Source organism: Oncorhynchus tshawytscha, linkage group LG04 (assembly GCF_018296145.1).
Source record: "Oncorhynchus tshawytscha isolate Ot180627B linkage group LG04, Otsh_v2.0, whole genome shotgun sequence".
Taxonomy (NCBI): domain Eukaryota; kingdom Metazoa; phylum Chordata; class Actinopteri; order Salmoniformes; family Salmonidae; genus Oncorhynchus; species Oncorhynchus tshawytscha.
In genome coordinates this window covers 20,142,497-20,214,585 of record NC_056432.1, presented here as the reverse complement: position 1 = coordinate 20,214,585, position 72,089 = coordinate 20,142,497, and the positions used below count along the sequence as shown (strand labels likewise).

The 72,089-nt window shown below is 44.2% G+C and overlaps 1 protein-coding gene across 3 annotated transcripts; it reads left to right on the top strand.

Annotated features, from left to right (window-relative positions):
- The first annotated feature begins 21,139 nt into the window (after positions 1-21,139).
- On the top strand, positions 21,140-70,052 carry LOC112248298 (cAMP-specific 3',5'-cyclic phosphodiesterase 4D). Of its 3 annotated transcripts, XM_024417206.2 has the most exons (15): positions 21,140-21,262; positions 21,812-21,966; positions 42,770-42,961; positions 46,034-46,070; positions 46,259-46,335; positions 46,909-46,958; positions 55,287-55,399; positions 64,578-64,671; positions 64,795-64,973; positions 65,184-65,282; positions 65,395-65,559; positions 65,745-65,844; positions 66,255-66,409; positions 66,634-66,939; positions 67,113-70,052. In XM_024417206.2, exons 2-15 carry the CDS (start codon positions 21,902-21,904, stop codon positions 67,590-67,592), a joined length of 2,112 nt encoding a protein of 703 aa, XP_024272974.1. In that variant the 5' UTR covers positions 21,140-21,262; positions 21,812-21,901; the 3' UTR covers positions 67,593-70,052. The 3 variants fall into 3 exon arrangements, with proteins under 3 accessions (XP_024272974.1, XP_024272973.1, XP_042176364.1); XM_024417205.2 differs by having other exon boundaries at positions 21,140-21,966; XM_042320430.1 differs by lacking the exons at positions 21,140-21,262; positions 21,812-21,966; positions 42,770-42,961; ... (2 more) ...; positions 46,909-46,958; positions 55,287-55,399 and adding an exon at positions 61,758-62,162 and having other exon boundaries at positions 67,113-70,051.
- The last annotated feature ends 2,037 nt before the right edge of the window (positions 70,053-72,089 follow it).

Here is a 72,089-nt window from a genome sequence, read left to right as displayed (position 1 = left end):
CCTCCATTCCATGTACTGATCAATGAAGCTGTTAGCCTCCATACCATGTACTGATTAATGAAGCTGTTAGCCTCCATATCATGTCCTGATTAATGAAGCTGTTAGCCTCCATACCATGTACTGTTTAGTACAGCTGTTAGCCTCCATATCATGCACTGATTAATGAAGCTGTTAGCCTCCATACTATGTACTGATTAATGAAGCTGTTAGCCTCCATACCATGTACTGCTTAATGAAGCTGTTATCCTCCATACCATGTACTGATTAATGAAGCTGTTAGCCTCCATACCATGTACTGTTTAGTGAAGCTGTTAGCCTCCATACCATGTACTGTTTAGTGGAGCTGTTAGCCTCCATTCCATGTACTGATCAATGAAGCTGTTAGCCTCCATACCATGTACTGATTAATGAAGCTTTTAGCCTCCATATCATGTCCTGATTAATGAAGCTGTTAGCCTCCATACCATGTACTGATTAATGAAGCTGTTAGCCTCCATACCATGCACTGATTAATGAAGTTGTTAGCCTCCATACCATGTACTGCTTAATGAAGCTGTTATCCTCCATATCATGTACTGATTTATTAAGCTGTTATCCTCCATACTATGTACTGATTAATGAAGCTGTTAGCTGCCATACCATGTACTGATTAATGAAGCTGTTAGCCTCCATACCATGTATTGATTAATGAAGTTGTTAGCCTCCATACCATGTACTGCTTAATGAAGCTGTTATCCTCCATATCATGTACTGATTTATTAAGCTGTTATCCTCCATACTATGTACTGATTAATGAAGCTGTTAGCTGCCATACCATGTACTGATTAATGAAGCTGTTAGCCTCCATACCATGTATTGATTAATGAAGTTGTTAGCCTCCATACCATGTACTGGTTAATGAAGCTGTTAGCCTCCATACCATGTACTGTTTAGTGAAGCTGTTAGCCTCCATACCATGTACTGTTTAGTGGAACTGTTAGCCTCCATTCCATGTACTGATCAATGAAGCTGTTAGCCTCCATACCATGTACTGATTAATGAAGCTGTTAGCCTCCATACCATGTACTGATTAATGAAGCTGTTAGCCTCCATACCATGTACTGATTAATGAAGCTGTTAGCCTCCATATCATGTACTGATTAATGAAGCTGTTAGCCTCCATACCATGTACTGATTAATGAAGCTGTTAGCCTCCATATCATGTACTGATTAATGAAGCTGTTAGCCTCCATACCATGTACTGATTAATGAAGCTGTTAGCCTCCATACCATGTACTGATTAATGAAGCTGTTAGCCTCCATACCATGTACTGTTTAGTACAGCTGTTAGCCTCCATATCATGTACTGATTAATTGTATTTTTTAACCTTAATTTAACCAGGCAATTCAGTTAATAACAAATTCTTATTTACAGTGACAGCCTAGTAACAGTGGGTTAACTGCCTTGTTCAGGGGCAGAACGAGAAATGTTTACCTTGTCAGCTCGGGGATTCGATCTTGCAACCTTTCGGTTACTGGCCCAGGGCTCTAACCACTAGGTTACCTGCATGGTATGGAGCTGTTAGCCTCCATACCTTGTAAGTTGAGGTAAAGCTAGTTTAAATACTGTCGTTAAAATAATTTAGAAAACAACAAGGTGTGTTCAGTGGGCAGCCTACACTCTGAGGTACAGCTAGGTGTGTTCTGTGGGCAGCCTACACTCTGAGGTACAACAAGGTGTGTTCAGTGGGCAGCCTACACTCTGAGGTACAGCTAGGTGTGTTCTGTCGGCAGCCTACACTCTCTGAGGTACAACAAGGTGTGTTCTGTGGGCAGCCTACACTCTCTGAGGTACAACAAGGTGTGTTCTGTGGGCAGCCTACACTCTGAGGTACAACAAGGTGTGTTCAGTGGGCAGCCTACACTCTGAGGTACAGCAAGGTGTGTTCTGTGGGCAGCCTACACTCTGAGGTACAGCTAGGTGTGTTCAGTGGGCAGCCTACACTCTGAGGTACAACAAGGTGTGTTCAGTGGGCAGCCTACACTCTGAGATACAACATCCAAGGTGTGTTCTGTGGGCAGCCTACACTCTGAGGTACAGCAAGGTGTGTTCAGTGGGCAGCCTACACTCTCTGAGGTACAACAAGGTGTGTTCAGTGGGCAGCCTACACTCTCTGAGGTACAACAAGGTGTGTTCAGTGGGCAGCCTACACTCTGAGGTACAACAAGGTGTGTTCAGTGGGCAGCCTACACTCTGAGGTACAGCAAGGTGTGTTCAGTGGGCAGCCTACACTCTCTGAGGTACAACAAGGTGTGTTCAGTGGGCAGCCTACACTCTGAGGTACAACAAGGTGTGTTCAGTGGGCAGCCTACACTCTCTGAGGTACAACAAGGTGTGTTCTGTGGGCAGCCTACACTCTGAGGTACAACAAGGTGTGTTCTGTGGGCAGCCTACACTCTCTGAGGTACAACAAGGTGTGTTCTGTGGGCAGCCTACACTCTGAGGTACAACAAGGTGTGTTCTGTGGGCAGCCTACACTCTGAGGTACAGCAAGGTGTGTTCTGTGGGCAGCCTACACTCTGAGGTACAGCAAGGTGTGTTCTGTGGGCAGCCTACACTCTGAGGTACAACAAGGTGTGTTCTGTGGGCAGCCTACACTCTGAGATACAGCAAGGTGTGTTCTGTGGGCAGCCTACACTCTGAGGTACAGCTAGGTGTGTTCAGTGGGCAGCCTACACTCTGAGGTACAACAAGGTGTGTTCAGTGGGCAGCCTACACTCTGAGGTACAACAAGGTGTGTTCAGTGGGCAGCCTACACTCTCTGAGGTACAACAAGGTGTGTTCAGTGGGCAGCCTACACTCTCTGAGGTACAACAAGGTGTGTTCAGTGGGCAGCCTACACTCTCTGAGGTACAACAAGGTGTGTTCAGTGGGCAGCCTACACTCTGAGGTACAACAAGGTGTGTTCAGTGGGCAGCCTACACTCTGAGGTACAGGTAGGTGTGTTCAGTGGGCAGCCTACACTCTCTGAGGTACAACAAGGTGTGTTCAGTGGGCAGCCTACACTCTCTGAGGTACAGCTAGGTGTGTTCAGTGGGCAGCCTACACTCTCTGAGGTACAACAAAGTGTGTTCAGTGGGCAGCCTACACTCTCTGAGGTACAACAAGGTGTGTTCAGTGGGCAGCCTACACTCTGAGAAATCAGTGACATAAAGGGATCAGTAAGGTACCAGCGGGAGAAGAGAAAAGCAGCAGTGGCATTGGTAGCCTATCGATTACCAAATCCCAGTGCCACAGAAAATAAAGCTTTTTAAAGTGATGTAACATGGAGAAAAGGTCAGTTTTCTACACACAACATCCCTGTTGGGATCTTCAGGCCTGTGTGAACACAGAGCATAGAGAACACCTGGGCTCAAATCAGTCCAATAGTTTCCCCTATGCAAAGGCATGCATTCAGACATGATCAATGACACACACACACACACACACACACACACACACACACACACACACATACACACACACACACACACACACACACACACACAAGGAGCCTTATCCCCTGGTGTGTTACGCTTGTCCCGTTATCTGAAGTGTGGGGAAACGTTTTGACTTGTGAGCCTCTCTGCTTTGTGAGCCAGCTCCTCACTGAGACCTCCAACTTAATGGCAGGTAGAATAGTCATGAACAGTCCACAGCTGTTGTGACCCTTCAAGTGATGGTGCTTTTCACACATTGTTCTCTTCATGAGACTTGTTTAACTTAAGGTACAGCTTCAGAAAATAGTGATTTTGTCCATTTGTATCAGATTATATCAATAGATTTATATCAATCATCATGTCTTGTAGATATAGACTTATTGAATGTTATGAATTGTTCCATGAGGCCTACATGAATAGGTATGTTCCATTCTCATTCATTCTGATCTTGTACATTCCTTATATGGCATGTCATCTTCTGTAGCTTTCTCCACAATAATGCTCGTTGGGTAAGCTCGGTGGTTGTACCCATTCATTTTCCCATTAAATTAGTGATTATTAAACCTGCGGCTGTCTCCTAGCAACTGAGGCCTGATTGGTTATCTGGACCTACATGCCCTTCTGAATTCTGTCGTTCTGCAACCATGGAAACCAGTTTACAAACATGAATCTGGGAGGAGAACTTAAAGATAAAGAGGACCTGAAAGAACCTGATCACCGCCACAATGCAAAGGGTACACCGACACAGACAATGGCCCACCGCACTAGAGTGGATTTGTAGTCCAGTACTTTAGGTTCCCTCAAAAATGTTTTGACCTATGGGAGTTTTTAGTCACTTGGAAAACATACCATAAGGTTTCCATTTGAGATATGTAAGGATTTCTTTGAATGTCTTCCTCTCTTTATCTCTCGTTTTCTAGAGATGGTATTTTGGAGACTCTAGAAAGTGAGCTATGTTACACAGCACTGAAGTGGGTTGTGAACTGATTATACATGTGAAGCAGGCATCCAATCAAGCAATATTTTTAACCCAGCGGCCATCTCTAGGGTCGAGGGGCAAAGGGGGTGATCCCTCTCCCTCTCCACACCACTTATGAGACAGTATGAGAAGTGAATGTATCCCCAAGGCTCACCCCTCTTCACCCCTCACCCAGGACAGGTAACCCACTCTATGATAGCCCTCAGAATAAACGTCCATGCTTGAACTGCTGCTTCTCATTTCACATCCATCCTTTGAACCTGAGCTGAAATCTCAGTTGAATAGTTTTAAAATGCAAAATAAGATACACACTTCAGTTTTGATGATAACAACTTGAGTCCTGTGAGTCTGCTACCAGCAATATGCTACATTGGTCGGTAATAAGGGAACATCAACAACAGTCGCTGTGGTCTCACTCACCAATGGCTTTTGCTTGAGACCACAGTTGGGATAGATGGTAAGTTATTAGATTTCCTTTCAGTAGAAGCTGGTCTTTATTTGAGCCTGCTTTGTCGGTATAGGTTGGACAGTAACATTACAGTAAAGCCCTGTTGGTTGGGTTCCTGGTGGGGCCTAGCAAGGGGTGTAGGGACACAGGAAGTGTGAATGAGTCATTGAGGAGCAGAGATGGAGAGAGGCCCCTGTGACATAAAGTACCATTCACCCCCTAATGAGGGGAACTTGCACCCTCCCTCTTCTTTTCTCACACTCTTGGTCTCCCTCTTCCATTTTAACTCACTCCCCTTCACTCTCTCTCTTCCTGTTGCTCCTTCACAGGTGATAGTGGGTTGTTTTTAAGCTCCTAACGAAGTCTGTGACCCTACACTGTCGAGTAGATCTGTAGCACTCTGTGCCTCATAAGCCAATCACAATGACTGCATGTCCAATTAGCTGTCCACTGTCTCTCTAATATTATCAGACACTTTTATCCAAAGAGACTTACAGTAAGGCACGCATACATTTCCGCATTGGGTGGGCCTATCAGGAGTCGAACCCACAATATTGGTGTTGCAAGTGCCATGCTCTACCAACTGTGCCACACAGGACCATTTCTCTGATAGCAGGTTCAGTTGGCCGTGTGCCTCAGGGAGACCTTGTGACAACAGCCTAACGCCTTTCCTGGGTGCTCATTTCACAATGCTGCAGTCAGTGATCGTGTGTGGCCGATTTGGCAGCCAGGTGTGTGTGCTGTGTCCATGTCTGGGTGTGTCTGGATGTGTTTACACATGTACAGTTTTGCATCTGTCTTTGTATCTGTGCCTTTAAAATCACCAAGGAGCAGTCGTCACCTGCTAGCTCTGTGAAGCCATGGCAGACAAACGCAGGTGTGTGAGAACGTGTGGTGTTCAGCCTTGACTGTCATACTTCTTAGAAGAGACTGCCCACTGTTGGCCATAGAAGGCATGCTCATTACAAACCCAAATTAGCCTGGCAACAATTCACCTACATATGGTCAAATATTGGTTGAAGCATCAATGCCATTGCTTGCAGCCATAACAAACGTCAAGTTCTCCTAGCTATTGATTGAGATTATGGGAAGGATTTGGAGTGGAAAGGTAGTCTAACTGAAAAAGGATGTTTTGTCAAATTGTCAAACATTTTAGCAATTAGCTAAAATGATAGCTGGTGTTATGTTTCTTGTGGTGATGTTTTTGATAAGACTATTGTAATAACAATATAATGGTGAATTACAGTAAGTGCAATCCAATTGAATTTAGCTTCATGCCCTCTCAACCAGTACATCAGCCTGAAATTCAAAGTCCCTGTATGGGGCACTGCTGCCCCCTAGATTTGGAAGATGGGTATCACAGCTCTTATGGGTAGCCTATCACAGCACTGAGTGAGTGGGTGAGTGAGTTCGATTAAGTGCACCGGGCTATGGCCCATGACGTGAACATGCAAAAGCGGTGAGGGAGGAGCGCCCTTCTCAAATGGAACAGTACTCAGCGACCCTCTGCAGTGTTGGGGAGTAGAGAATTTAATTGTAATTTAACCACATTTTGCAGTAGCTTGGTGGAAGTTGAACTAAATTCCCTATCTGGCCCTCGTACCATCACAGTCACCTAATCATCCCCAGCTTACAATTGGCTCATTCATCCCCCCTCCTCTCCCTGTAACTATTCCCCAGGTCATTGCTGTAAATGAGAACGTGTTCTCAGTCAACTTACCTGGTAAAATAAGGGTTAAATCAAATCAAATCAAAAATTATTGGTAGTGTTTTCAGTAGTTACAGTTGAAGTTGGAAGTTTACACACCTTAGACAACTACATTTAAACTCAGTTTTTCACAATTCCTGACATTTAATCTAGTAAAAACTCCCTGTTTTAGGTCAGTTAGGTTCACCACTTTATTTTTAGAATGTGAAATGTCAGAATAATAGTAGAGAGAATTATTTATTTCAGCTTTTATTTATTTCATCACATTCCCAGTGGGTCAGAAATTTACATACACTCAATTAGTATTTGTTAGCATTGCCTTTAAATTGTTTAACTTGGGTCAAATGTTTCGGGTAGTCTTCCAGAAGCTTCCCACAATAAATTGGGTGAATTTTGGCCCATTCCTCCTGACGGAGCTGGTGTAGTTGAGTCAGGTTTATAGGCCTCCTTGCTCACACACGATTTTTTCAGTTCTGCCCACACATTTTCAATGGGATTGAGGTAAGGGCTTTGTGATGGCCACTCCAATACCTTGAATTTGTTTCCCTGAAGCCATTTTGCCACAACTTTGGAAGTATGCTTGGGGTCATTGTCCATTTGGAAGACCCATTCGCGACCAAGCTTTAACCTCCTGATGGATCTCTTGAGATGTTGCTTCAATATATCCACATAATTTTCCTACCTCGTGATGCCATCTATTTTGTGAAATGTACCTGTCCCTCCTGCAGCAAAGCACCCCCACAACATGATGCTGCCACCCCCGTGCTTTACGGTTGGGATGGTGTTCTTCGGGCTTGCAAGCCTCCCCCTTTTTCCTCCAAACATAACGATGGTCATTATGACCAAACAGTTCCATTTTTGTTTCATCAGACCAGAGGACATTTCTCCAGAAAGTATGATCTTTGTCCCCATGTGCAGTTGCAAACCGTAGTCTGTTTTTTTAATGGTGGTTTTGGAGCAGTGGCTTCTTCCTTGCTGAGTGGCCTTTCAGGTTATGTCGATATAGGACTTGTTTTACTGTGGATATAGATACTTTTGTACCTATTTCCTCCAGCATCTTCACAAGGTCCTTTGCTGTTGTTCTGGAATTGTTGTGCACTTTTCGCACCAAAGTACGTTCATCTCTAGGAGACAGAATGCGTCTCCTTCCTGAGTGGTATGACAGCTGCGTGGTCCCATGGTGTTTATACTTGCGTACTATTGTTTGTACAGATGAACGTGGTACCTTCAGTGTTTGGAAATTGCTCTCAAGGATGAATTTGGGAGAAAAAAAAATCTATTTTTTTTTTTCTGAGGTCTTGGCTGATTTCTTTTGATTTTCCCATGATGTCAAGCTAAGAGGCACTGAGTTTGAAGGTAGGCCTTGAAATACATCCACAGGTACACCTCTAATTGACTCAAATAATGTCAGAAGATTCTAAAGCCTTGACAACATTTTCTGGATTTTTTTTAAAGGCACAGTCAACTTAGTGTATGTAAACTTCTGACCCACTGGAATTGTGATACAGTGAATTATAAGTGAAATGACTTGTGTCATGCACAAAGTAGATGTCTTAACCCACTTGCCAAAACTATAGTTTATTAACAAGAAAATTCTGGAGTGGTTGAAAAACAAGTTTTAATAAAACCTACCTAAGTGTGTGTAAACTTCCGACTTCAACTGCAATTACTTGTTTGCCATGTAGCGATGTAGCTAACTACTGGAACGACACACTACTTTTCTTTGCAAAAATAAAATAAAATATGAGTGAAGTAGGCAAGAATCAGACCTGCCTCTTTACATAGTTTTTGTGTTTAATAGGCTAAATTACACATTATGTTAACATCTGACTCCAGAGTGATCTGTTCTTGCAATTTGACATTTCAGATTGAGATATGATAATTCTTCACGAAGTATTTTGGATGTAGTGAACTACTTTTTCAAAATAACTCTGGAAAACTATATTTTAGTGTAACTTAACTTCTTCCAGTGTGAAGTAATTGTTAGCTTGGTAAACTATATTTTCAGAGTAGCTTCCCCAACATTGCTGCTCAGTCATGTTGTCAACAAGGTTCCAAAACAAATGCAATCAATGCTAACCCGGTTCACCCGGTGCAGGCCCAGGGCATTTATCGAATCCCCTCAGTCAGTGAGTGAGTGAGTGACTGAGTGAGTGAGTGAGTGATTAATTGAGAGAGTGAGTATTATCTTCTTAGCTGTTTCAGATGGACTTAGAGACAGACAGTAATAGTGTCTCTCTTAGAGACTTAGACTTAGAGACAGACCGTAATAGCACTGCTGTCTAAAGTAACTGACATATAAAGTATCAGCCACTAGCTGTGTACCCGCCCCTCTGCACAATCATTCAGTCTCTCTCTCTCTCTCACCTTATCTCATGCTTATCCCCTCCACCTCTCCTTCCTCTCTCTCATCTCGTAGAGGGTGATGTCCAGTGGAGCTCTCTAGAAGGAGTGTCCTCCCTGGCGCTTGTGTGTGTGTGTGTGTGTGAGTGTGTGTGTGTGTCTGCTGTAAGGGAGTGTTCCCTTGCACGTATGTGTGTGAGTGTTTGTCTCAGCTGTGAGTGTGGAGGTGCAGTAAGATGAGTCTGCCAGCGAACGCCGAGTCTCTTGAGAGGATAGCACGCTACCGCCATGCCTGCTCCAGTGGCTCTCCATACGCCACCAACAAGCCCATCGACATCAAAGCCAGGAGGAGAGGGTAACTGTGGGCACTGGGGATAGGGGAAGGAGGGTAGGCTATTGTGACTCTGTATTTATTATTAATCAACCAATATGTCATGTTTCTGTTTAGTTATTATTCCAAGGCTAGATGTCCAGTGGTGCTCTCTAGAAGGGGTGCAGTTTTGTCCCAGAGAAAACTGTCTTGAGATGGACTAGAATGGGATTGTTGCTGTGATTCTTGGACTGTCATAGTTATTTTTCAACTGCTCCCCCTCACAAAGCTTTCTGTTTTGTAAGAGATCGTCAGTGGAAGAGGAGCAGACAGGGGAAGTTGAACATGTCATAGAGCTCTATTAGCCAACTGGATTGATCAATAATAGTTCTTTAAAGCCCTTCCTCATTTTGTGTGTTTGAATGCTCTCGTGTGTGTGTGTGTGTTTATGTGGATGTGTGTATGCCCGTGTGTATGTTTGCTCACTCATCTAAGCCCTACCTGGCCTACCGGGGATAAATAGCTCCACCAGGGCAACCCTAACAAACAGATCAACGTTCACATTGAAGTGCGCCACAGTGTTATGTAAAATGTCGTTGCTCCGTTTCTCAGCCGCTGGGCTATTTTGATCACTATTTTGTTGCTGAGAATTTCTCTGCACCGCAGGAAATGTTCATGCAAATTAGCTTTGTGATTTACATACATTCACTGAAAACCCACACTAACACAGTTATATACATTTCTTGTACAGTGGCTTCAGAAAGTATTCACACCCCTTGACTTTACCAAAATGTTAAAAGTGGGATTTAAATGGATTTGATTTGATTTTATTGTCAACGATCTACACAAAATAATCTAATGTCAAAGTAAAAAAACAACATATATGTATATACTGTACCAGTCAAAAGTTTGGACACACCTATTCATTCAAGGGTTATTCTTTATTTTTACTATTTTCTACATTGTAGAATAATAGTGAAGACATCAAAACTTGGAAAAACACATATGGAATCATGTAGTAACCAAAAAAGTGCTAAACAAATCTAAATATATTTTAGATTCTTCAAAGTAGCCACCCTTTGCCTTGTTGACAGCTTTGCACACTCTTGGCATTCTCCCAACCAGCTTCATGAGGTAGTCACCTGGAATGCATTTCAATTAGCAAGTGTGCCTTCTTAAAAGTTAATATGTGGAATTTCTTTCCTTTATGCGTTTGAGCCAATCAATTGTGTTGTGACAAAGTAGGGGTGGTATACAGAAGATAGCCCTATTTGGTAAAAGACCAAGTCCATATTATGGCAAGAACAGCTCAAATAAGCAAAGAGAAATGACAGTCCATTATTACTTTAAGACATGAAGGTCAGTCAATCTGCAAAATGTCAAGAACTTTGAAAGTTTCTTCAAGTGCAGTTGCCAAAACCATCAAGTGCTATGATGAAACTGATTCTCATGAGGACCGCCACAGGAAAGGAAGACACAGAGTTACCTCTACTGCAGAAGATAAGTTAAGGATGCTTCGCAGAGTTCAAGGAACAGGGGCGGCAGACAGCCTAGTGTTTAGAGCATTGGGCCAGTAACCGAAAGGTTGATAAATCAAATCCCTGAGCTGACAAGGTAAAAATCTGTCCCTGAACAAGGCAGTTAATCCACTGTTCCTAGGCCATCATTGTAAATAATAGTTTGTTCTTAACTGACTTGCCTAGTTAAATTGGGGTTAAAATAAAAAAACAGACACATCTCAACATAAACTGTTCAGAGGAAACTGCATGAATCAGGCCTTCATGGTTGATTTGCTGAAAATAAGACACTACTAAAGGACACCAATAAGAAGAGACTTGCTTGGGCCAAGAAACATGGCCATTAGACGGGTGGAAATCTGTCCTTTGGTGATTCCAAATTTGAGATGTTTGGTTTTGGCTTTGTGAGACGCAGAGTAGGTGAACGGAGGATTTCTGCATGTGTGGTTCCAACCATCAAGCATGGAGGAGGAAGTGTGATGGTGTGGGGGTGCATTGCTGGTGACACTGTGATTTATTTAGAATTCAAGGCACATTTAACCAGCATGGCTACCACAGCATTCTGAAATGATAGACCATCCCTTCTGGTTTGCGCTCAGTGGGTCAATCATTTGTTTTTCAACAGGACAATGACGCAAAACACACCTCCAGGCTGTAAAAGGCTATTTGACCAAGAAGGAGAGTGATGGTGCTGCATCAGATGACCTGGCCTTCACAATCACCCGACCTCAACCCAATTGAGATGGTTTGGGATGAGTTCAAAAATCAAATCAAAATCAAATTTTATTTGTCACATACACATGGTTAGCAGATGTTAATGCGAGTGTAGCGAAATGCTTGTGCTTCTAGTTCCGACAATGCAGTAATAACCAACAAGTAATCTAACTAACAATTTCAAAACTACTGTCATATACACAGTGTAAGGGGTTAAAGAATATGTACATAAATATATATGAATGAGTGATGGTACAGAGCAGCATAGGCAAGATACAGTAGATGGTACCGAGTACAGTATATACATATGAGATGAGTATGTAAACAAAGTGGCATAGTTAAAGTGGCTAGTGATACATGTATTACATAAGGATGCAGTAGATGATATAGAGTACAGTATATACGTATGTATATGAGATGAATAATGTAGGGTATGTAACATTATATTAGGTAGCATTGTTTAAAGTGGCTAGTGATATATTTTACATCATTTCCCATCAATTCCCATTATTAAAGTGGCTGGAGTTGAGTCAGTGTCAGTGTCAGTGTCAGTGTGTTGGCAGCAGCCACTCAATGTTAGTGGTGGCTGTTTAACAGTCTGATGGCCTTGAGATAGAAGCTGTTTTTCAGTCTCTCGGTCCCAGCTTTGATGCACCTGTACTGACCTCGCCTTCTGGATGATAGCGGGGTGAACAGGCAGTGGCTCGGGTGGTTGTTTTCCTTGATGATCTTTATGGCCTTCCTGTAACATCGGGTGGTGTAGGTGTCCTGGAGGGCAGGTAGTTTGCCCCCGGTGATGCGTTGTGCAGACCTCACTACCCTCTGGAGAGCCTTACGGTTGTGGGCGGAGCAGTTGCCGTACCAGGCGGTGATGCAGCCCGCCAGGATGCTCTCGATTGTGCATCTGTAAAAGTTTGTGAGTGCTTTTGGTGACAAGCCGAATTTCTTCAGCCTCCTGAGGTTGAAGAGGCACTGCTGCGCCTTCTTCATGATGCTGTCTGTGTGAGTGGACCAATTCAGTTTGTCTGTGATGTGTATGCCGAGGAACTTAAAACTTGCTACCCTCTCCACTACTGTTCCATGGATGTGGATAGGGGGGTGTTCCCTCTGCTGTTTCCTGAAGTCCACAATCATCTCCTTAGTTTTGTTGACGTTGAGTGTGAGGTTATTTTCCTGACACCACACTCCGAGGGCCCTCACCTCCTCCCTGTAGGCCGTCTCGTCGTTGTTGGTAATCAAGCCTACCACTGTTGTGTCGTCCGCAAACTTGATGATTGAGTTGGAGGCGTGCATGGCCACGCAGTCGTGGGTGAACAGGGAGTACAGCAGAGGGCTTAGTACGCACCCTTGTGGGGCCCCAGTGTTGAGGATCAGCGGGGTGGAGATGTTGTTGCCTACCCTCACCACCTGGGGGCGGCCCGTCAGGAAGTCCAGTACCCAGTTGCACAGGGCGGGGTCGAGACCCAGGGTCTCGAGCTTGATGACGAGCTTGGAGGGTACTATGGTGTTGAATGCCGAGCTGTAGTCGATGAACAGCATTCTCACATAGGTATTCCTCTTGTCCAGATGGGTTAGGGCAGTGTGCAGTGTGGTTGAGATTGCATCGTCTGTGGACCTATTTGGGCGGTAAGCAAATTGGAGTGGGTCTATGGTGTCAGGTAGGGTGGAGGTGATATGGTCCTTGACTAGTCTCTCAAAGCACTTCATGATGACGGAAGTGAGTGCTACGGGGCGGTAGTCGTTTAGCTCAGTTACCTTAGCTTTCTTGGGAACAGGAACAATGGTGGCCCTCTTGAAGCATGTGTGAACAGCAGACTGGTATAGGGATTGATTGAATATTTCCGTAAACACACCGGCCAGCTGGTCTGCGCATGCTCTAAGGCTGGGGATGCCGTCTGGGCCTGCAGCCTTGCGAGGGTTAACACGTTTAAATGTCTTACTCACCTCGGCTGCAGTGAAGGAGAGTCCGCATGTTTTCGCTGCAGGCTGTGTCAGTGGCACTGTATTGTCCTCAAAGCGGGCAAAAAAGTTATTTAGTCTGCCTGGGAGCAAGACATCCTGGTCCGTGACTGGGCTGGTTTTCTTCTTGTAGTCCGTGATTGACTGTAGACCCTGCCACATACCTCTTGTGTCTGAGCCGTTGAATTGAGATTCTACTTTGTCTCTGTACTGGCGCTTAGCTTGTTTGATAGCCTTGCGGAGGGAATAGCTGCACTGTTTGTATTCGGTCATGTTACCAGTCACCTTGCCCTGATTAAAAGCAGTGGTTCGCGCTTTCAGTTTCACGCGAATGCTGCCATCAATCCACGGTTTCTGGTTAGGGAATGTTTTAATCGTTGCTATGGGAACGACATCTTCAACGCACATTCTAATGAACTCGCACACCGAATCAGCGTATTCGTCAATGTTGTTATCTGACGCAATACAAAACATCTCCCAGTCCACGTGATGGAAGCGGTCTTGGAGTGTGGAGTCAGCTTGGTCAGACCAGCGTTGAACAGACCTCAGCGTGGGAGCTTCTTTTTTTAGTTGGACCACAACTCAGAAGAAAAAGTAGCCAACAAGTTCTCAACCTATGTCGGAAAAGCATTCCTCCTGAAGCAGATTGAGAGAATGCCAAGAGTGTGCAATGCTGTCATCAAGGCAAAGGGTGGCTACTTTGAAGAATCTAAAATATATTTTGATTTATTTAACACTTTTTTGGTTACTACATGATTCCATATGTGTTATTTCATAGTTGTGATGTCTTCACTATTATTCTACAATGTAGAAAATAATTTAAATAAATAAAAAGCCTTGAATTAGTAGGTATCCAAACTTTTGACTGGTACTATATATATATAAATGGAAAATAAATCATTCATGTATCTTTATAAGATAAGTATTCAACCCTCTGAGTCAATACATGTTAGAATCACCTTTGGTGTCTTTCTGGGTAGGTCTCTAAGAGCTTTCCACACCTGGATTGTGCAAAATTTGCCCATTGTTCTTAAAAATTGATTGTTGATCATTACTAGACAGACATTTTCAAGTCTTGCCATAGATTTTCAAGGCGATTTAAGTCAAAACTCACAGAGTGAGTCCATGCAATAAATGATGTGACTTATTTAGCACAATTATATTCCTGAACTTATGTAGGCTTACCATAAGAAAAGGGTTGAATACTTACTGACTCAAGACATTTCAGCTTCTCATTTTTACTTCATTTGTAAACATTCCCAATAACATAATTCCACTTTGACATTATGAGGTATTTTAAATGCAACAAAATTTTGAAAACGTTAAGGGGTGTGAAAACTATCTGAAGGCACTGTAGCCTACTTTTGGCCAGTTAATAGTCTAACCACTGATCAAACAACATTATGGACTAAACTTTTAAATCCTGTTGCCGTAGGATTATTTTGTTGTGACAATATACTGTAGGTCAAATCTGTGGCTTTGGTTTTTATATGGGATTAGTTCTGGTGTTTGGTCTGTATAAATCCAATGTTGCGCAGGTGTTGGTCAATATCTGCAGTAGACTTTGAAGTGTGTGTGTGTGTGTGTGCGTGTGCGTGTGTGTGGATGCAGCAACATGTTTACTGTTAGATAGAGAGATTGGTGCTATTAGAAGTATGAAAGGTGACAAATAAGGGAATGGGAGAGCTCCATCAAATCCTGCACTTTACTCCATGTTCTGGGAGACGGCTCCATTCAGTTGATTATTCAGCTTATTGGTTGTTCTAACGCTCATAGCCAAGGCACTTTCCTCCCATTAGTGCTAATTCTGCAGGGTCTGTCTGTCTCTCCAAGTAATCATACTAATCAGATGTGTGCTTTATGATTATCAAAGCAGGTTATTTCTGTATTTGTGTGTGTGTGTGTCTGCTCGTATGTAAGCATGTGTGTGTGCGTGTGTGAATGACGTGCGTGCATGTGTGTCTCTGTGTGTAATGTGGTGTGGTGTGTGAGTCTTGGCGCCATAACCAAGTCATGAGGTAAAGGTCAGAATGTTTTTCTAGACATATAGATATGGGTGGAACTTGACCTGTGGATTGAGTGGGCTGACCGTCTGTCCTCTGCAGCCTCACTTCAACCTATTGATAACAAGTTCAAATCAAATCAAATGGTATTCGTCACATGCGCCAAATACAACAGGTGTAGACCTTACCGTGAAATGCTTACTTACAAACCCCTAACCAACAATGCTGTTTAAAAAATACAAATAGGAACAAGAAATAAAAGAAACAAGTAATTACAGAGCAGCAGTAAAATAACAATAGCCAGACTATTTACAGAGGGTACCGGGTACCGGTACAGAGTCAATGTGCGGGGGCACCCGTTGGTCGAGGTAATTGTAGGTAGAGTTATTAAAGTGACCTATGCATAGATGATAACAGAGAGTAGCAACGTTGCACTGATAGTAGAGTGAATAAGGTCATATGCATCATGAACTCATTTTACAAAGGCCTATTTAACTAAATCAATTCAACCAAGTAACTTTGGAATATTCCTATTCTTAGCTTGGTCTATTCTTGCCTTATTGCTAGGCCAACTTCAGGTTAACTTTCATGACCACTAGGGGGACATAATGCTTTAGAATTGTCCACTGGCACTGCCCTAGCATATACAGTATGCCTATTTCAGCACTAGATGGCAATAATGATTGAAATGACCTGTGTGCTGAACTTGTATTATACCTTTACATGTAACTGAATGTAACTGTTGTACTTCTTAGTTTGAAGCGCTTTGTTATCATATCTTGTGTTTAAGTTTAAGTTTAAGTTGCTTTGGCCTGTAACTATGGCCCTGGGTAAGAAAAAACTCAGGTTGTGACTGATGCTTTAACATGAACCAGTGGGTTGTGCCTATTCATGTCCACTTCATTCACTGCCAATGACTGACAATGAGTCACGTCATGTGAAAACCATGGACAGCCTCAGGATGCAGCCAGTCAGCCAGTCAGCATGAAATCAGTCACATTACTGTACCTCTGCTGTTAGAGAAGCTCATTGGTTTGCCAGCCTCACACAGAGGTTCATCATCTGACTGACTTGCTGGAGAAACATGGGATGCGTCCCAAATATCACCCTACAGTATTCCCTATGTAGTGCACTACAGGGCCCACAGGGGAAAAGTAGTGCATTATATTGGGAATATGTTGCTATTTGGGACGCACATATGATACTTTCAACAGAGGATAGATGGTGGAATGTATGTGTATACTACACCATGACAGGATGTATATATACTACACCATGACAGGATGTATATATACTACACCATGACAGGATGTATATATACTACACCATGACAGGATGTATATATACTACACCATGACAGGATGTATATATACTACACCATGACAGGATGTATATATACTACACCATGACAGGATGTTTATATACTACACCATGACAGGATGTATATATACTACACCATGACAGGATGTATATATACTACACCATGACAGGATGTAGAATATACTACACCATGACAGGATGTTTATATACTACACCATGACAGGATGTATATATACTACACCATGACAGGATGTATATATACTACACCATGACAGGATGTAGAATATACTACACCATGACAGGATGTTTATATACTACACCATGACAGGATGTATATATACTACACCATGACAGGATGTATATATACTACACCATGACAGGATGTATATATACTACACCATGACAGGATGTATATATACTACACCATGACAGGATGTATATATACTACACCATGACAGGATGTATATATACTACACCATGACAGGATGTATATATACTACACCATGACAGGATGTGTATATATACTACACCATGACAGGATGTATATATACTACACCATGACAGGATGTATATATACTACACCATGACAGGATGTTTATATACTACACCATGACAGGATGTATATATACTACACCATGACAGGATGTATATATACTACACCATGACAGGGTGTATATATACTACACCATGACAGGATGTAGAATATACTACACCATGACAGGATGTTTATATACTACACCATGACAGGATGTATATATACTACACCATGACAGGATGTATATATACTACACCAAGACAGGATATATATATACTACACCATGACAGGATGTTTATATACTACACCATGACAGGATTTATGTATACTACACCATGACACAATGTATATATACTACACCATGACACAATGTATATATACTACACCATGACAGGATGTATATATACTACACCATGACAGGATGTTTATATAATACACCATGACATGATGTATATATACTAGACCATGACAGGATGTTTATATACTACACCATGACAGGATGTATATATACTACACCATGACAGGATGTATATATACTACACCATGACAGGATGTATATATACTACACCATGACAGGATGTATATATACTACACCATGACAGGATGTATATATACTACACCATGACAGGATGTTTATATACTACACCATGACAGGATGTTTATATACTACACCATGACAGGATGTATATATACTACACCATGACAGGACGTTTATATACTACATCATGACAGGATGTATATATACTACACCATGACAGGATGTATATATACTACACCATGACAGGATGTTTATATACTACACCATGACAGGATGTATATATACTACACCATGACAGGACGTTTATATACTACATCATGACAGGATGTATATATACTACACCATGACAGGATGTAGAATATACTACACCATGACAGGATGTTTATATACTACACCATGACAGGATGTATATATACTACACCATGACAGGTTGTATATATACTACACCATGACAGGATGTTTATATACTACACCATGACAGGATGTTTATATACTACACCATGACAGGATGTATATATACTACACCATGACAGGACGTTTATATACTACATCATGACAGGATGTATATATACTACACCATGACAGGACGTTTATATACTACATCATGACAGGATGTTTATATACTACACCATGACACAATGTATATATACTACACCATGACAGGATGTATATATACTACACCATGACACAATGTATATATACTACATCATGACAGGATGTTTATATACTACACCATGACACAATGTATATATACTACACCATGACAGGATGTATATATACTACACCATGACAGGACGTTTATATACTACATCATGACAGGATGTAGAATATACTACACCATGACAGGATGTTTATATACTACATCATGACAGGATGTATATATACTACACCATGACAGGACGTTTATATACTACATCATGACAGGATGTTTATATACTACACCATGACACAATGTATATATACTACACCATGACAGGATGTATATATACTACACCATGACAGGATGAATATATACTACACCATGACAGGATGTATATATACTACACCATGACAGGATGTATACATACTACACCATGACAGGATGTATATATACTACACCATGACAGGATGTTTATATACTACACCATGACAGGATGTATATATACTACACCATGACAGGATGTATATATACTACACCATGACAGGATGTATACATACTACACCATGACAGGATGTTTATATACTACATCATGACAGGATGTATATATACTACACCATGACAGGATGTATATATACTACACCATGACAGGATGTATATATACTACACCATGACAGGATGTTTATATACTACATCATGACAGGATGTATATATACTACACCATGACAGGATGTATATATACTACACCATGACAGGATGTATATATACTACACCATGACAGGATGAAATGACAGTGTAACGTCAACCAGGGGATGTTGTCTTTTGTTCTGCCAGGGAAGAGGGAGAGGGAAAGAACGATGGAGGGAGGTGAGAAAGAGAAAAAGAATGAGAGAGAGAAGGAGAAGCCATGCCACTCAAGCCTCTCTATGAGGGATACTATGGCTGTCATTGGCTTTATGTGCTGCTTGGGAACAAATTAAAAATCATCAAATTGATTTGATGTATGTAGAATAGCTGTTTCTCTTCATGTCTGACCTAAAACAAATGCTGCATGTTAGACTTTATGTGGAGTCAGAAGGTCAGGGAGTAACTCGGCTCAGGGTCCACAAAAATGACCGGAAGAAGGAATAAGGCAAGATTGCCCCCAATCAAATGACATCCTGTTTCATCCTGTTGTGTGGTGAATAGGCCTATTCGTTAGCTGATGTATGTGGGTACGCTACATACACTATTACCTCATTATCTGAGGTCAGCATTGATTATGTCGAATTACAGCTCATTGTGTGTGTGTGTGTGTTTGAGAGTGTGAGAGAGTGTGACGTGCGGCCGATGGTGGCCCCAGTCCTGTCTCTTTTCTCTCACACAACATAAAAGAAAAGAAGCAGCACATGAAGCAAATGACCAACGTATTATCCCTCATAGAAAGCCTTGAGTGTGTCAGTTTCTCTCTCTCCCTCTCTCTTTCTTTCTTTCTCTCTCTCCCTCTCTCTTTCTTTCTTTCTCTCTCTCTCTCCCTCTCTCTTTCTTTCCCTCTCCCTCTTCTCTGGCAGAACAAAAGATGACATCCTCTAGTTGACGTCACTCTGTTGTCACGGCACACAATTATGCCAAGGTATATGAGATGCAGGTGTGTGTGTGTGTGTTTGTACGTGTGTGTTGCTGTTACTTATTACATTATTACTACCGGGTCTTATTACGAGCTGTTGTTGTGTCTAAGACATGCTTCATAAGAGAATCACTTACCTGTCCCAGTCAGACCCTATGAGGAGCTCTCTCTCTCTCTCTCTCTCTCTCTTCTCTCTCTTCTCTCTCTCTCTCTTTTCTCTTCTCTCTCTCTCTCTCTCTTCTCTCTCTCTCTCTCTCTCTCTCTCTCTCTCTCTCTCTCTTCTCTCTCTTCTCTCTCTCTCTCTCTCTCTCTCTCTCTCTCTCTCTCTCTCTCTCTCTCTCTCTCTCTCTCTCTCTCTCTCTTCTCTCTCTTCTCTCTCTCTCTCTCTCTCTCTCTCTCTCTCTCTCTCTCTCTCTCTCTCTCTCTCTCTCTCTCTCTCTCTCTCTCTCTCTTCTCTCTCTTCTCTCTCTTCTCTCTCTCTCTCTTCTCTCTCTTCTCTCTCTTCTCTCTCTCTCTCTTCTCTCTCTCTCTCTCTCTCTCAGTGACCAGGTTATGAGGTAATTGGGCTTGTGTAGTAGCCCTGACAGAAACTTTGGCCAAGTTCTGCCATGTGGTGGAAGCCTCCATGTTTGTTGACAAAACTTCCTCAAGAGCCGGAGCATACCCTGATTCCACATTCACCATGTTCTTTCTCTGTTTGATAAGAAAAATGTTGATTGTAGACGTTGGCTATATTATGACTTTTATTCAGCTACTTTCTGTCCTTACTACACCTGTATTAGTCACTGTGGATAACTTCAATTGTAATTCATTGGAAGTCACAGTGGATTTGTGCCACATGCCACTATGCTACTTATCTAGCACATTGTGGATAACACAACACGGGTGTTGGTGTTTGGTTACCTTGGCAGCAGTGTGATTGATGTTTGAGACAGCGGCTGTACTATGGGATAGAGCCCCGCCCCTAAAGGAGTTACTGCAACCTCAACAACCCCACCCCTGCCAACACAAACCCCCCCTCAAGCTGCAGGAAGGAGAGAGAGAGAAAGAGAGAGAGCTTACACATGTGGCCAGGGAAGGAGGGAAGAGTCAGAAGACAGAGAGAAAAAAGAGGGAGAAGAAAGAGAGGAGGAGGGCTTATACTCGCTGGCCAGGAAAAGACTGTCGAGAGGGAGAGGAAGGAGAGGTAAGGAAAAAAGTGGAAGAGAATTAACACACGTTGGTAACAACTACAGAGCAAGAGAGAGAGAGAGAGCAAAGCAGGAGTCCGAGGAAGGGAAAGAGAAAGGAAGGGGGTGAGAGAGAGCGATTAATAGAGGAGGCGGATCCGACTCACACTGTGGTCTGAGAGAGAGGATTCCTGTGTAGTGAATAGTTTTAGTTGGGACTCCAGTCCTGTGTTCTCTGACTTATCTACCAGTCTCTGTTTCTGTCTGGACCATAAGCTCCCAGGCTGGGGCACAGAAGCCCTAAACATAACACGACCACAACAGGAACATTACAGGACCACTCTGTTGGACCCATGCACAGGATTATTGCAGTTCGAAGGAGAGGTCGAAACACGCTCTGAAAATAATCTTATCAGAGCAGGACCGCTTTTTGAGATAACTGTAGAAGTGAAGAGTGACCACTGTGGTTTGACCACAATCTGAACACAATAGGACCGTTTGACCAGGAGGGGAAAACGTGGGAACTGTGGGAACCGTGGTTTGAACAGGAACACTTTCCTTTCTAGGGAGTTGTGGGGTCTGTGGTTTGACCTGAACAGGACCGTGGGGGCTGTGGCCTGGACAGGACAGTAACGTGTGGGAGAGAAGGTGACATCATGAGTATTGTTATGAAGCCACGATCTCGCTCCATCAGCTCTCTACGGAACATGGAAGGAATCTGGTAAACAGACACACAATGTCTTCCAACCACACACTGTCCTGTTTCTCCCTGTTTCTGTGTTCTCTTTCCCCTCTCTCTCAAACCTTTATCTCTCTCACCCTTTTCTCTCTCTCCTTTGTCCTGCTCCTTTCCTCTCTCACCTGCCCCATTTCCAGTCCCCTAGTAGTAACTTTATCGGTCAATTGCACATAAGGTCCAACCACTTTTAATCCAACCCCTCCAAAAGACACAAATACGCCTCTCTCTCTCTCTCTCTCTCCTTCCATCATCCTGTGTAAGGCTCTGTCGTTTATCTCCACATCATCTTCCTCTCCCTGCCTCTGTCTCCTGCCTGTCATCTCAATCCTCTCCGCCCTCTCTCCTGCACCCTTATCATACTTCCCACTGTTCTCTGGTTCCTTTCCTTCTTCAGGCTGTCAAGCTCTGGCCTGTCCGTTCATATTTGTTGTTTTGACTGTGGAACATGAGAAGTTCTTGGTTAACTACAGTAACTGTATGTGAGAGATGTCTTTTTCTAGTCTTCCTCTCTGTTGTACTCTGTTAACTGTACAACACAGTGAAAAGAAGAGAAGTGATCCAGCATGGATGTTTGCCTCTGTGCTGTGGTGTCTCTAGTTACTATGTTTCCATCAGAACTTACTATGTCAACACCATACAACAGCCGTTACATACTCTCTCATAAGGTGGCAAAGGCTGTATGTTAATCATCATGTACTCTGGAATGTGTCAGTCACTGGCTGACGTCTCCCTAGCAGCGCCCCCAGGGTTCTCCTCTTCCATAGAATGCACCTCCAGGTGGCTGCTCTCCCTGCCCTCTTCTCTCCCTCCTGTCTCCACTTGTCTATGGCTTCTTTTTCTCCCTCATCACTTCTGTCGAAGACTAGTTTATTTTCACAGGGTTTTTCCGACGTACTTCAGGCTGAGCAGTACAGTCCAGTCGTGAACAAACACACAGCATGCTGGTTCCCTCCTCGACCCTGGCCTTAGGGTCGCTCTGTTCTCACACAGCCTGCTAATTATCCACATAAGCCTCTCAGACTGGGAGAAGGCCTGTGTGAACTAAGCCCCATCATCATTAAAGCCATTGCGGAGTTATCCATCTGAATGAGGATGCCTTTCAAGGACAGGTATTATGATCAGTTTAACATGGAGAAGGATATCTCTAATAGTCTGCCCTGAGGATTCAACCTCATCTTTCTCTTCTACTCAGATTTCAGCTGATGTGAGATCGTATCTGCCTATATCTGTAATCTTTTGTAACAGTGTGCCGTTTCAGTCATTTAAGACAACAGAGCATTGGGTTGATATGAATGGATGGTGACCACAGATACTATCGTTTAAATGATTTATTTTTTATATCTCCATCGGTCCAGTACTGGGCTGTTGTTTACTTCTCAGTTTGTCATAACTCTTCTTCTCTTATGGACTTACAGTTGAAGTCGGAAGTTTACATACACCTTAGCCAAATACATTTAAACTCAGTTTTGCACAATTCCTGACATTTAATCAGAGTAAAAATTCCCTGTCTTAGGTCAGTTAGGATCACCACTTTATTTTAAGAATGTGAAATGTAAGAATAATAGTAGAGAGAATGATTTATTTCAGCTTTTATTTCTTTCATCACATTCCCAGTGGGTCAAAGGTTTACATACACTCAATTAGTATTTGGTAGCATTGCCTTTAAATTGTTTAACTTGGGTCAAACATTTCGGGTAGCCTTCCACAAGCTTCCCACAATAAGTTAATTTTGAATTTTGGTGAATTTTGGCTCATTCCTCCTGACAGAGCTGGTGTAGCTGAGTCAGGTTTGTAGGCCTCCTTGGTCGCACAAGCTTTTTCAGTTCTGACCACACATTTTCTATGGAATTGAGGTAAGGGCTTTGTGACGGCCACTCCAATACCTTGACTTGTCCTTAAGCCATTTTGCCCCAACTTTGGAAGTATGCTTGGGGTCATTGTCCATTTGGAAGACCCATTTGCGACCAAGCTTTAACTTCCTGACTGATTTCTTGAGATGTTGCTTCAATAAATTCACAGAATTGTCCTTCCTCATGATACCATCTATTTTGTGAAGTGCACCAGTCCCTCCTGCAGCAAAGCACCCCGACAACATGATGCTGCCACCCCCGTGCTTCATGGTTGGGATGGTGTTGTTCGGCTTGAAGCCTCCCCCTTTTTCCTCCAAACATAACGATGGTCATTATGGCCAAACAGTTCTATTTTTGCTTCATCAGACAAGAGGACATTTCTCCAAAAAGTATGATCTTTGTCCCCATGTACAGTTGCAAACTGTAGTCTGGCTTTTTTTGTGGCGGTTTTGGAGCAGTGGCTTCTTCCTTGCTGAGTGGCCTTTCAGGTTATGTCAATATAGGAGTTGTTTGTGGATATAGATCTGATTTGCACTTTTCACACCAAAGTACGTACGTTCATCTCTAGGAGACAGAACGCGTCTCCTTCCTGAGCGGTATGACGGCTGGGTGGTCCCATGGTGTTTTTCCTTGCGTACTATTGTTTGTACAGATGAACATGGTACCTTCAGGCGTTTGGAAATTGAATTGCTCCCAAGGATGAACCACACTTGTGGGGGTCTACAATTGTTTTTCTGTGGTCTTGGCTGATTTCTTTTGATTTTCCCATGATGTCAAGCTAAGAGGCATTGAGTTTGAAGGTAGGCCTTGAAATACATCCACAGATACACCTCCAATTGACAAATTTTGTCAATTAGCCTATCAGAAGCTCCTAAAGCCTTGACAACATTTTCTGGAATTTTCCAAGCTGTTTAAAGGCACAGTCAACTTAGTGTATGTAATCTTCTGACCCACTGGAATTGTGATACAGTGAATTATAAGTGAAATAATCTGTCTGTAAACAATTGTTGGTAAAATGACTTGTGTCATGCACAAAGTAGATGTCCTAACCGACTTGCCAAAACTGTAGTTTGTTAACAAGAAATTTGTGGAGTGGTTGAAAAACGTGTTTTAATGACTCCAACCTAAGTGTATGTAAACTTCCGACTTCTACTGTATCTCTGTGTTTGTGTGTGTGTGTGTGTGTGTGTGTGTGTGTGTGTGTGTGTGTGTGTGTGTGTGTGTGTGTGTGTGTGTGTGTGTGTGTTTGTGTGTGTGTTTGCATGCGGGCACACATTCGTGTCTCTGTTTGTGGAATCTGGACATCTTTCCCTTTCGCCTTTCAAACCAAGTCAGTAGGGTTATTAACTCACATGGACTGGGACTGGGAAAGGTGGAGTCTACTGTGGACTATATTGCATGCCTGAACAGGACAGAACCAAGTGTCTAGGCCTGCTCTATGTCAACTCACTATCAGAGCTCTCAGGCTGCTTTGATACTCATAAAGGTTCCATGCTTTCTAACATACAGAAACCCTTGAGAGGGGGGCTGGAATAGTATAGGTGTCATTGATTGAGTGGGTGTGTGACAGAGAGAGAGGCAGAGAGAGCAAGACAGAGAGACAGACAGACAGAGAGAGACAGACAGAGAGTGAGAGCAACAGAGAGAGAGACAGACAGAGAGAGAGAGACAGAGCGAGCGAGAGAGAGAGAGACAGAGCGAGCGAGAGAGAGAGAGACAGAGAGAGAGACAGAGAGAGAGACAGAGAGAGAGACAGAGAGAGACAGAGAGACAGACAGAGAGACAGAGAGAGAGAGACAGAGCGACAGACAGAGACAGAGAGAGAGAGAGTTTATTTTCTATTTCACTTGCTTTGTCAATGTTAACATTTTTCCCATACCAATATTCAGCCAATGAGAGAGAGATATTAATGTTTCGTTTTTTTCCCTTCTGTACTTGAACTATTTGCACATCATTACAACACTGTATATAGCCATAATATGACATTTGAAATGTCTCTATTCCTTTGGAACTTTTGTGAGTGTAATGTTTACTGTTCATTTTATTGTTTATTCCACTTTTATTTATTATCTATTTCACTTGCTTTGGCAATGTAAACAAATGTTTCTCATGCCAATAAAGTCCCTTAAATTGAAATTGAGAGAGAGAGATGAGCAATTCTTCATGGCTGACAGATTGAACAGCAGGTTCTACCACAAGGGAACTCTCCATTATGTCTCCTCCTGTTATGTCACAGTAGCTGCAGTACAGTATATGTCTCCGTGACATCACAATACCTCTCCCCCTCCAACCATGCCATGTCTCTATGACATCCATCACATCTCACCTTCCATTCTGTATAGAATATCACCCTATGTGAAATCACAATACCTAACAGACATGCCATGTGTCTCAAAGAAGCAATACCCCTGAAATACCCCCCTTCTTTTCTGTGTCACAAACCCCACCTCACATTTACCATGTCACATGCCACGTCTGTATGACATCATAATACTCCCTCTCCATATCCCACTGTCTCTGTATTTGCTGGCTGATATGTTTAGTTGTTTATCTGACATGTTTAGTTGTGGCCAAGGGCAAGACACACACTGTCAGCACCACAGTGTCTCTCCTTACCGTCTCCTCTCCTTTCTACACATGGATTATTTACCAAAGACACTCATCTCTGGCCTCCCTAATAACTATCTAGACCAAGCCCTCTGCTGTGTCTAAAGGGATACAGTTTATGTAAAATTAATGTCAAAAGTTGACATTTTGGCATTTAAGCTAATCCTTATCCTAACCCTTTTCCTAACCTTAAACTATTTCTCCTGGCCTGCTATGTTAATTCTCCTAACCTGGTGCACAAGTTCTCCTAACCTGCTACGAAAAGTAAATTCTGACATAAGCTGTATACCATCTAGTCAATACCCCCTTCTGTTGTGGTTACTGTTCTGATGACCCTGCCATGGAGATGTGTATTAATAACCGTCACCTGTGACTCAGAGATGCCCTATGGCAAGTCAGTTGACTGGGTTTATAGCCTAACTACAGCAGGGGTTCTCAACCCTTTTGGGACTGGGGACCTCTTTTGTGATAGAAAATTCATCAGGGACTCCCTCATAATCAGAACTCCCTCATAATCAGTGTTGTTGTGAAAATTGCCTAAAAGTTGTTTTACTATAACACCTGCAGTTGATGGCTGGACGAACCAAGTCTCTGGCCTGGGAAAATAACATTTAAAAGTCCTCCCTCTTGGCATGAGAGAGAAAGTTTTCAAGCAAATGTCCTGCAGTTCTACACATTTTGTTATAGGGCAGAGATGTTTTTTATTGTTGCAGCTTTAAAGGTAATATTTTGCCATTTTGCCATGACACAGATAGAGAACTTTGCAGTTTTAAAGCTTAAATTACAATGCATTTATGTTAAAAAAAATATTTAAAAAACACCCACATTTTGGGGCAATAGTATGGAGTTGACAAATTGATTATTTGTGGAGTACTGTGGATACCAATATCCCTGTGAGCCTCCCAGGCCCATGTTGCCCAGGGTTAAGAACATCAATTGTAGATTAATAACATCACACTGTATTACACACTTTAAACTTATTCCACAGATCCTTTGGCCAAAAGCAATTTAATATGTTGTTTAGTCAGCGCATTTTTCCCTCTTGTCCTCTTTGTTTAGTTTGCATTCAGTGTTCTCCCATTCATTTATATATAGCACACATGTGCACACTGTATCCTGGTTGTCACGTGCATTATTATCAGTTATGCTTGGTGGTGCAGTGTGTGACATCAGGATAATAACTGACTCATGAGACACACATACAATACACAGACTAACTCTTAATGAGAACAGTGTGTGTTGTGTATCTGAGTCCAGGTTTATAATTGGAAAGAGAAGTGAAAGGAGGATACCTAGCCAGTTGCACAACTGAATGCATTCAACAGAAATGTATCTTCCTCATTTAACCCAACCCCTCTGAATCAGAGATGTGCGGGGAGCTGGCTTAATCGGTGTCATCGGCGCCCTGGCAGCAGCTGTTATGGGGGTTAACTGCCTTGCTCAAGGGCAGAACAGATTTTTCCACCTTGCCGGCTCAGAGATTCGAACAAGCAACATTTTGGTTACTGTCCCAATGCTCTAACCGCTAGGCTACCTGCCACCCTTATTCAACGTGCTGCTAGGGTGTTAGTGTGGGGAACACATCATTTATCAGTCACTTAGTGTGATAGCAACTGGGGAGGGTTCAGCGCTGCTTTAACAACTATGACATAGAGACAGAAGAGGAGAGAGAGGGAGAGGGTGCAGAGAGCGGCCAGAAAGAGACAAACAGGACCGAAAGAAGACAGGAAGCTGGGTACAGCGTAATGAGGACAATATGTGTTCCCTTCACTCACTAATTAGGCACCAGTCCAAACTGGCACATTTTCCATCCAAAGGTCAGAGCAGTTAGACCCTACGTGGCTGTCTGCCTCCCAGACCCTGCCTTTCAGCCTCGCAGGCCCTGCCTCTTAAGGTATCGCTGTCTCATTACCTCTAAGGCCTCTCTGCCTCTCTGTCTCCTAGGCCCTGCCTCTCTGCCTCCTAGACCTGCCTCTCTGGTTCTCTGCCTCTCTGTCACCGAGGCCCTACCTCTCAGCCTCTCTCTCTCTGTCTCCCAGGCCCTGCCTCTCTCTCTGTCTCCCAGGCCCTGCCTCTCGCTCTCTCTCTCTGTCTCCCAGGCCCTGCCTCTCGCTCTCTCTCTCTCTCTCTCTCTCTCTCTCTCCCAGGCCCTGCCTCTCTCTCTCTCTCTGTCTCTCGCTCTCTCTCTCTATCTCCCAGGCCCTGCCTCTCTCTCGCTCTCTCTCTGGCTCCCAAGCCCTGCCTCTCTGTTTCTTGGGCTTTCTCCCAGGCCCTGCCTCTCTATCTGTCTATCTCTCTGGCTCCCAGGCCATGCCTCTCTATCTGTCTATCTCTCTGGCTCCCAGGCCATGCCTAAGGCATTGGCGGTCACGAAATTTCATCAGCCGGTGATTGTCAAGCAAATAACTGTCGGTCTCACGGTAATTGAGTGTTAATGAACATAAACACATTTAGCATCTCCTGGCTTCCGGATGCATATCATCCTTTATCGGTGTAATGAGGTCTGTGTGTAGCTTGTGTAGAGGAGTCAGGTGCAGGACAGCAGATATGAGTAAATAAACATAATTTACTTAAAAATAGACAAATACTATACTAAATACTATTGTCCAGTGAGGGAGGAAGACCCGTCAGGAAGTACACCGACAGGTGCGACCACGGCCGTTGTGGAACGGGTAGGGGTTGTAACTTCCCTCTGGGCAGGTGCCTGGGCAGGTGCCTGGGAGCCTTGCACTGGGCGCACACAGAGCAGGAGGAGACATAAACCCTCACGTCCTTGGCCAAGGTGGACCACCAGTACTTCCCACTGAGGCAACGCACCGTCTGACTGATGCCAGGATGACCAGAGGAGGGTGACGTGTGGGCCCAATAGATCAAACAGACGGAACGTACAGGCGCCCAGCTGGACACTGGGGGGGAGTGGGCTTTGTGCGTAACTCCCGCTCAATGTCCGCGTCCAGCTCCCACACCACAGGGGCCACCAGGCAGGAGGCCGGAAGTATGGGATTGTGATCCATGGACCGCTCCTCTGTGTCATACATCCGGGACAGTGCGTCTGCCTTAGCGTTCTGGGAACCTGGTCTGTAGGACAGAGTGAAAACAAAACGGGTAAAAACATGGCCCACCTTGCCTTGAACCCTTGCCGCCCGGATGTACTCCAGATTGTGGTGGTCAGTCCAGATGAGAAAAGGGTGTTTAGCCCCCTCAAGCCAATGTCTCCACACCTTCAGAGCCTTGACAACAGCCAACAGCTCCCGGTCCCCCACATCATAGTTTCGCTCCGCCGGGATGAGCTTCTTCGAAAAGAAGGCATAGGAGAGGAGCTTCGGTGGCGTGCCTGAGCGCTGAGAGAGCAAGGCTCCTATCCCAGCCTCGGACGCGTCCACCTCCACTATGAACGCCAAAGAGGGATCCGGATAAGCCAGCACGGGAGCCGAGGTAAACAGAGCCTTCAGGTAACCAAATGCCCTGTCCGCCTCAGCTGACCACTGCAGCTGCACCGTTCCCCCTTCAGCAGTGAGGTAATGGGAGCAGCTACCTGACCAAAACCCCGGATAAACCTCCGGTAGTAGTTGGCAAACCCTAGAAACCTCTGCACTTCCTTTGCCGTGGTGGAAGTCGGCCAATTGCGTACGGCTGAAATGCGGTCACTCTCCATCTCCACTCCTGAAGTGGAAATGCGGTACCCTAGGAAGGAGACGGACTGTTGGAAGAACAGACATTTCTCAGCCTTAACGTACAGGTCATGCTCCAACAGTCGACCAAGCACCCTGCGCACCGGGGACACATGCTCGGCGCATGTAGCGGAGTATATCAGAATGTCGTCGATATACACCACTACACCCTGCCCGTGCAGGTCCCGGAAAATCTCATCAACAAAGGCCTGGAAGACTGATGGAGCATTCATCAACCCGTACGGCAGGACGAGGTACTCATAGTGCCCTGAGGTGGTACTCAATGCCGTCTTCCACTCGGCCCCCTCCCGGATACGCACCAGGTTGTAAGCGCTCCTGAGATCCAATTTTGTGAAGAAGCGTGCCCCGTGCATTTACTCGATCGCACTGGCTATGAGAGGCAGCGGGTAGCTGTACCTCACTGTGATCTGATTGATACGCCGATAGTCAATACACGGGCGCAGACCTCCATCCTTCTTCTTCACATAAAATAAACTTGAGGAGGCAGGTGAAGTGGAGGGCCGAATGTATCCCTGCCCCAGGGATTCGGAGACATATGTTTCCATAGCCGCCGTCTCCTCCTGTGACAGAGGATACACGTGACTCATGGGAAGGCTGCGTCTACCAGGAGATTTATTGCACAATCCCCCCATCGATGGGGTGGTAATTGAGTCACCTTCTTCTTACAGAAGGCGAGAGCCAAACCGGCATATTCTGAGTGGATGAGCACGTTGGAGACCTGGTCTGGGCTTTCCACCGTAGTCGCACCGATGGAAACCCCCACACACCTCCCTGAGCACTTTCGTGACCACCCCTTGAGAGCCCTCTGTTGCCACGAAATAGTGGGGTCATGACAGGCCAACCAGGGTAGGCCCAGCACCATGGAAAACGCAGGAGAATCAATAAGGAAGAGACTGATTCTCTCCTTATGACCCTCCTGCGTAACCATGCTTAGTGGTGCGGTGTCCTCTCTAATCAGCCCTGACCCTAATGGTCAACTATCTAGGGCGTGCACAGGGAAAGGCATATCCACAGGAACAAGGGGAATCCCTAAACTACGGGCAAATGCACGGTCAATAAAATTCCCAGCTGCACCTGAATCTACGAGCACCTTATGCTGGGAATACGGGGAAAACTCAGGAAATTTAATAAACACATGTGAGCAACAGGGGGCTCTGGGTGAGCCTGGTGACGACTCACCTGGGGTGGCACGATAGTGCCCTGCCTGCTGCCTCGACTCCCTGAGGAACCCCCCCAGCACCGACCAGTTGTGTGCCCTCTGCGGCCACAGATGGTGCAGGGAATGGCCCCTCCTCCGGTCGCCCTAAGTACAGCACCTCCCAGCTCCCTGGCATCCGGCAGCCGTCCCATCATACTCTCTCGGGAGCACAAGCCGAGTCCCGCTGGGACTGGGTGAAGGAGGGGTGGACAGTGGGGCCTGCTGTAGTGGGGCTGGTGGAGGCGCTGGACGACCTCATTAAAGAATTACTCACCAAGAATGGAGTCAGCAGGAGCAGACGCCCTCCCTATGGCGATAAAGGAGCGCGTCCAGCAGCACGCGACCATATTTCAACGTCTGGGCACCGCCATGGATCACCGCCATGGATCGCCTCCTCCTCTCTCGTTGGGAGAGAGAATGAGGCGATTGTGGTGGTGTTCCAGGGCGGTGCCTAGACGTTGCAATATGGTCACGTGCTGCTGGACGCGCTCCTCTATCTGTGCTGCTGGACGTGCTCCTCTACCTCTATCTGCTCCTGCTGACTCCATTCTTGGTGAGTAATTCTGTAATGAGGTCTGTGTGTGGCTTGTGTAGAGGAGTCAGGCACAGGACAGCAGATATGAGTAAACAAACATAATTTACTCAAAAATAGACAAATACAATACAATAAAGCGAGCCCACATAACGGACCGTATTACATAAAAACAGTTACTCACAAACAAACATGGGGGAACAGAGGGTTAAATAATGAACAAGTAATTGGGGAATTGAAATCAGGTGTGTAAGACAAACACAAAACAAATGGAAAATGAAAAGTGGATCGGCGATGGCTAGAAGGCCGGTGACGTTGACCGCCGAACGCCAGCCGATCAAGGAGAGGGACCGACTTTGGCGGAAGTCGTGACAATCGGTGCTGTGGTACTGCATAGTAACAAACATAGTCATCTACGACTTAGGAAACATGTTGTTATATAAAATGTACATTAAATGAGACTACAATTTGAAATAATTACAACTTCTTTTGAATGTAAACATGCAACAGAAGTGGTTGCCTTATTATCTATGCAAAAAGTGCACTGTGAACCATTGTACATGGTCCTTGAATTATTATTTTTTTTAATTTATAAAATAGGGTGTATGTTTTCTGGAGAACAAAAGAGTTTAACCAAAATATTAATCTGAATGCACAGAACGTCACTGTGGGCCATGCAATATTCATGTTGAGTCACTGTAGGCCATGCAATATTTATGTTGAGTCACTGTGGGCCATGCAATATTTATGTTGAGTCACTGTGGGCCATGCAATATTCATGTTGAGTCACCGTGGGCCATGCAATATTCATGTTGAGTCACTGTGGGCCATGCAATATTAATGTTGAGTCACTGTGGGCCATACAATATTCATGTTGAGTCACTGTTGACCATGCAATATTCATGTTGAGTCACTGTTGACCATGCAATATTCATGTTGAGTCACTGTGGGCCATACAATATTCATGTTGAGTTACTGTGGGCCATGCAATATTCATTTGAGTCACTGTGGGCCATGCAATATTCATGTATAAGTCACTGTGGGCCATGCAATATTTGTGTTAAGTCACTGTGGGCCATGCAATATTCATGTATAAGTCACTGTGGGCCATGCAATATTCATGTTGAGTCACTGTGGGCCATGCAATATTCATGTATAAGTCACTGTGGGCCATGCAATATTCATGTATAAGTCACTGTGGGCCATGCAATATTCATGTATAAGTCACTGTGGGCCATGCAATATTCATGTATAAGTCACTGTGGGCCATGCAATATTCATGTATAAGTCACTGTGGGCCATGCAATATTCATGTTGAGTCACTGTGGGCCATGCAATATTCATGTATGAGTCACTGTGGGCCATGCAATATTCATGTTGAGTTACTGTGGGCCATGCAATATTCATGTTCAGTCACTGTGGGCCATGCAATATTCATGTTGAGTCACTGTGGGCCATGCAGTATTCATTTAAGTCACTGTGGGCCATGCAGTATTCATGTATAAGTCACTGTGGGCCATGCAATATTCATGTATAAGTCACTGTGGGCCATGCAATATTCATGTTGAGTCACTGTGGGCCATGCAATATTCATGTTGAGTCACTGGGGCCATGCAATATTCATGTATAAGTCACTGTGGGCCATGCAATATTCATGTTGAGTCACTGTGGGCCATGCAATATTCATGTATAAGTCACTGTGGGCCATGCAATATTCATGTATAAGTCACTGTGGGCCATGCAATATTCATGTATAAGTCACTGTGGGCCATGCAATATTCATGTATAAGTCACTGTGGGCCATGCAATATTCATGTATAAGTCACTGTGGGCCATGCAATATTCATGTATAAGTCACTGTGGGCCATGCAATATTCATGTATAAGTCTGTGGGCCTTGCTCTGCATTAATGAGAGAAATTACACTTTCTGTATCCTGCCAATGCTTTGAACTTTGGCACAAGTGGTGTGAGAGCCACTTGGAGACACTGGTGCAGGTGTTCATTGGTGAGCCTGGTGCGGTGTTTGTTTGTAATAAAGTTCATTGTGGAGAAGGCTGATTCACAGCTGTATGTGGAGCCAAACATGGTCAGGATGTATGGTGCCAAAAGGGACATCAGCTGCAGGCACCATCTTTCCCCAGAAAGTTACAGGTTCACAATCACCAGCCTGTTCCTTCAAAGACACATTTTCTTGCAGCTTAATCAACTCCATTTGCTGTGATGTAACATCTACCCATCTGAAGATCTGGTTTGCTTCTTCTGACAACCTTGTCACATTTGTGACCAAGAAGGGTTTCTGGATGATCAGCAACAGTTCTCTTCCAACAAAGCGAGCCTTGAAGTTATTCTTAAGCTTCTGGATGAAATCAACATGGTTGGGAACAGCTTTGTCTCCCTGCGTTTGCACCAAAAGATCGGGGAAGTGGACAAGTTCTCCCTGGAGATCATTCTTGGACTGCTGTTATCATATCACACACTGTGTTGTCCCGTCCCTGTAGCTTAACATTCAGTTTATTAAGGTGTGATGTAATGTCTGTCAAAAATGCAATTGTTTCCATCTTCTCCTCATCTTCCAAAAACTCAGAAAACCAAGTTGCCTTTTCACCCTTTTGCTCTGATAAGAAAGCTTTGATGACCTCCTGAATGGCCCAAAAGCATTCCAAAACCCTGCCTTTGCTGAGCCATCTGACATTGTTGTGCTGTAGTAAGTCATCAAAACTGGCATTGACCTCTATCAGAATGCCTCATAGCAGGCGGTGTTGTAGGGATGATGTTGCTCTCAAAACGTTGATCAGTTTCATCATCATTGTTATGACCTCAGAATACTATTTTCCCAAACTGGCACCCAGGACAGATTGATGGATGATGCAGAGATATGATGTCAGGTCAGGGTGGTCCTCTTTTAAATGTGCAACCAGTCCCTTCCCTCTTCCTGTCATGGCTGGAGCTCCATCTGTGGTGATGGAGACCTCTGACTTCAGTACTATCCCCTGTCTGTCAGCATCCCTTTTATGGCCTCATGTAATGGTTTTCTTCATCTGAAGGAGAGGCAGACCAAAGCGCAGCGTGGTGGTTATTCATATTCTTTAATTTATAAAGAAACTACACATGAGATAACTAACAAGAACAACAAATGTGAGAAAACCTAAAACAGTCCCATCTGGTGCAAAACACAAAGACAGGAACAATCACCCACAAACACACAGTGACACCCAGGCTACCTAAGTATGATTCTCAATCAGAGACAACTAATGACACCTGCCTCTGATTGAGAACCATACTAGGCCGAAACATAGAAAACCCCAAATCATAGAAAATCAAACATAGACTGCCCACCCAACTCACGCCCTGACCATACTAACTAAATACAAAACACAGGAAATAAAGGTCAGAACGTGACAGTACCCCCAAAGGTGCGGACTCCGGCCGCAAAACCTTGACCTATAGGGGAGGGTCTGGGTGGGCGTCTGTCCGCGGTGGCGGCTCTGGCGCAGGACGCGGACCCCACTTCACCATTGTCTTAGTCCGCCTTATTGTCCGCCTCCGTGGCTCTCTCACCATGGCCACCCCTCTCAATGACCCCACTGGACAGAGGGGCAGCTCGGGACAGAGGGGCAGCTCTGGACAGAGGGGCAGAAGCTCTGGACAGAGGGGCAGAAGCTCTGGACAGAGGGGCAGAAGCTCTGGACAGAGGGGCAGAAGCTCTGGCGCCTCTGGACTGAGGGGCTCTGGCGCCTCTGGGCTGACGGGCTCTGGCGCCTCTGGGCTGACGGGCTCTGGCGCCTCTGGGCTGACGGGCTCTGGCGCCTCTGGGCTGACGGGCTCTGGCGCCTCTGGGCTGACGGGCTCTGGCGCCTCTGGGCTGACGGGCTCTGGCGCCTCTGGGCTGACGGGCTCTGGCGCCTCTGGGCTGACGGGCTCTGGCGCCTCTGGGCTGCCGGACAGGCGGGAGGCTCTGGCGCGGCGCTGGGCTGACTCCGGCCGCGGCGCTCTGGCGGGAGGCTCCGGCAGCGGCGCGGGACAGGCGGGAGGCTCCGGCAGCGGCGCCGGACAGGCGGGAGGCTCCGGCAGCGGCGCCGGACAGGCGGGAGGCTCCGGCAGCGGCGCCGGACAGGCGGGAGGCTCCGGCAGCGGCGCCGGACAGGCGGGAGGACCTGCAGGAAGGAGACGGAGAGACAGCCTGGTGCGTGGGGCTGCCACAGGAACCACCAGGCTGGGGAGACCTTCAGGAGGCTTGGTGTTAGGAGGAGGCACCTGAAGGACCGGGCTGTGGGGGAGCACTGGAGCTCTGGTGCGCAACCTTGGCACAACTTCCCCAGGCTGGACAACTACTCTAGCCCGGACCCTCCAGAGTGCAGGCACAGGTTGACCCGGGCTGTGGATAAGCACGGGAGATCTAGTGCTCACTACACGCACCTCTCCCCTAGGCTCCACTCCCACATTTGCCCGGCACGAGCGGAGCGCAGGCAGAGGACGCACTGCACCCTCCCAGCGCCCGGAGACACAGCACGCAGAGCCGGCGCAGGATAACCTGGACCAAAACTGCGTACCGGCGACCAGACCCGCTGAGCAGGCACCATACGCCCTGGCTCAATGCCCACACTCGCATGGCACTTTCGGGGGGCTGCCCTATAGCGCACCGGGCTATGGACACGCACTGGCGACACCGTGCGCTTAACCGCATAACACGGTGCCTGACCAGTAATGCGCTGCTTATAATAAGCACGAGGAGTGAGCTCAGGTCTGCTACCTGGCTTAGTACCACACCTCGTCTGCCCCCCCAAAACATTTTTTGGGGCTGCCTCTCGTACCTGTCGCACTGCCGTGCTGCCTCCTCATATCGCCGGCTCCTCTCTCCGGCTGCCTCTGTTCTCCTAGCTGCCTCCACCTGTTCCCATGGAAGGCGATCCTTTCCCGCCAGGATCTCCTCCCAGGTGTAGCAACCCTTGCCGTCCAATACATCCTCCCATGTCCAGGAGTCCTGTGATGCTGGCCGCTGTTGTTGCCGCTGCTGCTGCTGTCGTCGCTGCTGCTGTCGTCGCTGCTGTTTACCACGCCGCTTGGTCCGAGTTGGGTGGGTGATTCTGTAATGGTTTTCTTCATCTGAAGGAGAGGCAGACCAAAGCGCAGCGTGGTGGTTATTCATATTCTTTAATTTATAAAGAAACTACACATGAGATAACTAACAAAAACAACAAATGTGAGAAAACCTAAAACAGTCCCATCTGGTGCAAAACACAAAGACAGGAACAATCACCCACAAACACACAGTGACACCCAGGCTACCTAAGTATGATTCTCAATCAGAGACAACTAATGACACCTGCCTCTGATTGAGAACCATACTAGGCCGAAACATAGAAAACCCCAAATCATAGAAAATCAAACATAGACTGCCCACCCAACTCACGCCCTGACCATAATAACTAAATACAAAACACAGGAAATAAAGGTCAGAACGTGACACCTCATGGATATCCTCTCCCCATGTGTGTGCTTCTAGATTTGTTAAAACTAACAGCTTCTCACTGAATCCTTTCTTTGTTTTGTTATAAAATCTGATAACCACCAGAAGCTGGGCGTTATCCGTGTTTTCTGTTGATTCATCCACAACTAATGAAATGCACGGTGCATTCTGAAGGGCCTCATCAAGTTGTGAAGTTAAATCTTCAGCTAATATTTTAGTTCTCCTCATTGCCGTGGAACCTGACAGTGGGATCTGTTTGATCTTTTCCATGAGCTCATCTTTTAGTTCACCTTCAAGCAAGGTGTCAGCAACTTCACACATACATTCTTTTACCACCTCAGCGTCTGAAAAGGTTTTTGGGTGTTTTCCCAAAACCCAAGCTATCCTCATTGGACACTCCATTGCGCGTGGTTGGGGTGTCAGTGAATTGACAAGGACTTTGGTGGAACTATCATATTGGGATTTGAGTTGGTTAATCTTGTTTGTTCTCACCTCCGTGTTCAGGGGATACTTATTTTTATTTCTTTAAAAAAAAATGTTGCCCCCTTTTCTCCCCAATTTCGTGGTATCCAATTGTTAGTACCGTAATTGCTGGACTATTAAGAGCACCTGAATATAAACCGCACCCACTGAATTATTAGAAAATGTGTATTTTGTACATAAATAAGCCGCACGTGTCTATAAGCCGCAGGTGCCTACCGGTACATTGAAACAAATTAACTTTACACAGCCTTTAAACGAAACACGGCTTGTAACAAAAATTAAACTATTGCCTACCACAAAAGTCATTGGTCACTATCTTCCTCCTCCGGTGCACTGAAACCACTGAAGTCATCTCCTTCGGTGTCGGCTGCACCAGCTGCACCGGGCGTCGGAGGAAACACTGTGCACCTGGCGACCTGGTTAGCGTGCACTGCGCCCAGCCCGCCACAGGAGCTAGTGCGTGATGAGACAAGGATATCCCTACCGGCCAAGCCCTCCCTAACCCGCTGGGCCAATTGTGCGTCGCCCCATGGACCTCCCGGTCGCGGCCGGCTGCGACAGAGCCAGGACTCAAACTCAGAGTCTCTGGTTGCACAGCTAGCACTGCGATGCAGAGCCCTAGACCGCTGCGCCACCCAGGAGGCCCTGTTCAGGGGATGCTTCCTATCGAATTTACTATGCATGCCTGGTGTCATAATGGCACTTAACATTGCCACTTTTCACGAGAGCTACGGACTCACTGCATATCAGACACATTGGTTTTGTGTTAGTTGCAGAGAGAATGAATAAATACTGTTCCGTCCACTCGTCTTTGAATGAATATATGGTTTTCAGAGTCAACTTTTCTTTTTTTAGAAAACTCCATATTAACAAAGATACTGGTAACTAAGCTCCTTCTATATGTAGTATTTGCATAGATGTCAGCGTGATTCGAGGGACAATAGAGTGATGAGTACCAGGCACTTAGCAAGTTTGGTAGGCTATTAACGACCATCAGCGAAACTCAAGCTACTATATTTGCAGATGATACTACAATTTATGCAACAAGACAATCGGTTCAACAGGTACAGCAAGCTTTGCAAGGAGATTTGGAGATTATCAGGAAATGGGTTTGCCAAAACAAACTTGCTTTAAACACCAAGAAAATCAAAGTTATGTTGGTCTGTTCAACTAGGAAAAGGCCAAAACAGCATAGGATACAATTAAGTATGGGAGGAATACAAATTGAAGAAGTGGCATAAACCAAACTACTGGGAGTGCAGCTAGACAACTGCTTATCATGGTCGTCTCAAATAACTAATCTATGTAAAAAAAAAAAAATATTAAAACAGCATGCATAATCAGAAGGATAGCTAAATATTTACCAGGGAAAATCCTTCAGCAAATAACGCAGGCATTGATTGGTTGAGAGTCAAGTGAACTATTGTTTGGTGGTCTGGGGAAATGCATCATCTAGTGAAGTTAGGAGGCTGCAGAATGCACAGAATAAAGCAGCAAGGATTGTTTTAAGGCGGAGATATGGTTCTTCTGTTGCAGTCATGCGCAGTGTTCTTGGTTGGTCATCAATCGACAAGATTATTTGAAAATCTAAATTTATCTTATTTTATAATATACATAATTTTAAACGGCCAAGTTCTATTCACAATGGTATTCAGTTGGTAAGAGACAGACATTCCGTAAATACTAGTAATAGATTGTCCACCATCTATGCGTTATCCAGACAGAAAAAAGAAATGGGCAAAAGAACATTTCGATTTAGAGCAATAAAGAAATGGAATAAATTATCTGAGCAAACTAGAAACCTTTCAATATATAAGTTTAAACATGATTTAAAACCAATTTAAATATAGTATATAGAAATGTTGTGGGACTATAGTAGATGAAGAATCAATAGTTTTTTAGATTGAGTATTTATTGGGTCATTATGCTAGTGTACTATGTATTTTTGTAATAGTGTGTTATATGTGAAAGTGTGTTTGTATTATAAATGGCATATTAATGTTAAGGACTCTTGGAAGATTAGTCCAAATGGGGACTAAAAGAGATCCTAATAAAATCAAATCAAAATCAAATCAGCAGCATCAGAGATTGGAGAAGCTTAATTTCCATGACTAAATGGTCACATGGAATTTGACTGCCTTCGTAACTAGTGACTGCCGGTGTGGCAGTAATATGGTCACCACAACAGCCCTAGCTATGCCTCTCAGCCACTCTGCCTCTCAGGCTCTGCCGCCCAGGCCCTGCCTTTCAGCCTCTCTCTCTCCCAGGCCCCGCCTCTCAGCCTCTCAGGTTCTGCCTCCCAAATCTTGCCTCTCTGTCTCTCTGTCTCGTAGGCCCTGCCTCTCAGCCTCTCTGTCTCCAGGCCCTGCCTCTCAGCCTCTCTGTCTCCCAGGTCCTGCCTCTCAGGCTCTGCCTCCCGGGCCCCTCATCCCCTCTGCCTCCCAGGTCCTGTCTCTCAGCCTCTCTGATCAATTAGGGTCACTAACTAGTTTGGAACTCCTCTCACCTCGTTGTCTAGGTCTTAATTGGATACAAAATGAAAGGAGAAACCAAAAACACTCTGTCCTCCATGGAAGGAGTTTGACACCCCTGCTCTAAGGCCTACAGTATCTGCCTCTCTATCCTTTGCTTCCTAGGCCCTGTCTCTCTGCCTCCAAAGCGCTTTGCAGACACCAACTGGAATATCGCAGAGTACCCTGCCGAATACACCACTTGTCCCTTTAGTCAAAGCAGCTAGTGCCTTCATAACAACAAAATAAACACACATTATCAACATGCAAAAAGCAAACCTCTATAACACCATAAGCATCCATAAAAACGTATTTACATGCAACATAAATTATTATTCCATTAGATTACAGTTAACAAAATGCTTAATCCAGTATAAATTAACGTATCGAATTTATTATACAAGATTTAAAAATTCTATAGCTCAACGGCAGAGTCATGTCTGAAGTGTAAAACTACTAATGGCCCAATCATTTATGCCTTCTGGGAAAAATAGTACAGTTTGAGAACATGTGACAGAAAGTGATGCGGGCGCCGGAGATAAGAGTGGGGGAGTAGTGGGTCTGGGTAGGGCTGATGTAGTAATGTTTGTATTTGTATGTGCATGTTTTGTATTGTTTATCAAATATTTTTAAACATCTTGTAAAAATGAAATAATAATAATAATGATGAATACAAAAATAGATTATGAAAAAATGATTTTTATGGTAAACGTGACTCTGTAAACATAGTGTCGGCTAGCTAGCTAGAGTGGGAAAGTTAGCTGGTCCGGCTGTTGGACGTACTGCTGACGTTTCACCACACAGACTACGTTCATGCAATGTTACTGTTTACTGCATTGTTGAGTTTAGAGCAAGAAAGGCATTTCACTCTATTTGTGCACGTGACGTTAAAACTTGAAACTGAAACTTGAATTTCGCCCCCCCATCATTAAGTTGATGGTTTATATTTGGGATCATGTTTTACAGCTCTGTCATTATTAGCACTTTATTAGATTAAAAATATATATTTGACATGTGTAAAGTCCACACAGAGGGCCAGAGATAATTACAGAAACCTGTGATAATCTGAAGTACCCAAAAAGGCCACTAGAACATGTCACCTGATAACATTTGATTTATTCCTTGAAAGTTACCAAAATGCAGATAGTTTACTGGTAAACTTCAAAAGTATACCCTCTCTGTGCAACCCTACACAGGGGGAACATAGCGTAGGCAGCAGGCCCTGATACACAGAAGGTTGGTGGCACCTTCATTTGGGGGGACGGGCTCGTGGTAATGGCTGGAGAGGAATGAGTGGAATGGTATCTAATACATCAAGTGCATGGTTACCATGTATTTGACCCCAGTCCATTTACACAGCTCCAGACATTATTATGAGCTGTCCTCCCCTCAGCAGCCTCCACTCTACTATATGCAAGTGTGAATGTCTGTGTGTCTGATTGACCCTGGTATTATGAAAGGAGCAGGAAGATGGGAGAAAAGACTTAAATGATACACCACAGTGGAATCGCCGTCAGTGCTATATATGAATATGTGACTTGATTGCAGTAATTTTTCGTTAGTGGCATTTTAATAAGCTTGCTGAATCTCATGTCATGTTAAATATTTGTGCAACCACATGGTTCTATTAGGTAATCCTACAGTTAGATACAGATTGAATCAGTGGCCATTTTTGATGTAATGTATTTCAATCAATAGGAATGTTCAATCAAAGGCCAGAATCTGCCATTGGATTTCATTCTAAAGTTCCAGGGAGACGCTCTTCATCCGGGTGAGAGAGGGGATATGCTGTTCAGGGCAGACAGAGTGCATAATGTGCTGTACCCATCCATAGCCACAACAACATGTCATCATTATACACAGTAATGAGCACAGAATCAGCTGACCCAGTCCACTCAGCTCACACTGTTCCCTTCACCACACACACAAGCACGCATGCACGGAAGCACACACGTTATCACCACAGCTTTTCTCACCACATAGCTGACAGTGGTGATTACGATGATGATGATGTGTCTGGTGCTACACGGAGGGGGATCACTTCAACTGGAGGATTAGGTTTAGTTACCCAGGTAACAGGTCAGGTAACCCTGGGTGACAGGTGTAATCCCTGGAGTGAGGATCATCTGGGGGGACACTAAGGAGCGGTGACATCACAGTGGGATTACGTCATTGTCCCAGGTGGTGGCGGTGACCCAATGAGTCAATGTCTTTATCAGAGCTGTGTTACTCACCAATACAGCTGCAGTACTGGCCTGAGATACAGTTGCCACATAAAGGCTTTTGGATATCTGAGAGAATGTTTAGAATCGTTAATAACCTGCCCAGTGTTCTTTAAAGTAGAAATGAACAAAAAGTCAATCAGACATCCAGTGTTTCAAACAGCCACATTGGTTAATGATTATGTCTAATGTTTCTTCTCTCTCTCTGGTTGTTGTGTGACAGTTTCGATGTGGACAACGGCACATCGTCGGGGCGCAGCCCACTGGACCCCATGGCCAGCCCGGGGTCTGGGCTCATACTGCAGGGCAACTTTGTCCACAGTCAGCGGAGAGAGTCCTTCCTCTACCGGTCCGACTCGGACTATGACCTGTCACCCAAGTCCATGTCCAGAAACTCCTCCATCGCCAGTGACATGTGAGTGTTTCTTTCTCCAGCTGCCTCTCTGTTCACACTCAGTCTCACACTCTCTCTCTTGTTCTATTTCAGTCGATCATAGCTCACCTATTGCCACCCCCCATCCACACACACACATTATCTTTCTACACATGCATTACTATTTATCTCACTGAAGAGATGGAATGTTTTCATAGGGGTTATTTGATAGTTGTCTGTCAGTGTGCTTATTGTCCCTCCCCAGGCCACTGTTTGATTGAGGTGTCACATCTCTATTGTAAGCCTGTTTCCCTCAGCAGTAGGGGAAAGCAAATCTTACACTTGTAGGACAGCTGGCTGTAGTTCCCTGAGTGTGAACCTTGAGAATGTAAAGGCCTTGCATTCTTCAGTTAATTTGGTGATCACATTAGAAGGCTCTATTTTTAGCTATGTATTGTCCTAAATTGCTTCACTTACTACAACAACTATAGATTGCCTTTGGGTCACCAACTTACTCATTATCCCCAAGGTGACTAAATCAATACACACACGTCTAAGGTTTCCAATGTGCTTCAGCTTAATTTCTGCCTCTCTTCTAGCTTTAGTAACGGACACACATGTAACTTGAACAGTGAACACAGAGACAGAGAGACACAGACAGAGACACAGAGATTAGTTACCATTGAAGTATATTAGTATAGAGCTGTGTAACCATCAACCATCTGCCCCTTACCAAGATGACTATCCAGTTACACTCAAACAGGAAATTATGTATTGACTGGAGACAGTGTATCTCCATTCAGTCTGTAGTAAGGCAGTAACCATATCCCTCCTGTCTCTCCCTGTCACTAGGTATGAGTCCCAAATGGTACCCTATTCCCCATGTAGTGCACTACTATTGTTTACCCACATAGGGCTCTTGTCAAAAGTAGTGCAGTGTGTGGAGAATAGGCTGCCATTCTGGGACGCACCCTATGATAGTGGCTGAATAACCCTGTCTTAGCCTAACCCACCTATCAGAATACCACACTAAAATCACCCTGCCTCTCTAAATGGTATTGATCACAAGCCAGCTCCTCACCAGGCTCTATGTTACATGATGTTCATACTGAGTCCCTTTACTTTTCCCAGTTGACACATCCAGACCGACTTACATGAGCAATTAGGGTTAAATGCCTTGCTCAAGGGCACATCAACATATTTTTCACCTAGTTAGCGCAGGGATTCAAACCAGCAACCTTTTGGTTAGTGGCCCAACACTCTTAACCACAAGGCTACTATTTTTTTATTGGTATTTAGTTTTTTTTCTTGTCACATACAGTACACCGGATAGGTGCAGTGAAGTGTGTTGTTTCACAGGATCAACCATAGTAGTTACTCTGGAGGCCAACTGTTACTCTGGGGGCCAACTGTTACTCTGGAGGCCAACTGTTACTCTGGGGGCCAACTGTTACTCTGGAGGCCAACTGTTACTCTGGAGGCCAACTGTTACTCTGGAGGCCAACTGTTACTCTGGAGGCCAACTGTTACTCTGGAGGCCAACTGTTACTCTGGAGGCCAACTGTTACACTGGGGGCCAACTGTTACTCTGGAGGCCAACTGTTACTCTGAGGGCCAACTGTTACTCTGAGGGCCAACTGTTACTCTGAGGGCCAACTGTTGATCTGAGGGCCAACTGTTACCCTGAGGGCCAACTGTTGATCTGAGGGCCAACTGTTACCCTGAGGGCCAACTGTTACCCTGAGGGCCAACTGTTACTCTGAGGGCCAACTGTTACTCTGAGGGCCAACTGGTACTCTGAGGGCCAACTGTTACTCTGAGGGCCAACTGTTACTCTGGGGGCTTATCATTGATGTACAGTAAAATTAGAAACCAATGTCTTTGCTATCTAACACTGACATGAATCCCAAACACAGTATATTGGACTAAATGACTTTGTTTTCTAGGGAAACAAACATAGGAAACATAGATGTCTCTAAGGAAATAATTTACTGACAGAATCTTATTGAAATTTCTTTGGTGCCTCTATGTAAACAGTTCTGTCTGCAGATAAAAAATAAATAAATCCTGCCGGGTACTAGCTAACACAAACCAGTGTTAGGGGCTGGGGGAGGGAAGACAGGAGGAGAGGGAAGCTGGAATGCAACCTCTAACCTAATCTCTCTCTCTCTCCCTCCCTCCCCACTCGTTCTCTCTCACTCACGCTCTCTCTGAATTCAATTTAAGGGGCTTTATTGGCATGTGAAACATCTCTCTATCTCTCTCCCTCTCTCTCTTTCGCTTGTCCTCTTTTTCAAGCTCTGTAAAAGTATTTTCCCCTTTACTGAAAAGGTACGATATAGAAGAATGTTATGGAGAAATAGAGGATTGAGACGCCTCTGTAATAGTTTACTAGTTTACTTCTATGACCATAACTACTACTGCTGCTAATGAAATGCCAGTGATACAATAGTGTACACAACCTTGGAACAGGTGATTTTTCTTCATGTCTATTTCTTCCTCCCATTCCCCGCCCTCCCTCTTTCTCTAAGTTCAGAGGGCAGTGTTTGTGGCACATTCCACCCTAGTCTCCTAGGATGACAGGGCATGATGCCACCCCCTTACTTTGTGCCCTCAGACTTGTGGCAGCACAGGAAGTAGGTGGGGATTGGGGGATAAAGTGAGGAGGGGTTGGGGGGATTGCACACTGTTTTACACCCACAGGAATCTAGGGAGACAGTAACTTAGAAGGAGAGGAGGAAAGAGTTTTCTTGCGGTCATTGTGACCAGTGTCAGAATTTAGGAGCTGCCATGCGAGTCATAGGCAGGTTTTTCAGAGAACCGGGGGGTCCACTCTATTGGCATGTTCCTGGCTCGTGGTAAAAAGTGAAAGTGCATAGAGTCAATGAAGAAGCAGATATGTTTATAGATATATCCATAATATAGCCTAGTAGACTTGCCATATATCCATGCTACACGTACTGCCATAACATGGCTGGAGTCATTTCCTCTTTGTCACCGAGCGGGCAGAAATGTGGAAATTTGCAGGTCATGTTTAGATCTGTGTATAAAAGTGTGTCCAGGTGTGTCAAAAAATCAAATGTAACCTCTCTTTATCTTGTTCTCTTTTTGCAGTCATGGCGACGATATGATTGTAACACCATTTGCACAGGTGAGCAATGGCACACATGCTAAACAAGTTGTATTGGGTTGTTTTGCTGGCTAATTCCTTGGGGAAACCACAGTAGAGTATGTTATCATGATATTGTGCAATAGACACAGGCCCATTGTTCAATCACTGTTCAAATGTGTGAGATTATTTTGAGGGTTTTAATGTTAATCTGTCCTGATCTCCTTCAGGTTCTGGCCAGTTTAAGAACTGTACGAAATCATTTTGCTGCATTAAGCAATTGTTCACAAGACAGAGCGTCCAACAAGTAAGTCCTCAGAAGCATACAGTGTATACACAATGAATCTGTATTTACTGCTGTGTAGTAGTCGAAAGCAAGGCACCCAAATATTACTGTTGTTTTTCTTTTTTGGGACTATATATGTATTTATATGATGATATCGCAAAATGAAGTCTCCTGCTATGGTATTTTGTTAAAAATGGCTTCAGTATTCCCCATACCATCTCCCTTTGGTCTGCACGCTATATCCCGCCAGGCACTTGCTGCATTTACACAATGTGCTGGAGAAGACGTGAATGTCACTCCTTTGCTGTAGTTCTCCCCCTACTGTTCTTGACTGGGACTACAACAACACTCAGTAAAGGTGCCCCCCTGCCATATTGCTCCAGTTCAACGTGAGATCTGTGATGAATGAGGACTGATTCAGTTGAACAGGGAACGTTGCAGTATATTGACCTCTGTTAGTGAGACAAAGAGGGGGGAAAAGAGAGGGGGAAGATAGATAGGAGGAGTTCGATAGGGGAGAGATAGGAGGATAGGGCAGTAGTGTTGTTTTGGGAGGAGATGTATCAATGTGTGTTTTGTTTCTCCCCACACCAGGAGATCACCCATGTGTAATCCACCACCCATCACCAAGACCACCTTCACAGGTACGCTGATAGTCTTTAAGTGTGGTCTTTGTGTATGTTAGTGTGTGTGTGTGTGTGTGTGTGTGTGTGTGTGTGTATTGTATGAATATGTTGATACAATTGAAAGGAGGGAGAGAAAATGCTCTACCATTCTACAGCAATATTGTCCATTCTATTAGCTGTGGAAAAGGCAAGAGGCCTTGATGATGGTGTCATCGCATTCTGATATGACAGATGGGGGATGGGAACTGTCATACCAGAGACGGAGGATGACGACACAGACATCCTTTAGGGGGAGCCAAACAATAGGACACTGGATAAAAGCCATCCATGTTTAGAATAGATACGCCTCTAGCTACATTATAGCACAATGGGAACCAAAAACCATATAGGCTGCAGGACAGTGGTTAGCAACCCTGGTACAGTACGACCAGCAGGACTGTTTGACTTGTGGTTCATCTGTCTGTCTGTCTGCCTGCCTGTCTGTCTGTCTGTCTGTCTGTCTGTCTGTCTGTCTGTCTGTCTGTCTGTCTGTCTGTCTGTCTGTCTGTCTGTCTGTCTGTCTGTCTGTCTGTCTGTCTGTCTGTCTGTCTGTCTGTCTGTCTGTCTGTCTGTCTGTCTGTCTGTCTGTCTGTCTGTCTGTCTGTCTGTCACTCAGCCTTTTGTGTAAAGGCTTCTGTGCCCAAGTGCTGTCAGGCGCCATGCTCCATCCCCTGACTGATAGCTCATAGCCAGTCCCTACATTCCACACAGCCCCATGGGAAACTGCTAGCATCATGTCGCTACATTCCACACAGCCCTATGGGATCCTGCTAGCATCAGGTCGCTGCTGTACGTCTGTGGCTGTGCTTAGCAGGACAGTGTGGCCCCTCACCTTTAACTACCCACTGTAGCAGTGACCTGGGTATACAGTGATAGGAGGTCAGTAGAATGACATCTAAATCAGTGTGTCTAACTAACACACCATGAAAGGGACCGGGAATTCACAAGCAATGTACGTAATTACCCAGCGCCAACCAACAGAACAGTGAAATGACAATATCAAATTAGCTTTCATATTGTACTGTAATCTATAAGATACAGATTGTGGGTAGCCTTTGTGAAAGAGGAGAGGAGAGTCGTCCACTTTTTCTTCAGCATAGGGCTTCTCTCTCAGGTGTTTATAGGGAGAGGCGACAGGGAGAGGCGACAGGGATAGAAGCCCAGTGGACCAGAAGAGATCTGTTCTTGAAGGGCTCCTCTCCTTGCCCTCTAGCACTATGTACGGCTGGCAGTTTGGCAGGGTGAGCAGCCAACCGTGGTAGTAGGTCCCATGTTCTGTTAGTTGGTCCTGTAGTAGAGCCTATACTCTGTTAGTTATTCCCATACTCTGTTAGTAGGTCCCATACTCTGGTAGTAGGACCCATACTCTGGTAGTAGGACCCATACTCTGTTAGTAGGTCCCATACTCTGTTAGTAGGTCCCATAGTCTGTTAGTAGGTCCCATACTCTGTTAGTTATTCCCATACTCTGGTAGTAGGACCCATACTCTGATAGTAGGTCCCATACTCTGTTAGTAGATCCCATACTCTGTTATTAGGTCCCATACTCTGTTAGTTATTCCCATACTCTGTTAGTAGGTCCCATACTCTGTTAGTTGGTCCCATACTCTGTTAGTTATTCCCATACTCTGTTAGTTATTCCCATACTCTGTTAGTTATTCCCATCCTCTGTTAGTTATTCCCATGCTCTGTTAGTTATTCCCATACTCTGTTATTAGGTCCCATACTCTGTTAGTAGGTCCCATACTCTGTTAGTAGGTCCCATACTCTGGTAGTAGGACCCATACTCTGATAGTAGGTCCCATACTCTGTTAGTAGGTCCCATACTCTGTTAGTTATTCCCATACTCTGTTAGTAGGTCCCATACTCTGTTAGTAGGTCCCATACTCTGTTAGTTATTCCCATACTCTGTTAGTTATTCCCATACTCTGTTAGTTATTCCCATACTCTGTTATTAGGTCCCATACTCTGTTAATAGGTCCCATACTCTGTTAGTAGGTCCCATACTCTGTTAGTAGGTCCCATACTCTGTTAGTAGGTCCCATACTCTGTTAGTTATTCACATACTCTGTTAGTAGGTCCCATACTCTGTTAGTAAGTATTGTAGTAGGTCCCATACTCTGGTAGTAGGTCCCATTCTCTGGTAGTAGATCTTGTAGTAGGTCCCATACTCTGGTAGTAGGTCCCATTCTCTGGTAGTAGATCTTGTAGTAGGTCCCATACTCTGGTAATAGGTCATGTAGTAGGAACAATACTCTGGTAGTAGGTCCCATACTCTGGTAGTAGGTCATGTAGTAGGCCCCATACTCTGTTAGTAGGTCCTGTAGTATGTCCCATACTCTGGTAATAGGTCATGTAGTAGGTCCCATACTCTGTTAGTAGGTCCCATACTCTGTTAGTAGGTCCTGTAGTATGTCCCATACTCTGGTAGTAGGTCATGTAGTAGGTCCCATACTCTGATAGTAGGTCCCATACTATGTAAGTAGGTCCCATACTTTGTTAGTAGGTCCCATACTCTGTTAGTAGGTATTGTAGGTGGTCCCATACTCTGGCAGTAAGTCCCATTCTCTGGCAGTAGATCTTGTAGTAGGTCCCATACTCTGTTAGTAGGTCCTGTAGTAGGAACCATACACTGGTAGTAGGTCCCATGCTCTGTTAGTAGGTCCCATACTCTGTTAGTAGATCCTGTAGTAGGAACCATACTCTGGTAGTAGGGCCCATACTCTGTTAGTAGGTCCCATACTCTGGTAGTAGGTCATGTAGTTGGACCCATACTCTGGTAGTAGGTCATGTAGTAGGACCCATACTCTGGTAATAGGTCCCATACTCTGGTAGTATGTAATGTAGTAGGATCCATACTCTGGTAGTAGGTCATGTAGTAGGACCCATACTCTGGAGGTAGGTCGTGTAGTAGGTCCCATACTCTGGTAGTAGGTCATGTAGTAGGTCCCATTCTCTGGTAGTAGGTCATGTAGTAGGTCCCATACTCTGCTAGTAGGTCATGTAGTAGGTCCCATGCTCTGTTAGTAGGTCATGTAGTAGGTCCCATACTCTGTTAATAGGTCATGTTGTAGGTCCCATACTCTGTCAATAGGTCCCATACTCTGATAGTATGTCCCATTGTCTCACACAACGCTCTCCTATCTACCCTGGAACATGCGTAGAACACAGTGTATGATGAATTGATGACATTGCACTATATTTAGATTTGATCAGAGTGCATCCATTATGGGCTATAAAAGAGACCTTGAGTCATCAGCTTGATTGTTTGAGTGTATTGACTACTTGTAATTCATGCAGAGGTCTGTGCTGGCCAGGCAGTGCCATCCTGTTGCGACAGACAATAAGGAGGTGATTTATAACAGTCTAAATGGGACATAGAGAGGCCAGTGGGGCATTAGACGAGCCCTGCCATGAGTCCCACATGACATTTAGGCTGGTCTCTTCCACATTTGTCCCCATCCCTTCCATCTCTATCTCTTAGTTTATCAGACATCCATCGATTGGTTGGTGTTTGATGATGGCTAATTTTAGAGCGGGCTAAGAATAGACTGATGAGCAGAATAGACCAATGAGGAGTGATGTAGGTTTATGAACTCTGAGCTCTGAGAGACAATAGTGCTGGTCTAGTAGTAAGCCACCTGCTGTGATCCAGACTAGGTCGTGAGGGAGTAAAAACAGTTGACACTTTATTCATTGTGATCTGATGTGCTTCACTTAATAGGGACAGACTGCATCCTGGATAATTGCATTGTTGTTATCATAGTAGTTATAGAAGAACAACATAGTATAAGGGACAAAGTATTGCCATGTAATAATAATATAATTTTTTAGCATATCCCAACTCTCCCTGAGACACTCTCGGCGAGTGGGGTCACAGCCTTGGTCTGCCATTATCAATGGCAACCATGGGAGGGTTAAGTGCCTTGCTCAAGGGCACATAAACAGATGTTTCACCTTGTCGACTCTGGGATTCCAACTGATGACCTTTCAGTTACTAGGCCCGTCGCTAACCACTAGGCTACCTGCCGCCAGGTGTATCTCTCGAAGAGTTTCCTTCTAGTTTTATATCTTGAAGATTGGACATCAAATATAATGGAATCAAACCAAACATAATGATGATGATAATTATGATTTCCAAAGCAATGACAACATACATTAGTTTAGAACAGCAACATGTCCCTGATGACGGTATGTACAGCATTACCCTTCTCCCACTTCCAGTCCCAGTCCAGCTCCAGTGTTCCTATCTGCTCCGGTCCAGGGTTTGGCAGCAGCCTGCCATCTGTGCAGCAGAGTAGTCTCTCGTGCACTGGTGTCTGATGTCGCACTAGGCATGAGAAGAATGTCATTGACGTCAGTGCAGTCCCTGTCAGAGAGAGTGGCACCCCACCCACTGATACCAAATCAGAAAGGGAGAGAGATAATGAGAGAGGGATATCGAGAGAGGAAGAGAGATAACGAGAGAGGGAGAGGAAGAATGATACACAGAGGGAGAGGGGGGGAAAGGAAAAGGATGAGGAGGAGGAGGAGGAGGAGAGGCAGAGAAATGTAAAAGAGAGGGTGAGGGAGGGGGCAAAGAGGAAAAAGTAATGCAATGCCGATGTTTGTGAGGGTTGTGAGTTATGTTGGGAATATTACTGTACATGTGGCACACACATACGCACACACACTCCATTGCCCTCCACACTGCCCTTTCCCACCTTGACAAAATGAATACCTACATGAAAATGCTGATCATTGACTACAGCTCAGCGTGCAACACCATAGTGCCCTATGGTGAGGGTTAAGTGCCGGGCCTACTCCAGGTGGTGAGGGTAAGCAACAACACATGCGCCACACTGACCCTCAACACAGGGCCCCTCAGGCCCTGTTCTCCCACAAAGTCTGCCGACGACACAACGGTGGTAGACCTGGTGGTGGTAGGTCTGATCACCGACGGCAATGAGACAGCCTGCAGGGGGAGGTCAGAGACTTAGCAGTGTGTTGCCAGGACAACAACCTCTCTCTCAGTATCAGTAAGACCAAGGAGCTGATCGTGGACTACAGGAAACAGAGGGCTGAGCACTCCCCAATTTACATCGACGGGGCTGTAGTGGAGCAGGTCGAGAGCTTCAAGTTCCTCGGTATCCACATCACTAAGGATCTATCATGGTCTAAACACACCACTACAGTCGTAAAGACGGCACGACAACGCCTCTTCCGCCTCTGGAGGCTGAAAAGATTTGGCATGGACCCTCATCCTCAAAAAGTTCTACAGCTGCACCATCGAGAGCATCTTGACTGGCTGCATCCCCGCTGGTATGGCAACTTCTCGGCATCCGACTGCAAGGCACTACAGAGGGTAGGTGTGTATGACCCAGTACATCACTGAGGCCGAGCTCCCTGCCATCCAGGACCTCTATACCAGGCGGTGTCAGAGGAAGGCCCAAAAAAACTGTCAAAGACTCCAGCCACCCAAGCTACGTGCTGTTCTCTCTGCTACCGTACGTCAATACTTCCTGTATATAGCCATGCTATTTTTACTTGTTATTTGTATTTATTATTCACTGTGTATGTATTCCTTGTGTCATTATTTCATTTTTTAAAATGTTATTTTACCTTAACTTTATTTTATCTTTAACTCTGCATTGTTGGACCCTTTGTTGGACCCGTAAGTAAGCATTTCACACCTGTTGCCTACGAAGAATGTGACAAATAAAATGTGATTTGATTTGAATGTTCTTTACTTTGCGCCAGCTGTATTACTGTACATTAGTTCATAATCAGACACACTCCAGTGCCTGCAGTATGTGTGTTTCTTAATCCACAGCTGATTGCTCTCTCTGTATGCTTTAGTTTCCACATGGTGTAAAGCAACATATCTAGGGTTGCAAAGCTACTGGTAATTTACCAAAGTTACCGGAGTCTTCAGTCATTTTGGTGATTAACAGAAAATCTATGTCAATCTATCGTAACGTTGGTAATTTATACTCAAATAACTTATTAAAAATGTATTCATTCATATATAGTATTCATTATTTATATCTGTGTCCATTTTGTCTTTGAGTTTCTAATGGATAGACCTTATGATTCAAGAGAAAATAGCCAAATTAATGAAAAAAGCATATAATCAACAATGGCATTGTTTTCAACTATTGACAACTATTGACTTTTTTCACAACTGCCACCAGTTTGACGCCAAAACATTGACAGCAAATACATATTGACATAGTAAAAAAAAACAAGTGTGTAAAAAAAAATGTTTTTAAGGATATTTCATGACGAAACCGTTATTAAACGCCAATGTTATTCACTAAATTGATGGTTTATATTTGTTGTTTATAATGTTTTACAGCTTTGTCATTCTACTTTTTTTGTCATCTTAGTTAATTATTTCATATATTTTACATATGATAAGGCCAGAGATAATTACAGACACGTGATAATCTGCAATACCCTAAAGTGCTGCTAGATGTATTTTGATAAATTACATCAAATCTGGTAGTTTACTAGGAAACGTAGACAGTCTCCAGTAATATATCCTGCCTTGGCAACCCTAACCATATCCCATTGCCTTAAAAGTTCTCCCCAATCCTAATTTAGACAATATTAATATTAATTGGCTTTTGAGTTGACACATTTTATTCATGTATGATTTGCATACATTTGCAGTGGAAATAGGGAATATGGACTACAATAGGAATGAAAATGATTTGATACACTGTTATTTCAGGTTTGAAAGGGGTTAGAATAGACTTCTGACACCTCAACCATGACATTGTTTGAAACTGTCTGTCTTCACCCGTATTATTTAGACTGTTCCTTTTGAAAAAGCTTCTAGTTCACTGTCAGACATCTGACTCAGGCACATACTGCATGGTACATCTCTTTTTCTCTGTCTCTCTCCTTATCTGTACATCACCCCTCCCTCTCTGTAGAATGGATACACACATTGAGCTCCAGATCTACTGCCCCATACTCCAGGCCAGGCTTTCAGTGCGGCCCTCCCCTATCCACAGTGCAGTCCTCTCAGGCTTTAGGTACAAGCTCTGAGGAAGAGCATCGATCTGCCGTCTGGATACCAGGGAGGCTACACACACAGCATCTATAGGACGGAGCCCAGACACAACACACACCCATTGGATTATAAGCACTTTTGTCTCTGGATAACGTTGACGTGTAGCTTTTATGCTCCAGGGAGGCTGAGAAGGCAGAGTGATGTGTTACGTTTAGCTCTCCATCTGGCGCGTGTGTGTGTGTGGTGTGTGCGGTAAGCGCGCACCCCCCAGCAAGCCGGCCAGGCATGCTACAGTGTGCTCCCCATTGTTCCTGCCTGGAGATGAAAACCTGCTGGGTGTGAGATTGTGCTTTGGACAGCGTCTGGACCTACTGCCCCTCCTCCTCCATCCCTCATCCCTTCATCCCTCCTCTGTGCAGACATGGGCCTGCTAATTAAACTGCTCTTCATCCTGCTCCATGACTGGAATTATATATCTTCTATGGACTGTATACTGAATCTCAGACACACACATCATTGAGAGGCTGGGGTTCTGTGTTGTTTTGCATTTGTGTGTATGTATGCGTGTGTATGTCTCTGTTTTATTGTTTAATGTATCAGATCTGAACCTAAAGGCCACCCTCCATATTCCCTGTCTCAGCTGTGATTTTAACTGAGGCACACTCAACAGCCTTCCTGCTCTGTCACGCTGCTTGCTTAGCGAGTACCACCTTCCTCCTGATTCAGCCCATATCTGGCGTGAACTCAGGACCTGTGCCTTGCTAGCACACGTGACCGCCCTCCTGAAGCGTCTTACCAGTCAGCACCACATGAAAAGCTAGCTATTCACTGGCGCAAGTGGGGACACTTCAGGCTGAGGAGTATGTTTCACACATCCCCATGTGCTACACTCCGCTCTGGTTGACCATGTTCGTTCCCCGTCTCTCACGGTTCCCGGACTATACGCCCTTGTCATTCCTCCAAAGGTTTGGACAGTAGGACCTTTGGACACAGGGGGGGAGGGGGGGGTCTCTGGCTTTGAACAACCTGGTTCAGGGTGTTGGTCTCTGGGATAGGATTCAGGACTCTAGGCCCCTCTAGTCTCTCCCTATCAGGGTGTCTGTTTTGGGGTGGAAATCAGACTTGTGACTTGGCCTCTCTCACTCTCCTACTGGCCCCTCTGCACCAGTATGAAGAGTCACCCATGCGTCCACTCGGGGCATCTCAGCATCGCTGTGTGTGGGGAGGCAGACCCCGGGCCAGCAGCCTGCGCTAGGCCCCTGAAGCGCCCCTGTACTGACCCCCTGCCCCCCTGTCTCGTCCCCCCAGAGGAGGCCTACCAGAAACTGGCCACCGAGACGTTGGAGGAGCTGGACTGGTGCCTGGACCAGCTGGAGACCCTGCAGACCAGACACTCAGTTGGCGAGATGGCCTCCAACAAGGTAACGGCAAGAACCTTTCACTTATGTGTCATATTTAGTTTTATTTTATTTAGTTTTTGTTTAAAACAGTAATTGGATGACCAATTGTCATTTGCAATTGAGATTGTTGGCTTCCCACATGGTTGGAACAACAACAACAATAACTATTTTCTCTTTCTCTCTGGCCTCTTCGTGCCTCTTTTCCAACAGTTGTATCTGTACTAATATTGGTATTAATTCATACATCTCTTTTGTATCAGTATCTGTAGCTGTATCTAGCATTGTCATGCAGGGAGGGAGGTGTGCAGGGAGCATGCTCAGCTCAGCTCTCCAGCAAGGCCTTGACGTGCTGCATGCTGATCAGCTCTGGGCTCTGCTGAGAGACTGCCTGCCTGCCTGCTGATGTCACACTCTGTGATGTCACAATAGGGGGATGGGCATGAGATACAGGAGGGGCAGGCAGACAGACAAATGGATGGGACACAGTCATACACAGATCTGGTAACACTACCAGATGGCAGTACAGCCACAGACAGACAGACAGACAGACAGACAGACGCACGCACGCACGCACAGGCTCTACTCTGTAGCATTGTCACTCTGTAGCATTGTCGCACCCACAGCTATCCCTGGTTTCCATAGCAACACACACAGGCCTGGTTGGCTTGCCGTCTCACTCCAGCACACAGTAATGGTGCTCCAATACACACACACAACCATCAACCTACAACATGGCATTTCATGACTATAACATCAAAATGAAGTATTTAATTCCGTAAATACAGAACAGTAGTATTGGATACCAGAATAGCAGTATAGCATTTCGCTACACTCGCATTAACATCTGCTAACCATGTGACAAATAACATTTGATTTGATTTGATTTGATCATTCATATATATTTGTGTTATTTTGTGCTATTCGTATATTGTGCTATACCCTGCACAGGAAGACTTATAATAATGGCTGGAATGGAGTGAATATAATGGTATCAAACACATGGAAACCAGGTGTTTGATGTGTTTTGATACCATTCCATGAATTCTGTTCCAGTCATTACTCTGAGCCCATCCTCCCCAATTAAGGTGCCCCCACCCTCCGGTGATACACAGAGTGTACAAAACATTAAGAACAATCTTTCCGTGACATAGACTGACCAGGTGAATCCAGGTGAAATGTATGATCCCTTATTGATGTCACCTGTTAAATCCACTTCAATCAGTGCAGATGAAGGGGAGGAGACAGGTTAAAGAAGGATTTTTAAGCCTTGCGACAGTTGAGGCATGGATTGTGTGTGTGTTCCATTCAGAGGGTGAATGGGCAAGACAAAAGATTTAAGTACCTTTGAACAGAGTATGGTAGTAGGTGCCAGGTGCACTGGTTTAAATGTGTCAAGAACATCAACGCTGCTGAGTTTTTCACGCTCAACAGATTCCCGTGGTGTGTATCAAGAATGGTCCACCACCCAATGGACATCCAGCCAACTTGACACTGTGGGAAGCATTGGAGTCAACAAGCATGCCTGTGAAACGCTTTTGACACCTTGTAGAGTCCAGGTCCTGACGAATTGAAGCTGTTCTGAAGACAAAAATGGATACTGCTCAATATTAGGAAGATGTTCCTAATGTTTTGTACACTCAGTATGGCTATAGAGGGTTAGCAGGTTGCATCGTGTGCATTATAAAGGACTTAAGTAGAACTTGGAGTACAGGCTGGGGGTTCATAAGAGCTAGCTGGTGTAATTGCATGTACTGCATGCAATGGTGACATCACAGTTATTTTTACACAGGAGTGATGTCATTCCATAGAGAATGTTTGTTTTGGACTGATTCCCAACTGAGCATTCTACTCGATGCATCGTCATGACGATTTAATCAAAAGTGTATTACAACGGCTTGGAAATACAGTGCCGTTCTATAGGAGGAAAATAATTAGTAGGAGAACCTTGTATCATTTTGATGTCGGCAGATTGACTTTAGACGCAGTATAACCTTCGCTAGTTAGCTAAGATTGAGCGGAGGACACCAGATTTTAGATAGCTAATGTTAGCATTTCTAGCTATTTTTGACTAACTTTCCTAGCAAAAGACAACATTGCCATCTGTCTAAAGTAAATTTGACGACATGATAATGCAGGCAAAGTTGTGTCCTACTAAATATTTGACCATTTTAGCAATGTCATCGTATTTCCAGGCACCATAGTATAATTTAGAACAACAGTTGTTAGCCTCCTTCCAGAATGAATGGGCTTTTCACGACTTTAGGGCATCACTATTGCACAGCCGGTAGAGGGCGGCTTGAGAAGGTTCACGAGGTGATGGATGTGCAACCTATTAATGAAATTACTAGAGAGGCTATGTCATAAACGCTCAGAGTTCTAAAATGGGATCAAAATGGTGGGCATATTGGTCAGGGGGAAATCCAAACTATTCTAATTGGAATGAATGGCAGTAGAAGCATAATCCAGATTTGACTTATGATGGAAAATAAAAGTAAGGCATGTAATATATAAGAAATTGTATAACAGAATTATTACCAACCCAACATCTTGTCATATAATTAGAAATACATGGGTTTTATACACATTTTCTGTATATATAAGCCTCTAAAATATATGTAACTTTCCAAGGATACAAAATTGTTGTATCCTTGGAAAGCTGTGAGTACTATTATATGATACAATATCAGTACTTGTTGCATTTCCAACTTGTCTATCATCAACTGATCTGAGCCAGTGTATGTCTGTGGATTGACTGCATTGTTTGAATGGAATGTTGGCATATTGGCAGTTAATTAGAAAAATGTATAGAATATTCCTTTAAAACTGGTTAGCTAGCTAACAAACATACACCACCGTTCAAAATTTGGGGTCACTTAGAAATGTCCTTGTTTTTGAAAGAAAAGCACATTTTTTGTCCATTAAAATAACATCAGATTGATCAGAAATACAGTGTAGACATTGTTAATGTTGTAAATAACTTTTGTTGCTGGAAACGGCAGATTTTTAATGGAATATCTACATAGGTGTACAGAGGCCCATTATCAGCAACCATCACTCCTGTGTTTCAATGGCACGTTGTGTTAGCTAATCCAAGTTTATCATTTTAAAAGGCTAATTGATCATTAGAAAACCCTTTTGCAATTATGTTAGCACAGCTGAAAACTGTTGTTCTGATTAAAGAAGCAATAAAACGGGCCTTCTTTGGACTAGTTGTGTATCTGGAGCATCAGCATTTGTGGGTTTGATTACAGGCTCAAAATGGCCAGAAACAAAGACTTTTCTTCTGAAACTCATCAGTCTATTCTTGTTCTGAGAAATTAAGGCTATTCCATGCGAGAAATTGCCAAGAAACTGAAGATCTAGTACAACGCTGTGTACTACTCCCTTCACAAAACAGAGCAAACCGTCTATAACCAGAATAGAAATAGGAGTGGGAGGCCCCGGTGCACAACTGAGTGTCTAGTTTGAGAAACAGACTCCCCACAAGTCCTTAACTGGCAGCTTCATTAAATAGTACCCACAAAACACCAGTCTCAACATCAACAGTGAAGAGGCGAGTCCGGGATGCTGGCCTTCTAGGCAGAGTTGCAAAGAAAAACCCATATCTCAGACTGGCCAATAAAAATAAAATATTAAGATGGGCAAAAGAACACTGAACAGAGGAACTCTGCCTTGAAGGCCAGCATCCCGGTGTCGCCTCTTCACTGTTGACGTTGAGACTGGTGTCGTTGAGACTGGTGATGTTGAGACTGGTCAATTAGCCTTTTAAAATGATAAACTTCGATTAGCTAACACAATGTGCCATTGGAAAGCAAGAGTGATGGTTGCTGATAATGGGCCTCTGAACGCCTATGTAGATATTCCATAAAAAATCTGCCGTTTCCAGCTACAATACTCATTTACAACATTAACAAGGTTACACTGTATTTCTGATAAATTTTATGTTATTTTAATGGACAAAAAATGTGCTTTTCTTTCAAAAACAAGGACATTTCTAAGTGACCCCAAACTTTTGAATGGTAGTGTACATTTGCTGATCATTTCTTCAAATACATTATTTTACAGAATATCTTATCACAGCACTGGCAAACCATGGTTGACCAACTCCCTGACCAAAATGGCTGACATTTGTCCCATTAAAAGAAGGTTAAAGTCCATTCTAGTATTCTAATTCCTAATTCTATGTTTCATTCACTGGCAGTGTTGGGGAGAAGTGAACTACATGTAGTTGAACTAGTTGTTACAAGGTTAAAACAGATACAACTCAAAGCTTAACAGTTTAGGCATTCATTCTGAGGGGTTAAGGTTAGGGCTTTTTATTTATTTATTTAATTTAACCTCTATTTAAATAGGCAAGTCAATTAAGAACAAATTGTTATTTACAATGACAGCCTACCCCGAGCTATAGTTTTGGGAAGATTTAAAACAAAATGTTCATCGTATTCTCACGGCTTGCTAGAGCATTGTGAACTGCCATGGCACAGTGGTTTAAGGAGTGCACTCTGACTCCAAGCCCCATGGTTTGGCGCCCTGTTCTGGGCCATCGTTTTAATTTTTTGATGAGCGCCGAAAAAGGCATATACTGTATCAATGTTCTCATCACCTTTTCTAACGTCTGAAATCGCTGTCTATTTCTAGTGAGCACCTTGTCTTTTTCAGCCACCTATTTGATTATGTCAGACTCACATGTCATTATTGTCCCTGATCTACCCTGAGATTGTAGAAAGACATATTGGTTATTGATAGCAAAGGGCATGTTGTATTAATAATGGACATATGTCATTATGTGGAATCATGTGTAAACTGTGTGTGTGTTTGTTGTACATGTTGTTAGCTTTTACATGCACACAAAAAAGTGAGAAAACAATCAATAGCTCTAGATATGAGATCCATTTGATTGGGTCTGTATTCCATAGGGAATTCCTATTTTGGGTCCCACTTCAAATTACATACAAGTCTCAGCTAAACATGGTGTGATTTCTACCCAAAGGTGCGTGTTCACACCTCTTCGCTGAGCTATCAATAGCATACCGGCTAGCTAGCTGACCGTGTGTGTGTGTGTGTGTGTTTGCGTGTGTGTGTGCGCATGTGTGTGCACACGCATTTGTACGTGCGTGGGTGTTTTGTGGGCCTGTGACGGCCTGTTCTTAGTCTCTTGGACCCAGGCAGAGGCGCTATATCTCTCTCAACGGGTGACCAGCAGTCTCATCTGTTCCAGCAGCTGAAACTACCCACATTCCATTCTGGGCACCTTTGGGGACACAAGGTGTAAAGTAATCTGAGACACGACAGTACCCTCACACTGATATAGTGGCTCTGTCTATCTAACATCTACTGAGGCTATTTTGGTTGTTCCAAAGCTTTACTTCATTGTTTTAGGTAGGAAACTAATAGTGTACTAGTCTAAGTCTTCCCCACCAGTCTAGTTTGCCATTCTAAATACTTTGAGGTGGCATGTTAATTTAAGCAAAACTCTATCCTGCTCACTTTTCCTCTGTTAATGATTTGAATGTGTTCTGACTACCATCCATCCATACTCCATCCAAACTGCTTCAGATGTACACATACAGTGGTGCTGTACCCATCCCCAGTTCAGAGAAAGCTCGCCATACAACTCTGGACCATGGGTTGTGTCCCAAATGGGACCATATTCCCTATATAGTGCACTTATTTTGACCAAAGGACAAAGCCATGGTCTCATAGTCAAACAAATGGAATCCAGCTTCATGTATGACCCTTAGTGAAGTGGCATACACTATTCTCTATGCTGTACTAACTGTTCCAGACAGTCCAGTGATGCTCATGACTTGTGAAAGTTTAACGGGATTTAAACGCGTGGTTTTCTCCCAGCAAATTTGCCTGAATTATTTTCAGTGTGAATATTGCATGACCAAGATGAGACAATCTCCGCTTCCAGCAAATGTCTCACAGATTACCTCAGCTAGATGACACACACACAGCACAAGCAAACAGTATGTCCCCATCCCGCTGTACTGCACAATTTCTTTTTTAAATATGGGGAAAAAAACTCCTCAGAGGACTAACTTCCAACCTCGACCTCAACCAATTACACAGAAGGATGAGCTCACTCTGCTCCTGTCCAGCCAATTAGCTGTGGTGATGAGCTCACTGTTTTCCCTTTCCTCTCCCTGATAGGCTGTGTGTGTGGATGAGGGCAGCAGCCGTGTGTGTGATAGACAGGCAAAAGCAGCCTTATTTACAAACCATTGACAGGAGACCTTCTCGCTCCATGAGCACCAGCAGCATCCAAGCATCCTCCTCTCACTTCATCTATTATTCACACACCCCAGCTGTGTGTGTGTGTGTGTGTGTGTGTGTGTGTGTGTGTGTGTGTGTGTGTGTGTGTGTGTGTGTGTGTGTGTGTGTGTGTGTGTTAGTGTGTGTGTGTGTGTGTGTGTGTGTGTGTGTGTGTGTGTGTGTGAGGATGCTCTCATCAGAGCCCCACTCTGTCCCCTGCTACCCCAGAGTGCAGTGCCCCAGTCAGGATCCTGGACTATTGCTTTCCCAATAGGGAGGAACGGAGCAGATATGACGGACTGTGTTCAGTGGATGGACCTGCTGTACACCTCAAAGCTCCTCTTATTCATGGACTCTGTGCTCTTGCTGTATTGAGCTGCTTTTGCTGGTGGTCTCTCTCGCCTGTTTTTCTGTGCTGTAGCTGGCTCTAGTCTGCCTGTTCTCTTTATATTTGGACCACATATTTTGTTTTTTCAAAATGCCTGAGGCCAACTACCTGCTCTCTGTGTCCTGGGGATATATCAAGGTAAGATGTGAGGTGGATTTTATTATTCTAATACTATTAATATATTGTTTTCTGAAAAAGCAGCCATCATTCCTCTGATGAGGTGAGAATGATGTCATTACCAGACAAAGGAAAAGCAGGCTTGTCCCTGACATCCACTTGAACTTTGTTTATTTGAGCTGTAAATAGAGAGACAAAGGTGACATAATCCATCTGTACTTCTGGCATTATAAATAAATGTTAGTGTGGCTGGGTGTGTCGTCTGCAGCTCCCCCCAGTTGGTGTGATAATGGTGTTGCTCTCACTGCCGGCTACAGATGTCTCTATGGAACAGTATGTCCACATGACTTATAGCTTATAGCTTACAGGGACTAGTTTTGGTATGAAATGCAGGAAAAGGGATTTGCTGTGTGGGAAAGGGTGGCATTGAGTGGATTGGTGAATATCAAAGGCATGTATCAACGGCAGTCACTTTCTAGAACAAAGATTATTTTGCTTTGGGTACCAAAATAATTGCAGCGACTCAATTGTAAGGAAGGGAAGATTCAAGCTTCACCAACATGTCCAGCGATACAGAGATGTTCAGCACTTTGTTCCACACTCATATACACAGTGTATGTCTGTTTGATCATTGGATAAGGTTGCTTAAAGGTGTTGAGTTCAAATCCCCTAGTTTGGCCAGGCTAACGCGGGGTCAACAATTGCCAGGTTTAGAATGAAATGTAAATGTTGTCAGCACTACAGTTGAGGACAGCAGACGCTAGGGCTGGAAAATTGCCAGGGACCTCACAATACGATATTCTCATGATTCTCACGATTTTACTATGATTTTGATGTTCAAAACAAATTGCTGTCAATAACTGCTGCAGAGAGACAATAGAGAGCATGAGAAAACAAGTTCTGATCAGTCAGGGAAGTAATAGTGCTAAAAACATGTTGGCTCACTATTTTAAAAGAATATGGAGAACCAGCTATAGGATGAAAGATATCGGAGTTTTGGTGCAGGTACAGCCGACTAGCGCTAGCTAACGCTACCTACAGTAGCCCAAAAAAATGTGATTTTATTAATCAATACTTAAAATATTGTCCCAAAATAATATTGTAGTATCATATTGTAATAGTAGACCCTCTTAGAAATATCACTATAGGTTATTGGGCTTTATCTACTTGCGATGGGATATTGTAGCTAAATCTAATTTACAAATTATAGCCTATATATGTGTGAAACTAGATACTTATAACTAGATACAGCCTTCATATAGCCTTCTGTGTGCTTAACCAAATACATTTGTGGGTTGGGACCGCTGATGTAGCTGTGGTGAGAGAGCGCTGCGGGAAGGTGTGATAAAATGTATCATTTTACGGAACTGCTTCGCAGCGCTCGCTGAAGCCTTCAGCCTGGTTTCGCAATCACTGTTTTTTAAGAGTTCAGCTGCAGATTCCTCTGAATGTCCTCCAAATCGAAGGCCAAAGCCATTCCAGAGGGCGAGACTGAGGGAGAGTGGGAGCAAAGGATAGGGAGAATGAAAATGGGTGACGGAGAATTGGGTTACTGATTACATCAAAACTGTTGCTATAGCAGGGGGGTGCAGCAGGTATCTCACCTGATCTGTACTCCCTTCAACCTCTCAACTGTGTGTGTGTGTGTGTGTGTGTGTGTGTGTGTGTGTGTGTGTGTGTGTGTGTGTGTGTGTGTGTGTGGACCATGCTGTAATGTAGTACTAATAGTACTGATTAAAGTGTGGTGTCTCACAGATTAAAGTGTGGTGTCTCACAGTGTCTGCTGTTTCCCTTGTAAAAGACTCTCCTACCTTTAGAATTTACTTTAGCTGGGGCCTCTCGAGTGGCGCAGTGGTCTAAGGCACTGCATCACAGTGCTAGAGGCATTACTACAGACCTGGGTTCATTCCCAGGCTGTACCACTTTGGGAGTCCCAAAGGACAGTGCACAATTGGCCCAGTGTCGTCTGGGTTAGGGGAGGGTTTGGCAGGTGGGGCTTTAACTTGGCTCATCACACTCTAGCGACTCCATGTGGTGGGCCGGATGCCTGCAGGCTGACCCCGGTCGCCAGTTGAACAGTGTTTCCTCTGACACGTTGGTGCTTCTCAATTAAGCTGGCGGGTCATTTTTCGAAGCCTGTTGCAGTGATGAGACAAGATGAGACAAGAACGGGGTGTAAAATAATAATAAAAAAAGATATATAAAATATGACTTTGGCCCTCAATGGCAGATATGGCCATACAGAATCCTCCAATTTGTGCTTCAGGATTCCACCAAGTTAACTTAAATCATACAAAATCATGATTGACACATCCAGTGCAGAATGTAACATATTTTTTCCCTGGTACACTGCACACTGTAACCCCTTCTCTCTGTGTCCGTATGTCTGTGTGTGTGTGTGTGTGTGTGTGTGTGTGTGTGTGTGTTGTGTTGCAGTTCAAGAGAATGTTGAACAGGGAGCTCAGCCACCTGTCTGAGATGAGTCGCTCAGGGAACCAGGTGTCAGAGTTCATCTCCAGCACCTTCCTGGGTGAGTTACCACTGGGCTCCTCCCTGCTCATTCTGGACCCTGTAGAGAGACCAGAGCTGTGTCCCAAATGGCACCCTATTGGATATCTCACTCACTGTCTCTTATTCTATGTGTTTGACACAGACAAGCAGCACGAGGTGGAGATGCCGACTCCCCAGACGCAGAAGGAGAAGGAAGACAAGAAGAATAGACCCATGTCTGAGATCAGTGGAGTGAAGAAACTGCAGCACAGCTCCAGCCTCACCAACTCTAACATACCCCGCTTCGGAGTCAAGAGCGAGACAGAGGACGAACTGGCTAAGGTGGGCAGCAGTGGGAGAGAGGGTTAGGAAAGGGAGGGCGAGGAGACATGAAGAGACAGGGTGAGGGAGAAAGAGGGATAGAGGGTGATATAGGGGAGAGGGTTGTAGGGAAAGATCTAGAGAGAAGGGATAGAGAAAGAGGAGAAGACCAAGAGAGTGAGGCTCTAAAATGACTGTAATAGTGTAAGAATGGTTGTTTTCCCTTTGCAGGAGCTGGAGGATGTAAATAAATGGGGCCTTAACGTTTTCAAAGTCACTCAGTTCTCTGGGAACAGGCCCCTGACCGTCATGATGCACACTATATTCCAGGTATAGATAAGTTAAATTTGATCTGCTTTATTTTTGTTGATTGTACTAACATGACTTGTATCCACAGTCTATTACAATACAATGTTATGTTTTTGTTTTGTTTTTCTTATAGGAAAGAGACTTGTTAAAAACGTTTAAAATTCCACTCGACACTTTTATAACCTACCTGATGACCTTAGAAGACCATTACCATGGCGATGTGGCCTACCACAACAACATCCATGCTGCTGATGTCACCCAGTCCACTCACGTGCTGCTATCCACCCCCGCTCTAGAGGTTGGACCCCTCAATCAATCAGTCAATTCATCGATAATACTGCATTTGTATTTGTACAAAACCTAGACCCACAAAAATATACTTCAGCTTTAATTTGTCAGGATTCTAACTGACAGATTTCTGATTTGCTGTTATTTGGTTGAATGGCTGATGTGACCCTGTACTGTCCTCTCTGCTGTTCCCAGGCTGTTTTCACAGACCTGGAGATCCTAGCTGCCATATTTGCCAGTGCTATTCATGACGTGGACCACCCTGGAGTCTCCAACCAGTTCCTCATCAACACCAGTGAGTCTAAATACAGACCTGACTTAACAGTTATGTCACTGACTTACACAAGGCATGATGGATGCCCTCTGTCTCTCCCCCGCATTTGGGATTAACACTCAATTTCAAGCACACAGGTTACTAAACAACCCTACTGAGAGATTCAAACCTCCCATGTGCACACACACACACAAACACACACCTCCTCCTCCGTTGTGCCATGTGGTGTCTCCCTGAAGTCCAGAGGGGGATGCCCTGCAGCGAAGGCAGTAGGAGTCGTCAGTCAGGAAACACTAGAATGAGCCTCGGTCAGCCAGAACACCAGATCTGTTTAAAGTGAATATTTATGTTAAAGCTATAAGGACCTCAACAACACCTCTTCATTGAACATGTCAAACATCTGAGTCAGTGTATGTGTGTTTGTCCCCCAGACTCGGAGCTGGCCCTCATGTACAATGACTCGTCAGTCCTGGAGAACCACCACCTGGCTGTGGGCTTCAAGCTGCTTCAGGAAGAGAACTGTGACATCTTCCAGAACCTGACCAAAAAACAACGACAATCACTGCGCAAGATGGTCATCGACATCGTTAGTGACTGGATAGTAATCAGTAACCAATAGCAATAGGAACATCTCTGAAATAGTGTTCACATCAGCTTAAAAAATGTCCATGATTTTACTTGAGTGCTACTGGTTACTTCTTCTATGTTATCAGATGTTACCAAACTCTCCATTAATATAGAAGATGTGTTATATTGGTTTGTCCCTGGCAGTATTGTGACAGCCTGTGTTGTGTCTCTGGTGGTTCCCAGGTCCTAGCGACTGACATGTCCAAGCACATGAACCTCCTGGCTGACCTGAAGACCATGGTGGAGACCAAGAAGGTGACCAGCTCTGGAGTTCTACTCCTGGACAACTACTCTGACAGGATCCAAGTTTTGCAGAACATGGTGCACTGTGCAGACCTGAGTAACCCCACCAAGCCCCTGCAGCTGTACCGCCAGTGGACCGACCGCATCATGGAAGAGTTCTTCACCCAGGGGGACAGGGAGAGGGAGAGAGGCATGGAGATCAGCCCTATGTGTGACAAACACAACGCCTCTGTCCAGAAGAGCCAGGTACCCCCAACAAACCAGACGCACAAGAACTGAAACACTCACTCTGCTTTGAAACAAACCACACCAAAACACTCATACAACCCCAAACAACACGCACACACCAAACACACGCACACACACAAATCCTTTCTATTGTTTTTCACTAACCCTAACCCTCTCTGTCCTCTCTCCAGGTGGGCTTTATTGACTACATCGTCCACCCTCTATGGGAGACATGGGCAGACCTGGTCCACCCTGACGCTCAGGACATCCTGGACACTCTGGAGGACAACAGGGAGTGGTACCAGAGCACCATCCCCCAGAGCCCTTCACCCACCCTGGATGAGCCTGAGGACGGCAGCCGTCCCCCTGGAGGGGACAAGTTCCAGTTTGAACTCACCCTGGAGGAGGACGGGGAATCAGACACGGAGAAGGACAGTGGCAGCCAACCCGAGGAAGAGGATGAAGAAGAGGAGAACAGTTGTAGTGACTCAAAAACACTCTGTACGCAGGACTCAGAGTCGACAGAGATACTACTGGACGAACAGGTGGGGGAGGAGGAGGAAGAGGAAGTGGAGGGAGAGTCCTCTTCATCACAACCTTGTGTAGTGGAGGAGGAAGAGGAGGGGGAGGAAGGGGAAGAGAAGGGCGAGGAGAAACCAGCCGATACATAGCAGTGTATGCACTGCAACTAAACTTTTCTTCTTAGTAAACAGAGATGATTATTTCTAGAGTATTTTGGGGGATTTATGGACTATGTCTGTTATTTTTTTAAATATATTTATGTTTAGGGTTCCAAAGCGCACGCTGTTCACCCCTTGGCCACTCCTCCCTCCTCATCCTTGGTCAGCTTCTCAGACACACCCATTGGTACTTCTACAACTTTTTTGCACTCAGGAAAACTCTTTTCCATTCCCGTTTGTACCGGAGTAGTCTGTGTGTTATTTCACTTCAAAACCTAGTCCTAGTGTGTTGAAGTTACATTAAGGATTATGATTAGAGTTTAGAGTGTGTTTCATGCTGTTCATATACAGTATATCTCTACTCCTTTCAGCCTTGGCTGACCAATGGCGGTGTTTCTGTGTGTTATTAAGTGCCCATTCTTCAGAAGTCACTATAGTGTCTGTTTTTCTTAGTTGTTTGTATTTATCAGCAAAGCAACACGCTACGTTGTTGTGTGGTCTGGATGAATGAAATCCCAACAGGACACGTCACGATGGAGAGAGGCGCTGCAGCACATTGAGAGAAAAATGCATTGTGGGAATTTATCAAGACACTTTTCTGAAGTTGAAGTCTTCCTTGAAAACCTGACTAAAAAGGCTAAGATCTTACAGCTCTAATGCTCGGTTTAACCTCGATAGAGTTTTTGTATCGTACCATACATAACATGGAGATCTATTGTAGATTCTACTTTTGTTAACCAAGAAAAAAAAAGTGACTTTTGAAAACATTTGAAAGGCACTTGAAAACTGTTGATGAGAAATGCCTCATCTGCCACTGCTTTTCTGTGTGTAAAAGGGTAACTTTTTATTGTTTTGGGGGAGTATTGGGGAGTATTCTCAGACTTACAAATCAAGCCCTTGCCACTACCCTCTACGCAGTAGATCTGAGAGGATTGGATAGATATTAGCGGATCCAATCCTCTCAGATCTACAGGAGTGCCTAAAGGGTAGGTGCTAGGGCTTGATTTGGGATTGCACGTTTATCAAAAAGCATTTACACTATTACTCCCATACCACTGTCCCCATGTTCGGTTGTCATAATCATGCAACAATCATTTCAAGGATTGTTCTCCCTGAAGAAAAACATGACACATGTTGACACATACTTGACTTTACGTTGAATGAAATCATTTTGTCTGACTGACCAGAAAGAATCCTTGAAGTTCTACTTATTGTTGCCTGCAGTAAATATGAGCGCATGTCATCTTACAATGCAATGCTTGTTAGAAGCATTGGAGTGCTGCATTGGAGTGCTGCATTGGAGTGCTGCATTGGAGTGCTGCATTGGACTGCTGCATTGGACTGCTGCATTGGCGTGCTGCATTGGAGTGCTGCATTGGAGTGCTGCATTGGAGTGCTGCAAGTGTACAGAGGTGATGTCACCACACTCTGCTGTACTGTGGAAGTCTATGGGGGGTTTGATACCTATAGGAATGTTATAATAGAATTTTGGTAATTTGGCGGGTTGCGACACTTTTTGTGCTACGCACATGGTGACCTTATTTCCTATTACTTGTCAATCATGTCTCCATTTCCTGATTGTGGTGTAGGGAGGTGGTCAATTCGATTTCATATTCGGGACGCAATTTATTGAATAATAGTTCAATAATAATAAATAATAATAAACACAGAGATTAATCTTTCAAATCCCTCAGATAAAGTAATAGCTTTGTGAGATGTCTGAAATATGTACAGTGACAGTCATTATAACAGCAACATTTGTGAGTGCTAATAAGAAACAAATCAATTCCGGTTCAATAATTGAAAGTTCCTAATTGAAAATAAATAGCTCTTTTCAAGTCTTGAATAGGAATTTCAATTAATATCCTGAATTTACTTCAAATGGAATTGTCCACAGCCCTTACTTCAGGTCAGTAATATTTTCCAATGCACTTCATGGTTGATGTTTTCACACATTAGCGGTCACAGCCATTCTGATTCCCATGTAAAATAGCCTTTTGAGTGACTAAGATATCACTCATAATATTTGGGGGGGATAGAAATGTTCAACAACAAACAAATAACTACCAGGAAGTTTTAAGGCGAGGAGCTAATATTCATGAGCTTGCCTTGATTGACAGCTCTTAGAAAGGCCTCATGAAACTTGAATGCAGTGAGCAGTGTTGCAGTAAAATCATCTCAAGCAGATTTGGTGAAACACAAGCAACTCAAACAACATTGAAATTGCATCAATGATGTACATATTTTAATCTCCCATTCGGCATGTCTCTTGTGATGCGGTTCACAGCAGCACTGACAGATGTGTTGACATGACAACTGCGTCATAGTTTTGTTCGACCCTCCCCCCTTTTGTTCCATGCTGTCTGAAGACCTAGCTAGCCACTAGCTAACACCAGACACAGATGAAGACCTAGCTAGCCACTAGCTAACACCAGACACAGAAGAAGACCTAGCTAGCCACTAGCTAACACCAGACACAGATGAAGACCTAGCTAGCCACTAGCTAACACCAGACACAGAAGAAGACCTAGCTAGCCACTAGCTAACACCAGACACAGATGAAGACCTAGCTAGCCACTAGCTAACACCAGACACAGATGAAGACCTAGCTAGCCACTAGCTAACACCAGACACAGATGAAGACCTAGCTAGCCACTAGCTAACACCAGACACAGATGAAGACCTAGCTAGCCACTAGCTAACACCAGACACAGATGAAGACCTAGCTAGCCACTAGCTAACACCAGACACAGATGAAGACCTAGCTAGCCACTAGCTAACACCAGACACAGATGAAGACCTAGCTAGCCACTAGCTAACACCAGACACAGTTGCAAGGGGAGACATATAAGTATCTTTGCCATAGATGAATAGTGTAGACTTTTAATTATATTTGCTGATACCCTACAGTCTAAATTTGGCAACAGTAGAGTAGCTATATAAACCAAACCCCTCCGCAAACACTCTTTCTAAAATGTTGGTAACAAGGTGGTACTTATTTAAATTAGGTAAGAGAATATCATGTTACCGTTGATGTGTTAAAATTAGAGTTAGGGTGATGTCACCCTATCCCTTTAATAATCCTGAATCCAAGTGTTTGACATGGGGGAGGGGACCCAAACTTTTTCAATGTAGAAGCAACAGTAATTTTTCATACTTCTGATCATTGTATTTTGATTTGGTTTCATCCAAATATCATCCAGTTTGATTTAAAACATAATTTTGACTGTTCATGACCCTCTGTCATTGTCCTCACACTAACCTTGGATTTGTTTGTTTTGACCAAGAACACAAGACAATCAGCTCCATGGTGCAGTGGTCTCATAAGAAGACAAGTCGGTTATAGATAATGCCTTGATGTTTTCATATCTCACTACTTCACTTTTTTAAAATTTAAACTCGCCAAAACTCACGTGCTCATTGGGCTTGAACAAGACTCTTTACACTTCAGCCAAGAGACTTTCTTTTACACATTTCTATTGTTGTTGGTATTACAATTGATGCTATTATTTATTGATATATTTTTGTATTAGTTGTGTCTTTCTTGCCATATAAAGGCGGTACAGTCAAGCTCTCGCTGTAGCATAGACCGCTGTACAGGCTTTCCAGTTACTAAACCCAAATAGGCTTTTTTTCTCTAAATATGTACATACAGTATAAAAAATTCAAGAATTGTTAGAGTGCTTATTTGAAAAGAAATGTGTAATTTGAAATGTTTTATTTCATTCTTATGTTCTTGTGCCAAGTTGTTTTTCTCCATCCTCACCCGATGACCTTACCATAATACCGCTTATCTGGTTGTATCTCTGTTTACAAACATATATTTATTGTGTTGTATATACTATTATTATTATTATTCTCATCATGATGCTGTTTGTTGTAAATGATTTACTCGTATCATCCCTTATGGTGATGGTGTGGCTGTATTACGTAGCTCTTGTTGAGAGAATGTTTATTACACATGCTTATTCAGTGTAAAATGATCCATTGGTATTGGTTATCTGAGACGCTTGCTCAGAGTGAAGGAGGACAGGGGAAAGCCAAATAGTTTTTTAGAGGAAGCTGTTCCTTGGCCCATGGGCTGTGCCTTAAATTCAACATGCCATGTTTTAGTGTCTCTGTTATTTTTCTTCTCCTCGTTTGCTGCATTAGGTAGTCTTGTTGTTTGAGGTGACCTGACCCAGACAATGGCCTCGAGTTGTGAAAGGAATTCATGAAATAATGTTGCCTTTCCTTCACAGCCAAATCAGAAATATTATGTGAACATGGAAAAAAAGGCAGCACGTGCTACACATTCTGTTGTCAAGTTTGAAAATAGAGGTCATGGCTGTGGAGTTCCAGGTCGACTCGGGCCAAGCTGGATCTGTGGGGATCTGTGGGGACGGTGGATCCTATAGGGTTGTGAAGCACCAAGACGTAGAGACACATCCACGTGTTCAGTCACTGCTGCATTTATTTAGGCTGAAACACTCACGATGTGCTACTCAG

Bases quoted from the DNA above. Each gene is read 5' to 3' on its own strand.
- LOC112248298 (XM_024417206.2), top strand. From the start codon at position 21,902: ATGAGTATTGTTATGAAGCCACGATCTCGCTCCATCAGCTCTCTACGG. The intron at 65,283-65,394 runs GTATAGATAAGT...TTTTTCTTATAG, and splicing joins TGATGCACACTATATTCCAG to GAAAGAGACTTGTTAAAAAC. The intron at 66,410-66,633 runs GTTAGTGACTGG...GGTGGTTCCCAG, and splicing joins GCAAGATGGTCATCGACATC to GTCCTAGCGACTGACATGTC.